The sequence below is a fragment of the Tamandua tetradactyla genome, chromosome 8, assembly GCF_023851605.1.
Source record: "Tamandua tetradactyla isolate mTamTet1 chromosome 8, mTamTet1.pri, whole genome shotgun sequence".
In the NCBI taxonomy this organism is placed as follows: domain Eukaryota; kingdom Metazoa; phylum Chordata; class Mammalia; order Pilosa; family Myrmecophagidae; genus Tamandua; species Tamandua tetradactyla.
Genome location: NC_135334.1, coordinates 79,613,693 through 79,683,656, shown reverse-complemented (window position 1 = coordinate 79,683,656; position 69,964 = coordinate 79,613,693). Strand labels below are relative to the sequence as shown.

The window sequence follows — 69,964 nt, the reverse complement described above, 5'->3', positions numbered from 1 at the left end:
TTCTGATTTCAAATTAGATGTCACTTCCTCAGAAGGCCAACCTTGATTTCCAAGGCCATGTGCCCACAGCCCTACCAAGGTATTTTCCATTTTGTGCTGCAGTTCCTTGGTTACTTGCCTGTCTCCCATACTAACCTGTGAGCTCCATGAAGCAGAGACTGTGTCAGTTTTGTTCAATTCATGTCCCTGGCACCTAGCACAGTCTCTTGTTCAGTAAACATTTTTGAATGAAAGAATCTGAGTGTGTGTGTGAGTGTGTATAATAACGGAGCTGAGAAAGCATGTGTTATTTTGTGGCATAAATAAGTACTCAGACCACAGTTTATTTCAAGTTTCTTTCCCTTTTCGGGCTTGGAATAATTTACTTCTGCTTAATACTTTTACCTCTCCTGGAATACCCCTCTTTCCTTTTCTGCCTACTGAACTCCAACTTCAAAATTTGGCTCCTGGATTCCCTTCTCTGTGAAGTTAGTGGACTCTGTCAGGCTGTGGTAATTAGTTTTCTCTTTTGGGTACCCACAAGTCAGACCCTTTCATAGTACTTCCTATGCTAACTGTGCTATATCCACGGGCTTGTCTCTTCTCTATACTTGATTATGAACTGATGAGAGCCGAGACTGGGTCTAATTTTTCCTTGTGTCCCCAGAACCTAGCTCAGGGACTAGGATAGCAGATGTACACTAAACATTTAAGGAAAGGAGGAGTGCAAGAAGGGAAAAATGATGTACTTTGAGCTGGATCATCCAGAAAATGCTAAGGTGAGCTGATGGGAAGAGTGAAATTCATTTTGGTGGTGGTGGTGGTGGGGGGGACTGGGTGATTGGAAGCAGTCCGAAGGAGGTAGGAAGAGAGAAGGTGGTGGCACAAAGGGATGGAACCAGTCTCTGTGAGGATGAGCCCTAAGGAGAGACAAGCTATGCTAGGGGCTTGGAGGAACTTAGCGACATCACTTGGAAACAGAGAAAGAGAAGGTAGAGAGCTTTGAGAAGAACTCCAGCTTGGGAGGCAGAGAGGTTTGAGGATGAGTAAAATAGAGGCAGACAGCTCTGGGGAGCAGCCCCCAGGGTCCAGCCTAATCCAGGCATGAGGATGTCATTTGGGAAGGCTAGGGGGTGGGGTGGGGGACACAAGAAATAACTCAGCTTCCCATCAGGCCTTCCAGAGTGCTCTTCCCACAATCTTGTCCCCACCTTCCCCCCAATCTTTCCTTTCTTTCTTCTCTTCCCCTGTATGGCACTGTGGATGGGATGTACAAGAGAGACCTGGAAGGTTTGGCAAGAGAAGGTCCTTGCTTCTCCACTGTCTGTGTCAAGGAGGGGGATGTGTGTTGGGGAGGGGGCTGTGTTTTCAGAGAAGGTCTGTGAAGAGGCTGCGATGTGATGGAGTTGTAAGAACTGTGGGGCCCCATGTGTGAGAGAGGCCGTTTGGGGGCTGAGAGAGTGCTCTGAGGGGGACGGTGTGGGCGTCCGAGGAGGCAGTGTGGAGGCCGTGGGGGGCCGCTCTTAGAGTCCTGAGGTGCTGTGAGAAGGAGCTTGTGGGGGGGGGGGCTTAGGGAGACACCCACCTCGTGTCCCGGCTCCGCGGAGGCGAGGGGGGTCGCAGCTGTGGTTGCCAGTACTGCTGCTGTTGAGGAGGAGGCCCCCGGGACGGCACAGAGAAGCCCCCGGCCCGGGTCCGGGTCCCAGCACGCTCCGATTCAGCCTCGGTAGCTCCATGGCCCCCGCCGGGCCCGCCGCCTCCCTCAGCTGGGCCGGGCGGACTCCTGCAGCAGCTCCACCTGGGCGCGCGGCGATTCCGGCTCAGGCTCCCACCCCCGAAGCGCCCCCAACCCCGGCCCCGGCCCCTGCCCCTCCACTCCCACTCTGCGCGCCGCGCCGAGGCTCCCGCCCCTCCCCGGCTCGGGGCCGCATCTGTCCCCCCAGGTGACTCCTCTGCCCACCCCGTCCCGCCCCCACCCCCACCCCTGCGTGACTGTTCTCCGAGGCTCGACCCCCTCCCTAGATGTCTCCCGTCTCCTCTCACAGATTTCCTTCCCGCCAGCCTCCCCTCCCCTCCACCGCCCTGGGTTCTGGGGAATTCTTGGCTTTCGCTGGGGAGCGTGTGTGCTTGCGTGCGTGTGTGTGTGTGCGTGTGCGTGTGTTGTGTGTGTGTTGGCGGGAGGGAGAGTTAGAGGGGTGAGGGAGGGCGCGGCTGGCGCGGAGCGCTGCATCTCTCCCGGGTGGAGCAGGGACTTGGAGGTGTCGTCGGAGGCGGGGTCTGCTCGCAGGGGGCACCGGCCGCGGCGCGATGCCTCACCAGGTGCTCAGCGCCGCGGTTACCAGAAATTGTGCCGCAGTGGCCTCAGCCATCGCGGCACTGTCGCTGCCATCGTGCCCTGCAGCTCCTCGCGTGGGCCTGGGGTAACTGCTGCAGCTGCCCCGTACCCTCCGCCTTCTACCGCCCAACACCCAAAGAGTCTTCAGCAGCGGGCATGGTTGGGGGTGCAGGACAGTTGTCCCCAGGGGTCTCCTGACAGGGGAAAGTGCTGCCGGGAGCAAGAGTCTGCCTTGGCTGTCGGAGTCCGCCTGGGGTGGTGACACCTGCCCAGGATAAATGGGGGGTGGTGGGTGATTGTGAAACCTTGTGGCTAATGTTCCCTTTATCCAGGGTATGGACAGGTGAGAAAAACAAAACAAAACAAAACAAACATGTAACCCATAACAAAATCCGAAATATATTTACTAATTGTTGCACTGTGTTTTGAAATTTATTGCTTTTTTGTATATATGGTATTTTTTCACACACACACACAAGTCGATTGTGATGAAAAAAATACTCATTTCCTCTAATCCCTAATGTTCTGGAGCAACTAGAAGGAAAAATCTGAGATGGTATGGTTGCCCATGACAAACTCTGGGCTCTGTCCTGTAACTACTTGTTGAAGAGTCCTTTGAAAACTGTTGCTTTTTTCTTTCTTTGCTTTGTATCTACGTTATATTATACAATTTAAAAAGTTTAAAAAATAAGGACAAAAAATAAATAATGGGGGTGGACAGAAAGTAAAAAAAAAAATGGGTAGTTTGTGATATTAGTGATCAGGGAGAGGGATGGGTAAGGGGTATGGGATGTATTTATTTTTATTTTTATTTTTTTTTCAGGAGTGATGGAAATGCTGTAAAAATGATCACAGTGATGAATACATAACTATTGTGAGCCACTGATTGCATACTTTGGATGGACTGTATGGTACATGAAGATATCTCAATAAAATATTTTAAAAATAGCACTATCTTTTTTTAAAAAATTGATAAATTAGACTTCATCAAAATTTAAAACTTTTGTTCTGTGAAATACACTGTTAAAAGGATGAAAAGACAAGCTACTGTAATGGAGAGGCTGAGCCTACCTTAATTATGCCTAAGAGTCATCTCCAGAGGACCTCTTTTGTTGCTCAAGTGTGGTCTCTCTCTCACTAAGCCTGGCTCTGCAAGTAAACTCATTACTCTCTCCATGTGGGACATGACTTCCCGGGGCATAAGTCTCCTTCGCAACACGGGACATGACTCCTGGGGATGAGCCTGGCCCTGGCATCATGGGATTGACAATGACTACCTGACCAAAAGGGGGGAAAGAAATGTAGCAAAATAAGGTTTCAGTGGCCAAGAGATTTCAAATAGAGTTGAGAGATTACTCTGGAGGTTACTCTTATGCAAGCTTTAGCTAGATATTGAAAATTGCCACAGTATACCAAGCCCCAATCAATAGTATTCCTAAAAGCCCTAAAGAATACCCAGGGCTCTATCTGAGCCTCTATAAATGTTCACTCACTAAGTTTACCTTTCAGAAACCTAAAACTTTTCAGATTGTTCTTATGCCAGATAAGTCCTGAAACCCAGAGGTACCTGTCTCACCAAGAACCTCAACCAGTTGCATCTCCCTACTCCATAATATTGACACCCCTTTTTAACATGAAGAGTTAGAGTGGTCATTGCCCAAATATCCCTAAAGATTGGGAGAAGGATGAAAGGAGAAGCAGGAATTATAACAGAGAAGATAGGATTTAACAAATGAGTATGACTGCTGAATCATTGTATTGATATTTCTTTTTAGTCTCCAGTGTATTAGAGCAACGAGAAGGAAATAACCTGAAATTGTGACACTGTAACCTATACCATACTTTGAAATTTGTTTTATAACTACTTGTTCGATTGTACTCTGAAATTTATCAATATTTGCATATATGTTATATTTCACAATAAAAATATTGAAAAAAAAAAAGCAATGGGCATGGGGGTGGGTTGGGATATGGTTCCAACCTTCCGCGGTCTCCAGGCAGCACTCACCCCTACCCGACTCGCTGACGCTCCCTGTTTGCTCTCAGGGCAGGTGGACCTGCCTGTGTAGGGCAACAGGTTCCCACGAGAGGGGGCTGGAAGGGGGTTGGGACACTGGGGTGAATCAGGAACAAAGATGAATGGGGTGTGTGCAGGATCTGAGGTGGGTTCAGCTACTTGGAGCAGGACTTACTTCTCCTAATATTTCAGCCCAGGTGGCCGTCCACTCTCCTCTATTTCAAAGAAACTCTACAATGAACAGAAGTTGCATCCTCTGGCTATTCAGTAGTTGTAAGAGGTGGGGGCATCAGTCAAAGGGCGGATTAGAGTGGTGATGGGGTCTGGGTTTATGGGGAATTCAGAGTCTTTATCCAAGCGGTCGTGTAGGGAAAACTTGGTCCAGCCAGCTGCTCCCTCTTCCCTTCCTCCTGGCACTGCCTGCTTTGCCCAGTGAGAAAACCTGGACCGGGAGAGCTCGGCTTACTGTTTGTTCAGCTTCAGCCCAGGTGGGGCCACAGATAACCTACTGGATTTTTTTCCCACATTGGCTAGAAGGAGGGGGTGGGGTGGGAGAGCAAAGGGAATGTAGGGGAGAAAGGAGTGGAAATAGGAGAGGTAGACGGGCAGTCACTTATTCAGCAAACATGTGCCAGGTATAGGGCTGCACACTAGCTGTCTGATACAGTCTGTGCCTGAGTGGCTCCCAATGAGGTAGGCAGAGAATGACAGATGTGCCAAAGATTGCAATATATGGTCATAAATGCATCCACAAAGAGGCACAAATCAGAAATTTAGGAAAATTCCTTGATGCCTTGCTTTCTTTTCTTCCTGTAGCAGAGGCTGTTGTTCAAAGCCCAGACTCCCCTTCAAAAATGAAGGTTTATTCTCCAGCTGCTGGAAGGCTGCTGGCAGACAGCCCTTCAGGGTCCCCGTCCAGAGTTCCCTGAGCTGAAGAGAGCAGGTTCATCCAAGGTGATGTTTCTTTCCTGGGGTATTCTGTATCCAGTGACTGATCAACACAAAGGTATAAAGGTCCAGTCTCCTCTCCCCAGTGGAGGACAACTCTGAAAGACCTCCACAGTCCCAGAGCGCCTCAAGAGGTTGACTGAGGCCTTTGCTGGGGCCACATTACTGATCAGCTTCCTCCTTTGCCCAATTTGGATTAATTTCTTTCTCTTGCATAGATGTTGACTCCAACAGCACTCCTTAGCAAACATGCTACATGGTAATCTCTGTGTTATAGTCTGCATCCCAGAGAACCCAAGTGCTTCACTCCTATTTTCAGTCAGTCATGAAGTTCTGTTGATTTTATCTAAGTATTTGAATCAATCTGCTTCTCTCTCCCTGACATTACTCTATTGTCATCCTGCTCCCTTGCACTACTCTTCTAGGTTCCTAAACAGTCCACTGCATTTAACTGATGCCTCCTTACATCCATCCTCCACCCTATAACCAGTGATATTTTCACGATATAAAATCTGATTGTGCTACTCTTCTGCTGTTTGCTTTTGGGATAAAGAGAAAACCTTATAACAGGCCCTCAAAGCCTGCCTGGCTCCTACTGACCCCTCTAGCCTTATTTCAAGCCACTATGGGATTGTTCTCTCCACTGTAGACATACTGACTTTTCTTTAGCCCCTTTTATTTGCTACATTTTCTCCAGCTATATGAACCTTTTCTCATGATGTTATCTTTTCTGGAAGCTTCTTTTTTTCCTTCATTACCTAATTAATTCCTACTTACCCTTCTGACCTCAGCTCAAGCAGCAATTCCTCAGGAAATCCTTCCCTGCTTTCCTACTAAGCAGAGTTACAAAATGATCTCTAGTGACCTTCACCCAGGTATAATCTCCCTTCCTTGAGTATGGGTGGAACCTGTGAATATGATGAGATATCACCCCTGGAATTAGGTTACCTTTACATGGCAAAAGGAATTTTGCAGATGTAATTAATGTTACTAATCAGTTGGCCTTAAAATAGAGAGATTATCTAACTAGGCCTAACTTAATCACACCAGTTCTTGAAAGCCCAGAGATTTCTATGGCTGGTAGCAGAAGAGGAAGTCAAAGAGATTTGGAGTACAAGAAGAATTTGACACTGCGACTGGCTTGAAAATGGAGGGGGTAATGCAGCAATTACCTGAGAATGGCTTCTAACTAAGAGTGGTCCAGGGCTGTCAGCCAGGAAGAAAACGGACTATTCCTACAATCACAAGGAACTGAATTCTACCCATGACATGAATGAGCTTGGAAGCAGATTTTTTCCCCAGAGTCTCCAGACAAGAATTCAGTCTGGCATAGACCTTGACTCCAGCCTTGAGAAAACCTGAGCAGAAAACTCAGCCCTGCTAAGCTGGACTTCAGATCTATGGATAAGTGAGCTAATAAATGGGTGTTGCTTTTAAGCTACTAAATTTTTAAACTACACAATCTGTTATAGTGACAATAAAAAATTGACACACCACCCATTTCAGGAGGCAGCAAATGCAGATCCTTGCAGGCCATGCTAATAATCTTGTTGCTTTTCCAGGAAGACGTGGAACTACTGGAAATTTGTTAAAAAGATTACAGAGGCAACTGGTATGACCCTAAGTGTGTGGGACCAATTGGGGATCTACGACAATAACTCAGGATAGAGATGATAGTGGCTTGAAGTAGTCATGGAGACAGTGGAGAAGACGATCCAAGAGCTATTGAGAAGGTAGAAGAGACACAGTTTAGAGACCATTTGGATGTGGAGGTGAGGGAGAAGGATAAGATAAAAATGAATAAAATTTCTGGTAATTGGGTGGCTTTGGTAGTCTTCATCAAAGTAACAGGAACTGCTTTATAAGCGACCACTATGTTCTAGGCACTTTAATCCTCACACACACAAAAACCGTACAAATTCAGGTTCAATATTATTTAACACTATTTTAGATGAAACAAAACAAAACAGAATTATGGGTCAAACAGAGTAAATAAGTTGCTCAAATCCACAAAGTTCCTAAGTGAAATTCAAAGTCAGTGATTTTGGAAATCAGAATTCAGGTGATCATCCTATGCTGCTTCCCAGATTGAGAAATCATTTTACTACATTTATCTAATTGCCTTCTTTCTCCTATTAAAATAATATTTAATATTGTGGGTGGTGTGACAGTGGCTTAGTGGCAGAATTCTCGCCTGCCACGCCAGAGACCCAGGTTCGATTCCCAATGCCTGCCCATGTAAAAATAATAATAATAATAACAATAATATTGTTTTTCAAATTTTCTTGACTCCTAAAATCATAACTTTCATCTTCCACCATGATACACATACAGTAAACCTATAAGCTCGGTAAATAACTTGGCCTCTAATCTCATAGAAACAGTAATGATCAGGCAGCAACTTCCACCAGTGAATCTGTTCAGTTGTGGTCATGTTGAGATATCTTTTAGACATTGAGGTAGGAATTTCAGTAGGAACCTGTATATTCATTTTGTATAGAGAGAAGTACAAAAAATAGAATCAGTGAGAGAGTACAGAGTGAGAAGAAATGAGGTTCTGGGTCAGAATCCTAGAGAAGACCATTATTTAAAGGCTGGATAAAAACCGATATGCAAAAGAAGCCAAGAAGAAGCAGACAGAGATTAAGAGGAAGAAGGCATCATGAAAGCTAAAGGAAAAAAGGTCCAAGGAGAAAGGCTGAACTGATTCAAATGCTGATCCTGGATCAAGCAAAATGAGGACCAGAGGAGGTTGAATGATGGCCTCCCAAATGATAGAGTCACATCTTAAACTTTGGAACCTGTGACTATGACCTTATTTGGAGAAAGGGTCTTTGCAGACGTAAATAAGACCTAGAGATGATCATCCAGGATTATCCAGGTGGGCCCTAAATTGAATGACAAGTGTCCTTTTAAGAGACAGAAGAGAAGATAGAAATACCCAAAGGAGGCAATGTAAAGACAGAGGCAGAGATTGAAGTTTTGCAGCCGCAAGTCAGGGAATACTGGGAGATACCAGAAGTTGGATGAGGCAAGGAAAAATTCTCTAGAAACTGTGGAGAGAGCAGAGCCTAGCCAACACACTGATTTCAGACTTCTGGCCTTCAATAACTATAAGAGAATAAATTTCAGTTTTGTTAAGCCACCGAGTTTGTGGTATTTTGTCACAGCAGCTTTAGGAAGCTAATATAAAGACAGAAAAAAATGTTCTCTGTATTTAGTGACCTGGAGATCACTGGCTATCTTGGAAAGAGCCATTTTGGTGAGGTCATGGAGGCAGAAGACAAATTCAGTGGACTGAAAACTGAGTGTGATGGGAGGAAGTAGAATGAATGACTTTAGGCAAGTCTTTTCAGAGTGTAGTTATTAAAGAATAGAGGAAGGGAATGAGGGTGATAACTAAAGGAGGATGTGGAATAGAAGGTTTTTTTGTTTTCCTTAAGATGGGAGAACTAGAGCATTTTTTTTTATGGCTGATGGAATTACTCCAGTATGTAGAAAAGGTTGAAGATACAAGAGAGAAAGGGGCTAATTAATAATGCAGGGTTTCTGAGGAGGCAGGAAGGTATAGAATCTGGAGCAGAAGCAGAGGGGACTTGTTTTTGATAAGGGGAGAGACTCAGTTGTAACAGGAAGCTGGCAGGAGAGGATGTTTATAGATGAAAATAAGTCATGGCCAACCAGATAACAACTATATTTCTTAGCCTTCATTGCAGCTAATTGTGGCTAGATAACTAGATTCTGGTGAGTGGGTGTGAGTGGAAGTTAAGTGCTGCTTCCAGATCAAGCTCTAAAAAGGAGAGGAGTGGGCTCTCTCTTCCTCACTGCCCATTCCTATAGGCTGGAATGTGGAAGTAAGTAAGCCATGTTCAACCATGCACTGAAAACACTCTAGGGTTGCAGACTGACATGACGGAAGGAGCCTGGGTCTGCTATACCCTCAAGCCATTTTACCATCTCTGGTTCTTCTACATGAGAAAGAAATTTCAGTTTTAAATCCTTGTAATTTTTTTTTCTCTCCCATTATAGCAATCTAATCTGTTTTTTAACCAAGACAGCAGAAGATGCTGTCCAATTATTTCTATTTTCTCTATGAAGTTAGAGACCTGATTATAGGTGAGTGATGTGTGTATATAAGTGAATGGGATTGGAATTTTAGGAGTCAGGATGGGTTAAGAAAAATGTGTAGAATAGTTGAGGAAAAGTGGAAAACTGAGGAATGTAAGATTATATGCAAGTGTTAAGGACCCACTTGAGGGTTAGTAACTGTTTTAGTTTCCCAGCTTTTAAAACAATACCATACAATGGGTTGATTTAAATAACAGGAAATTATTGGCTCATGGTTTTCAGGATAGGCGAAGTCCAAAATCAAGGCATCTTGCAAGATGATGCTTTCTGTTCAAAGTCTGGTGATCTAGGGCTAGCGCTGGTGATCCTTGGTCCTTGGTTTTCTGTCATAGACCAATGCACATGGTGACACCTTCTCCTTTCTCTACAGGTTCCCTTGGCTTCCTGCTTCTTGCTACTCTCCATGGCTTTCTCTCTATGTGAGTTTCATTCTGCTTATAAAGGACCCCAGTAACCTGGTTTAAAGCCCAATATGATTCAGTGGGGCCTGTTTAACTAAGTAACATCTCCGCAGATCCTATTTTCAATGGGTCCACACCTATAGGACCAGGGACTGGGACCTGAACAAGTCTTTGGTGGGAGACATGATTCAATCCCCAAGAGTGACCGTGAGTTTCTAGTGCTATTAATTATTTTCTTCAACAGAGTTCATCTGGTTGGATGCCAGCATGGAGAATGTTGATGGTTCAATTCATCAAAAGTTATCAGAATGGAATCACAAAGGGACAGGGATCAAATAATTGACTGTGAAAGCTCATGGACATGGAGAAGAGAGGAGAATTCTGAGGTGAGTGAGAAATTCTAAAGTGAAATGGGCAGGCTTCAAAAGATTGGTCGTTGTCAGCCTGAGAAAGAGAAGAGAGTAGTCCAATTAATGCATAAACTTCAAGGGAGCAGGGGTCTATTGAGTGTGAAGAAGAAGCATCAATGAGTACAGAGAATCCCAACCCTGTGGTAAGTGGGTTGTGAGAGCATGAAAGTCTCTCCTTTAGGTAGAGGATACTCTACCAAACCAGTTGGGGACCACTGGTTTCAGTTAACATAGAAACCAGGGGAGTGTTCTGAGAAGTTGAGGATAAAGGAGTTTGATAATCTTGGAAAAGGAAAAACAGAGGACAGAACTGTTTTTAGAAACTTTCCTTAATCCCACAAATCCATCTTCGCTGCCACCGTTGTAACCCTCATACTTTTTTAAAGGTAATTCTTACATGTCTTATAATTGCCCTTTTGCTTGTCTATATTCCAAGGGTCTGGCTCCTGTCTCTTTCTACAATAATTCTTCAAACCACTCTCCATACTACTCTTATTACTGATTTTCTATCCTTTCTTTACACTCAAGAAACCTTGCATATGCTATATTGTTCCTCGCTTTTGTACCTTGCTTTTATTCTCCCTTATGACTAAATGCAGATAGGCCATGGGAAGTGAAGGCCAGAAGATGATGATGTAGATGGCTTATAAAGACAAGAAGATGGCTTATAAAGTATGTGGGGGGGAGGGCGGACAAGTCCCAGCTAGAGTGGAGGAGAGGGGACATGCCATGAGCAGAGGTGGAAGAAGGAAGCAATGGAAATGCAGTAACAAGAAGATAGAAACTTACTTTTCTATCAGGAAATTCCTTCTATGCCAGGGGAAAGCCAGCATTTAGAGAGAACAGGATTGCTCAGGGCCAGGAAATGGGAAATTTAGATCACAGCAAGGAAGAAATTGCAAAGTCAATGTCATCAGCCATTGGAATGAGAACTGGATGCTTGGGTCTCTTGTCCCAGGAGAAGGGAGAAATCTAGAAGTCAAGGAAGCGAGTGCAAGATGGCCTGAGGTACAGACAGGTTCAGTTCTGAGAGTAACTGCCTTCCTTTCTGACTCAAACCTCCACTTGCCAAAACTGTCTTTTTAGGGGGAGGTGGGGAGGGGTGGGGGTGAAGGTGAGATCAGGGGGATGGGGCTGTTCAACCTAGCTTGATTCTTGTAGCTAGAACACTTTACTTTTTCTTTGGGGAACTTTCAGTCACCTATGTTATTGCCCAAGAATAGGCACGTGATCCTTCTTTCAATATTCTATATCACAGTTGCGATAAGACAGCTGTGTTTAAACAACACTTCAGTAAATGTTAGGGGGAACAACTACAGGGAGGCGAATATAATGCCTAATGCAGTCAGAGAACCTGCTTTAGAAGGTACAGCTTATTTTAGGAGAGGTGCAGGCCCACCCAACGGCAGCACTTTACCCAGGAGGCCCAGTGTTCTTCACACACAGTAGTGTCAGTGTTAAGGTAAGAGGCTCTCCCTTCAGCACCTCCACCTCTGACACACACACACAGGCTTCTAGGATCCAGGACTAGGAGAGAAACCAGTCACACTTTTGTCCTTGGGGCGACCTGCCCGCCCCTTCCCGTATTTTGCTCAGCCATTCCTTCTGTGTCTGATTAGGCATCTCCCCCCCCACCCCATCTTTCAAGGCCTTCTCTTCTCTGCATTTCTATGATGTGCAGATATGCTTCTGCTGAGCTCCTGCCCACACACTCCCTGCCCACGCAGGAGGCCCTTCTCTTGGGATAATTAAACAAAGAGGGAGCAGGCTGGGAAGACAGATGGGCTGGAGCCAGAGCAGGCAGGGATGTGGGGAGAGGAAAGCAACTGGGGAACCCGCTGGCCTTGGAGTCCCCTCGGGCTTGTGTTATGGGGTAAGCAGAGGCACACACCTAGGCTGGCGCTGCCTTCAGACGTGGGCTCTCAGAGGTGGCCTGAGAGGTCAGGGCTTCTCCACATTTGAGGCCTAAGAAAGCCAAAAGAAGGTCACTTAGAGAGAGGGCTTCCACCAGAGCATCCAAGTTACCAGCCTTTGGGGCTCTGTGGGAACTGCTGGTGAAGAGAAAGGGTAAAATTGACGTGCCAAGGTGCTGAAACCTGGAAAGGCAAGGGCAGACGCAGAGAGCATATGTGGGCCTCTGGGTTGGTGAGTTCTGGGATGAAAAGCACAGGGAATATTCAGTCTGCAGGGGAGGGCTGTCCCAAATGCTCCCAGCCGTTCCATGGTCTGCCCCACCCAGCTATGCCTTAGACTCTGATTTGGCATAACCTCCTTGATAACTTCTCACAACATCATTGCTGTTGTATTTTGGTTCATGTGAAATAACCTGAACAAGGATTTTACAAACCAATTGAAACCATGATTCTGCAGGATTGGTTCCTGCCCCTAACACTCCATTTCTCCCCGGATAGTTCTCTCAGTATTACAAGGCAATGCAATCCTGAGGTCTGGGAGGAACTGGAGGGAGAGGGAAGGAGTGCCTTGCGCCCTCTGCTGGCCAGGTCTGGCATTGCCAGCATAGCCCCGAAGTCCATGGATAGTGGAGGCCCAGCAGGGCTGGCCAACGTGTTCCTCTAGACACTCAAAGGCAACAGTAGATGCTAGAGGGACATGGATAATAGTTACAGCTACTATTCGCTATTAAGCAGATCTTGTATTCCAGACACCAGTTAGCAGTTTATATTCATTATCTTATTTACATTTCGATTCTCCAAGCAATTCTCTCAACAACTCTGATAGAAGAAGCAGAGTCCCTTGGCTAGTAAGTGATGTTTGTCAGAATTAGAACCCAAATCTGATTGGCACCAAGCAAACGCTCTTTCCCATCCATTGTACTTCAAGGTCAGACTAACACTTGCCCTGATTTGAGCCGTGACTATGACCGACAGCTATAACCCAGCTTAACCACCAATCTTAGATCCCAGCCATCAAGCCAAACCCCAGCTTCAGCCCCAAACCAGAATCTGCCCACTGTGCCTTCTGCTCCTAGCTCCTAGTGTTTGTTCTAGATCTGTCTTCAGGTTGAATGGCCCCTCTCCCTAAAAATCTGGTTCCTCCCAGGTTTGATATGTTATTTCCATCTGTCTTCTGGGGCTAGCAGTCAAACGCTCAGAAAGAAAAGGTGAGTTAGGGTGGACCAAAGAAGCTTCCATAGGGGAGAAGCTAAGCGGGAACACAAGGAGGGGCATGCATCCCAAATCTTAGCCAAGCTGTGTCCTGAGTGTGGGGTAGCGAGGGAAGGAAGGATGAGGTCTTAGATCCTGTAGGAGGGAAAAGAGCTCCAAGCTGGAAGCAGCTGGACCCCTCAGCAGGAGGACTCTTCAACAGTTTTTTGACTTCCTTGGAGAAGCCTAGCTGTGATTCTAAAACTTTCGTCCTCCTCCCATAGCTGCATTTGTGCAGACCCGGGAGTTGGAAATTGCGATTTTTTTCTAGGGCAGTGGGTGATCCCTTGCCTTTGGCTGTAGCTTGGAGATCACTCGTCAGCAAAAATGTGGAAGCCTCGCTGTCAAAATCTGCTGTTGATTCATAAGCTTTGCCCTGTACAACTGGCTCCTACTCCTTGGTTATCACCATTCTGCCCACAACTGTCATTCTCAAGAAAGCAGGGAGCTTGCTGGGCCTTGCTCTCGAGCTGAGGTAGTCCCTTTCCTTATCTCCTAAAAGGAACATATGACAGACTTGCCCGGATTTCCTTCCACTTGATTTAGGAGTGCTGTGATATTGGGCAGGTTATCTAATCTCCCAGAGCCTTCGCTTCCCCATTTTAAAAAGGGGCTAGTGAAAGTATCTTTCTCATATTTTTGTAAGGATTTTTGCAACAATGCAGGATCTGATACAAAGCCCTCAATAAATGCTGTCTAATATTTTTAGTTGCTCTATGGACTTCAATTTCCTGATCTGGAAATATGATCATAATAATGTAAACTTCATAACATTATTATAAAGCCCAAATGAGATAATGTAGGTATTTCAGTTATGAATGATTCTGTAACAGTGTGCACAACATTGGATCTTTCCTTCATTCTCTAAATCAAATAATCCTGATCTAAGCTCTTAACCACCTACCTTATGGGAAATTTGATCTCAGTTGTGTTTCGTGCCTTTCCTTTCACTCTCTCTTCTTCCAGTTCAGTGTCTTGCAAAAGTCTCTGGGGCTCTTACGTAAGAGAGAACGTCTGAGGCAAGTTCTCTGGTCTTCACATCACGCTGGGTTGGGCTTGGTGGTTTGTTCAAGCCTGAACACAGAAGCACCACGAGGGGGCCCCTCGTTGAGGCTGCTGTGCCATCTTGGACATGGTGATTTTCCAGTTTCCAAAGGCTCAACTCTTTGTGTTTCCTAATATGGGCCTTCTATTAAAGTGGGATCCAGTCGCTTTACCCCCTAGGAGCCCCTGTGACAGGCAGAATTTTGGATCCCATTACCATTGACTCCTGGTGATACTCCCATGGTTATGGCAAAAGGTACTTCGCAGATGAAATTAAGGTTACATCAGTCGACCTTAATGTAGGGGAAATTACCCTGTATTATCCAGGTGGCCCTAATCTAATTGCACATGCTCTAAAAAGCTGAGCACTTTCTCAGCGTGGATCAGCAAAGACAGTGTGAGATTCATAGCTGTCATTCATATTTTTAAGCTGGGTTATAGCTGTCGGTCATAGTCATGGCTCAAGAAGACAGAAGTTTTGTTTCTGCATCCAGGATATGCCAGGTGGTCAGTTATCCACATGCTTGTGCTGTAGACCAGGATTCTATGGGGTGACTGGGACCACTTCTTCTAAGAGAGCCTTCAGTGGGGAACAGGTGTGCACATTGTAGTACGTCAATGAAAAGCTTATTCCCAGCTCCCTAAATTCCTCGGTCTCACAAAAATGGATTTTACCACATACCCATGTATTCTAGCTCAACATGATTTGGGGGCTGATATGGTAGGAAAAAACCTAGAAAAACTGGCATACATCTTCCTCTCGGCCTCTACCTGCTTCAACTCCTATCCCTTTGGTTAGCAAATATATCTGGGTACCTGTCATGTCCAGGCACAGTTCGGGACTTGGGAATATAGGAATGAAAAAGATAGACCTAGTACCAGCCTCATGGGTCTTACACTTTGTGAGGAGGATACCATAAAATAACTGCAGATTTTTAAATGATTTCAAGTGTAATAACCTTAATAGAATTTCCTGATACCTTGACCCCAAACAGCTTCAGTTTGTTCTGAGGCCTTCATGTCTGAGTCCATCTATGTCACCTGCACCCCACCATATCCAGGTTGGTCATCACCACCACCGTGCACAGATGCTCCCCACACAACCCTGGCCTCACAGTCAGAGGATCCTATCCTACATTCTTCTGTACCATGGAGCACAGCTCAGACCTTCTGAAGGCTGGTCAGTCCCCAGAGGAACTGAGGTTGCTGCCCAGAGTGAATCTGATTCAGGCATGATATCAGATTCTCTGCCTGCCCCCCACCCCCCTGCCCCTAAACCCCCAAAACAATTTCCCTACCCAAGATCTGCAGACCCATTTTCAGGTACCTCATACTCACCAGTACAAAACTCCCAAGGCACTCATATCAGTTGTCACCACCCAATATTGCAGCCCACCTAGACTCCATTCCCCATCCTTGATTGTGGAATACCATACAGAGAAGGAGGGCTGGATTTCCTTCTACACCCTGGCCAGCACCCCAAACTCACATGGCAGGAGAAGCCCAGGTGAGTAGTCCTGGAAACTATTCTCCCTTTGGAATTAATCCTGAGCAAAGGGAAGGCCAGGCTCTAGCCTCCAGAACCAAGCCCAGGGAAGGAAGTAGGAACAGAGATATCTGCTATGGCTCATCAAGCCAGATCAAATACCTCAGCGCTCACAAGGTTGAGAACATACCCTCTGGTGGGAGACACAGTGGCCTGCATGTGTAAGAGAATATGTCTAAGAAAGCATGTGCATACTTTCAAGAGTGTGCTGCATAAATATACTTCACCTTGGCTTACTGATTCTCAAGGCATTGGGTATCCTGGCCTCTCTGAACCCAATCTGCCAGCTATTCTACAGTTCATGCCTGTAGCCCCCGTGACTTGAGTGAGACAGAATTCACATGGACTGCTATTGGCTTTGCTGCCTCCTCTTCCCAGCCCCATCAATGCTTAGTGAGGAGGCAAATACTTTATTAAAGTGCAATTTGTAAGGTACACTTATGGGTAGCTCATGCTGGGGGCATTTAAACGATATTCTGGACCCATAGGGCTCTGGGTGTGTTTTTGTGTGTTCACAAGTGTGTGTACACCTGTGGAAGGCATCTGTGTGTCTACTGGTGTGTTTATGGTGCCTGACTGAAAGTGCATCTATTATGCAGATGTAAAATATGCCTATGTTTGTGAGAAAGCATGTGTTCTCATAGAATGGGAACTCTAGAACATTTTCATATGGAATGCACAATCTTGAGACCAGTGTGTGTGTGTGTGTGCACACAAGTGTATATGTGGATGTGTGCTGCTGAGTCAGGGCTGAATACATACGATACTCCTACATCTCTGGCTGGCACCTACAGACCTAATTCACTTCCATCTCTGAACTAGCAAGCACAGTGGTGGAGTCTCGGCAGATAGACTTTCCTACAGCTCTGGATTCACTTGGAGATGGAGGTTCTGGGGGGGCGGGGGAGGCAGATGGGGTTTATTCTGGGCCTGGGGATCCCTTCCCACCCTTAGAAGTCCCCTCTTCAGGCTCTCCCTCATCATCAGCCTCGACCAGACCCTCAGGCATTGGCCACTCTCGTGTCTGCCATTCCAGCCGTTCAATACGGTAAGCGATCTTGAGTGCGCTGGACTCCAGCTCAGCCAGAAGGCGAGCAAACTTGGTCTGCAATTCATCAAGCTGCTGGTCGAGGCCCTGCAGCCGAGCCTCTGTAGCCTCCTGCAGGGCAATCTCAGCTGCCTCAGCATTCACGTCCAGCTTGTTCATCTTGAGCAGGATCTCCCGACCCTTCTCTTCCATGACAGCCTGGGCCTGAGGATACTCACTCAGCACCTCTCGCAGGTCCTCCTTGCTCAGGCAGAACAGGTCCGAATAACCTAGGCTTTTGATGTTGGCTGTGCGGCGGTTCCCAGACATGTTCCCTGTGGCCCATGGGCAGAGAGGGAGAAGGCTAGTTATTGGCGATAGGGGCTGTAGGGTGGCGTTTCACTCCTGAACCAGGACTCCCATTTCCATCTGTGTGGTTCTGACCTCTCTTCCTACCTCAATCATTCTTTCATTCAGTAATGCAGTGGGGCCAAAGCCCTGTACTCAGCATCAATGACCTGCCTCAAAGAATTCACAGTCTAGGAGAGAGACACTTAAACGGATAGTTACATAACAATCTGCCTGGTGTGGTATAGACATATGCATAAGGTACTATGGGAAAACGGGCAAAGAACCCTAACAAGCTGGAAGGCAGGGAATTTTGGGAAGGCTTCCTGGAGGCAGCAATACATGAACTGAGTGAAAGGAAACTTGGGAAAGAGAGAGGCAAAGTTGGGGGAGGACAATCTCCGCAGAGGGATGAACACGAGCAGAGGGATTGAAACAGAAAAGAGTCAGGTAGAAGCCGAAAACAGTCATCATTTCAGAGTGGCTTAGACATAGAATGTCAGAGAGAGGAGAGAGGAGAAGAATTCACTCTTCTTCTGCCATGGGTCTCCATGGCAAGGAGTTCAGACCTTATGCTGAAGGAAATAGGAAACTATTGAAATATCTTAAGCAGGGGAGCTAAATGGTCTCGTTTGCATTTTAGCAAGATGATGGAGGATGATTAAACCAAATGCTACCATGTCTCAGAGCTAGAAAGGACTGTAGCGGGTGGGGGAGGACACAACAGGGAAGGAACTGCCGCTGTTGAGCACTTACTACGAGCCAGGCACTGCGGTGGATGCCTCACCCGTATAGTTTGTTTAATCCTCACAAACAACCCTTTGGGTTTTAATGTCATTCCCAGTGGATAGGTGGGGAAACAGGCCTAAAAACAGGAGTGGTTTATCCAATGTCAGGCAGACAGCGGTGGACTGTATGCGGGATGTGGAGCATGAAGAAGTCCTAGAAGGATGGATGTGAGACTCTTAGAAGCACTAAGGGTAGGAGCCCTAGGCTGAGAGCCCTGCGACACTGCCAGACTATAACATACCCAGCCTCACTCTGAACCTCCCTTCCAGGCTTCCCTCCCTCCCATGACCTCACTTTATTTGTAATCAGGCAAAACAACTCCTGCACATGGCTGACGGGAGGAATAAATGAGCCGATGTGTGTTAAGTACCTGCCCCACCCAGAGTTAATGGTCAGTAAACAGAAATTCCCTCTCTTCTCCCTTTCCACATGGCTGTGACAAAGTTGTTTCTTGTACCCGATTCAAGTGTGTTCCTTATTACCTGTGTAACCTTGGGAAGTTACCAGACTTCTTTGTGCTTCGATTTCCTTATCTTTAAGATGGGAAGAATACTGCCTACTTTATAACGTTGTGAGAATTTAATGAGTTGATACATACAAAGCCCTTAGATCAAGACATTTAGTAAGCATGCTGTGACTAGTACCTATGGTTATTATTTTCTCTGCCACTTTCTACTGGTCTATTGGGATAAAGGTCTATACCCACAGAGCATGTCTACTCTCTCAAGGACCACCCTGCTCATTGATGTTGGCTCAGCTTCTCAGGGAATAGACTCTCCATGTCCAGCTTCTCTCTTGATCCCTCTAGTGAATTGGACAAGGGTTAGGTTTCCTTTATCTATAGGGCCATGTGGTCTGAGACTGGTTCTGCTAACCCTACCTCCACCCCCAGTCCTGTCCCTGTCCCTGGAACAAATGTGGCGGTGCCCACCTTTGATGTTGATGATGCTGATCTCTCCAAAGTAGAGCCCTGCACCGAGCACGGCATACTGTGTGATGCCATCATCTGCCACCACAGCCAGTTGACCCTCACGGATGATGTACATCTCTCGGCCAATGTCCCCCTTGCGGCAGACGTACTCGCCTGGTGAGTAGGTCTGGGGCTGCAGCTTCAGCACCAGTTCTTCCAGCAGGCTGGCCTCACAGTTCTGGAAGATCTGCACCCGGCTCAGAGTGGACATGTGTACGGATACGGCCACTTCTGCTCTCAGCCGCTCGGGCAAGTGCTGTAAGATGGCTACCTCATTGGTCATCTTCTTGTTGATCTGCAGGTGCTGGTACCTGGAGGCAAGGACAGTGCCAGCTCCTCACCAGTCCCCTACATGCCTGCCTCTATCCCTAGCCAGCAGGGCACAGCTCAGCTTCAGCCAAGAGCCCAACCACACGGACATCTCACAGGGGATAGGGAAGTACCTGAGAATTGGCTGATGAATAACTTCAGCCCACCATCTCCTTTCCTGGTCACAGATATGTTTTGATCTTTTCTCCCTCCCCCAAGGCATGGAAGCCTTCACCATTTGGCAGTATGAATAACTCCTCTCAGGCCTTACCCTATCCACCAAGCAAGGATATGCCTTATACCATCTTAGAAGCCACTTCAGTCACCAAGCCCCCAACCTCTCTAGAGCCCTTCTGCTTTAGCCCCCCAATGTTGTGACATACCCTTTTTTGAGCCCACAGTATGGACTACCATGTCATAGCTAACCATCTTGTTGTTGGACATCCCTTGTGGGTATTGCTCTTCTCTGCCCATCCCTTCTGGACCCTCTAAATGCAAGAGTGCCTGTCCCACTCTTATTCACCATTGTCTCACTCCATCAATTCCAGGCGCTGCTCAGGGCCCCACTGATGCAGGTCACATCCTGACTGCCCTGCGTGGCTTTCCAGGCAATGAAAACTCAGACACCTCCCTCAGGTTCTCCTGTATACATCCCACTCTATCCTGCTCTGGGACCCCTGAGTCCTCACCAGTCAATAACTCGGCGCTCCAGCCCACGGTTGACATGGTGCAGCTTCATGTACTTCTTGACGAGCGCATGGTCTGGGTAGAAAGCCGCGTCTGCAGTGTTCATGTTGTAGATGACGGAGCTCATGCTCCCCATGATGGTGGCAAAGCCCATGACAGCCAGCAGGAAGTCGCCCACCATGAAGAGGTACTCCTCCTCCCGGGCTGGCAGGGGAGTATCGCCCACGGTGGTGAGAATCAGCGTGGAGAAGTAAAAGCTGTAGAGGTACTGGCGCCTTAGGCGCTCGAAGCCTGGCTGTGCAGGGTCTGGATAAACCCAGGCATCGCGCCCGAAGCCCAGGTACCGGGACAGGGCAAAGTACAGACAGCTGTTCCAGTGGATGACTACAAAAATGTAAAGCATCAGCTTGGCAATGCGAAAGGCATTTGGGTAAGCTGTGCGGGTCTCTGTGCGGTCGAAGGCCTCGAAGAGGCGGGGCGCACGCAGAAAGCGGTTCAGCCTCAGTGTGGGTGTGTGAGGGCCCAGCCGCACGTAGGCCACGTCTGTAGGCAGCAGGGAGGCCAGGTCCAACAGGAAGCTCCATGTGCGAACGTAGCGATTTGAGATCCTACTCTTTTCCACCACTAGGATACCCTGTTCCAAGAATCCTGGTGGAGGTGAGAGGGGAGGATGGGCCAATGTCAGCCATGGGATGAGGTCTGCTACTGATTGGGGCACCTGCCTGCTCCAGTAATGAGGGTGAGGGTGGGCAGGTAGGTCAGGGTAGGCCAGGGAGACAGATGGGGGACAGGGTGGGGGCCCTTCTCCAGGGTTTCTGGGGTTAACATAGGGGTGTGATCAAGCATAGAGTCATGAGAAGATGCTGTCAGGGAGGGGTGTCACCTTCTTGCTTCTAAGAAGTTAAAGAGGAAGGGGACATGGTTCAAAGGGACAGTCTAGGTGCTCACTGACCCGTGTGGAATCGCACCACGATGTCCAGTAGGTATAGCAGGTCACTGGTATAGTCCAGCACCCACCAGGCCACCAGATAACTGTGTTGCAAGTCAGGGAAGCATGCTCTGTGGGGTGAGGAGAGAAGGAATTGGCTTAAGGGCATCTTCTGTGTGTGTGGAGGTCTCCACCGCCCCCACCCCAGCACTTAGAATTGGGCCTCTTTCTTGTGTCCTGCCCCTCCTTTGGGCCCCACCCCAAGGGCCCTCCCCTCTCTTGGGCCCCACTATAGCCCTCTTCTCTCATTAAAGCCCTCCCTTAGCACCCTGGCCAAACCTGCACACTATGATGATGAGATTGTACATTACTGGGAAGACCATTGTGTTCAGCCACCAGTAGTAGTAATCTCCAGATGGGTCCAGGACAGGCAGCGACTTCCTATGGAGTAGGAGAGGAGACAGTGCTTCATTTACTTACCAGACATTCAGTGCTGTGGTTGTGACTCGGGTACCAAGAGGATTAAATCCCCACAAATCTAGTGAGGCGGACAGACCAACACAGGGGCCAGGATCTCTCACCTGGTCTTGGAAGGGGCAGGGGGGCTGGACTCTGTGGTCTTCACTTTGCTGTCCTGGCTCATGGTTCTGTGGCCGGGTGCTGGGGTAGGCAATATCCAGGGCCTCTGCGCATAAGTAGCTGTGGGAGGTAAGGTCTTAGTGCTTTGGGCTCCAGCTGCGACTTTTCTGTCTTTGGCTTAGGAAGCTCTTAGCAACACAACCCGGGCCAACCACTACAGAAAGGGTGGAGGTAGTGTAGCTTTCACACTCTGCCCTGTCTCCCAGGGCCTAGGCTTACACCTGCCTAGCTAAACATCTCTAATGAGGTCCCCGGAGAAAATGGGGTGGTGGTGGGGAGTGGCATGCATGCTTCAGAGGGAAGGCTGGGCCTTGTTCCTGCCAGAGGCCCTACCCAAACGGTTCTCGGTTTCCACATCCCCCATCAGACTATAAGCTTTTGGAGGGCAAAGAGTGTATTTCATTCATTTTTTCCCCAGCTTTTTAGTTTGAAATAACTTCAAAACTACAGGAAAGTTGTGAAAATAATAAAGATACAAAACATAGAACTCCAACATACCTTTGCCCAGATACTCAAATTCACTATTATCATTTTGCCATGTTGGTGATATCATTCGGCCTATCAATCTATCCATCCATCTATTTTCTAAAACTTTGAGAATAGGTTGCATACATTATGTTTCTTTAATACTTAATGCTTCCGTATACATTTCCTAAGAACAAGAACACTCACTTATGTAACCACCTTAAGTATAACTATCAAGTTAAAAAAAAATGAACATTGATATAAAACACACGAACCATATTCCATTTTTTTTTTCAGTTGTCCCAATGATGTCTCCTTTTGGGCATTTTCTCCTCCATTATTAGTTCCAATCTAGGATCATGTACTGCAATCTGTGGTGGTTTAAAGCTGTGTGTACCCCAGAAAAAGCATGTTCTTAAATCTAATCATTCTTGTGGGTGTAAACTCACTGTAAGTAGGATCTTTTGATGCAGCTACTTCAGATAAGGTGTGACTCACCTATTCAGGATGGTGATCCTATTACTGGAATCAGTAGTAAGAGAATGAAATTCAGACAAAGAGAGAGAAAGCTATGGAACCAAGAGGGTGAAATCAATGAAACCCAGAACAGAAAGGAGAGACCAGCAGACACTGCCATGTGCCTTACCATGTGACAGAAGAGCCAAGGATCGTTGGCAGCTTGTCTTTGGAAGAAAGCATCGCCTTGATAATGCCTTGATTTGGCCATTTTCCTGGCCTCAAATTGCAAGCTAATGAATTCCCATTGTTTAAGCCAAACCATTTCATTGTATTTGCCTCATCAGCCTAGGAAACTAAAAAAGAATTTAATTGTCATTGCCTCCTTAGCCTTTCTCTTTTTTTTAAAGTTATGGTAAAATATATACAACATGAAATTTCCCATCTTAGCCACTCCCAAACATGGAATTCAGTCAGTAGCATTAATCACAATGTGGTGCTACCATCATCACCACTCGTTCCATCACCCCAAATAGAAACTGTGCACCCATTATGCATTAACTTCCCATTCACTGCCACCACCACCACCCCATCCCAGGTAATCTCTAATCTACTTTCTGTCTCTGTGAATTTGCATATTCTTATTAATTCATATAAATGAAATGATGCAATATTTTCCCTTTTGTTCTGGCTTATTTCACTCAGCATGCTATCTTCAAGGTTTATCCATGTAGGAGCATGTATCAGGACTTCACTCCTTTTTACAGTTGAATAATATTCTATTATGTGTTTATACCACATTTTGTTTATCCATTCATTTGTTGATGGAAACTTTGATTGCTTCCATCTTTTGGCTCTTGTAAATATGGCTGTGATGAACATTGGTGTACATCTCTCATTCATCTTTTACCCTGGATGCTTAGCAAAGTATTGGCCTGGTGCTCTGATAATGGGTTCTCTGGTAATGACTTATTGACTGAGAGAGATAATGGTAGTAAAAAAAAAAAACGCATGTAAGAAAGAACTTTTAGGGTTTTTTTTGTTGTTGTTCAGGTATGGGAGAGACTTAAGCACCTTCACAGAACGGGAAAGGATACTAAAAACACATAGACTAGCTGGTTGGCTCAGGCAATAAATATAACAGGAAGAGAATGGGGCAAAGGAACCATAGGATGCTTCCTTCATCCTTCAACCACAGAAAGAGATAGCGTGGCTGAAGACGTAGATCGGGGTGCAGATAATGAAAACAGAGCTGAAGTCTGATATGAGAGGCATCCCTTTGTCCCTGGAGATTAATTCAGCACCTGACACAGAGGAACCGTTCGGTACGTAGTCATCAGTGAATAAAATATGTAGCCCAAGCAAGGAACTTGTACAAGTTAAGACAGAATGAAGCATACCTTGAGCCTGCACTGGAACCCAGGTGTCCTGTGTTTCTCAGCTTGGATGCTGGGGGTTGGGGTAGGGGAGAAGGGGAATGGATGAGTATTCCAACAAGCCTTGTGTTCTGTAAGATAAATATGAGTTTACACGATATAGAGGTGAGAGGGTGAAGAACACTAAAGGCGAAGTGAACGGTATGTAAAGGCATAGAGGTATCAAAAAACAGGGGTGACTGGGGAAACATCAATTGTTTTTTAGAAGACCTGAGGTGGGTACGGTGTGGTGAGAGACGACTTTGAATAGGTAGTCAGGCACCAGCTCAAGAGAGCTTTGTCAGCCATGTTTAAAGCTTGGATTTTATCTAAAGGTAATGCAGAATCTGTGAAGTGTTTTACACAGCTAAGTGATATGGTCAGATTTGTGTTTTTGGAGAGTCTTTGAAATAAAATATTTACAGTCTTCTAACATTTTATTTTATTATTTTGAAACTCTTTTTTCTTGGCTCCTGTGATACCATAATTTCTTGGTCTTCTGTTATTTCTTCTTGAGCTCTTTCATAGGTTTCCTTTGCCCATCCCTTCTATTCTGGTGTAAGGACTCTGTCCAAGGCCTTCTTTTCTTCCCATCCTCTGGACTTTCTCTGGCCAATCTGGGTCACCCACAGGATTTCCTTTCCCATTTGATGACTCCTAAGGACTCTCCCTTAGCTGCAGACTCATGTAAACTACTAACTGCTCACTGGATGTCCTCATCGGTGTCCTACCGGCAATATGAACTCCTTGTGCCTAAAACTGAGCTCATCAACTTCAGTGATTCATATTCTGGCCTCTCATTCAGAAAACTTAGCATCAGTATTTTTAAAATTGTTATTGCTATTATTATTATTATTGCAGAATATGATGGCAATTTAAATAGATGATCACAGCTTCTTAAATCATCCTCCCTTGTTACTGTGTCAACTACTAGGGTATAGCAGAAGTGATTTTATGTGGCTTCTGGGGCTAGATTCTAAAAGATTATGCTGTTTCCCTCTGATTTTCTTAGAATGCTCACTGTCTGCAAGCTCCCTTTTGGATGCTCCCTCTTGAAGCCTAGGCCATGTTGTGAAAAGCCTAAGCCACACGGAAAGATCACATGTATCTACTCTGCTTGACGGTCCCAGCTGAGCTCAGCCTTTCACTCATTCCAGCCCAACCACCAAACGTGAGTGAAACAGCCTCCAATTGATTCCAGCCACCAACCTCAAGTCACTCCCAGCCTTTTATGCTTCCTAGATAAGCCCCAGATACCATGGAACAGAGACCAGCCATTCCTGCTGTATCTTGTCTGTCCAAATTCCAGAACTTTAGCATAATAAAATGGTTGTTGTTTTATGCCACTAAACCATATGTGTGTGTGAGTTGTTATGTGGCATAGTAACTGGAACGAACATAGAAAAGTGCACATTTCATAGGTATGCAGCTTGATGGACTTACACAAAGTGAACACACCTATGTGTCTAGCAGTCAAATAGGAAAAAAAAAACCCTACATCACCTATGCCTTAGGAGCCCCACTCTGTCCCTTTCTACTTAATTCTTTTCCAAGGGAATCACTCTCCTGACTTCTAATACCATAGTTTAATTTTGCCTATTTTTGATATACTGAGCATCAATTTCTTTCTTTTTTTTTTTGCATGGGCAGGCACTGGGAAATGAACCCATAGGCATCAACTTTTGATCCTTCCGACTGTTCTCCTCATGTTCATCCAGTCATTGGCCTGCAGATTCACCTTCTGTTATCCGCATGTCCACTTCTCTGCATCCTTACTAACATAGTTCAGGCCTTAACAGTTCTTCTCTGGTCTTTTGCAAAGTTCCCCTAACTCTCAATCTGGCCATGCATAAAATTCTCTGTTCTTATTATCCCAATTATAAAATTTAAACTCCATAGCCTGGCCTACAAAGCTCTCCAGGAACTGGCCTGTGCCTGTGTGTCTTCAGCCTCACCTTTCAATGTTTCCTGTTTATTGAGTAACCTCTAGACGCACTGTACAGATTGTGTCCAGAGCACCCATACATGCTGCCCATTCTTCCTTTATTTAATTATATGGTTGACACTTCCATTTCTTTTTCTTTTGAAAACTTTATTTTGAACTGATTTTGGGCTTATAGAAAATTTGCAAAAATAGTACAGACAATATTTCTACAGGCCTTGCCCATTTTTCCATAACGTTATCTTATATATAACCATTGTTAGCGAGTAAAACCAGGGAATTAACTTTGGTAAAACACTTTCAAATGAATCAGACTTTATCTGAAACTTTCATTTCTTTATCCAAGACATCATCTTATCCTGGAAGCCTTCATTATCTTCTAAGGCCTTCCTTCCCCTGATTCTCTGAACACACAAATCGTGCTAAGTGCTGCTCCTTGGTATTCCTCTTGTTATAGTACTTACTACACTATGTTGTAATTGTCTGGTTAAAGGGATGGGGTCCTGAAGGTGGAGACCGGTTTTAATAGATCTGGAATCCTACCCTTATACAGTGTCCCTTGACTGAATCAAAGAGACAAGGTATAAGGGTTCACGGTGCAATATAGCGCTGCTGGTGTTAAGGGAGCCAAGGAGGGGTGGTCACCATACTAGATACTAAAATATAACACAAGCCGCGAACGCGGGTAGGGAAAAATGAACCAGACTTCTCAGTCCTCTCCGGGACTCAGGTTTTCCATGGGCCCCGCCCCCCACTGACACCGCCCCTCCGGCCTAACTTTATGCTGGCTCCGCCTCTTTCACGCCCACTCCTCCACTCCAAACACCGCCCAGGACCCATGGTCCTGCCCCTTCCGCATTAGTTTTTTTTCTCTTTCAGACCCATCTAGCTCATAAATCCGAAGTCTTCCCTGCCTCTTAAAGTCGCGTCCCTCCTTAAGTCCCGTCTTCTACCGTCTTGTTCGACCTTTCCTGCCTAGGCTCCGCCCCCGCCCCGCAAGCCTCCGCCCCCCATAGGTCTTCCCCTATGACACGCCGGAGTCCTCCTTAGGGGCGGGGTTTAAAGCTCAAGGAGGCGGGACCAGTGAAGCTAGAGGCGTTACCCCTTCCTCAGAATTTCGTTGACGATCCCGCCCCTGCGCTCTATCGTTGCCAGGAAACAAGCGTCGTCGCGTTGGTTTTAGCCGGGCCCAGCCAATGAATTGGCACGCTATCACCCAGTCGTGCGACGCTGGGCGGTTACGTGTATGCGTGTGGGTGCGGGCTGCGTGTGGCGCGGGGCGGGGCGCGGTTGGTGCGCTTGAGGAACCATGGCGGCGGCCTGAACTCACCTAGCAGCGCAGCAGCGACTGGGCCTGTTTAGGGTCAGGGTTCTTTAAGTGAAAGGTAGGCATGGTTCGGAAGACCTGAGGTGTTGGGGAATGACGGCACTGGGCTTGGTGACTGATACTGGTTTGAGGGCACAGGATGATGGGTTGGCAGGTGATGAGGGGCTGGGTGTAGGGTCTGAGGTACGGGGGACGGCTGAGAGCCTCGAGGGTGAGTGGACAAGTACACTTATATGAAGGGCTGGGGTGCTTTCTGAGGGGCCAGGCTGTAGGGACATGTAAGGGTGGAAGCTCCTGAGGGCAGGGGTGAGGGACAGCTCTGGGACCAGAGTAAGGGGATAAGACCTGTACCGGGAGGCGGAGAGTAAAAAGCTAAGGCAGGAGCGTAGGAAGGTAGGGGGGGCACTGGTGAGGGAGATGCACGCAGCGGATGGTAGGAGGGAAAGAGGATCGTAGAACTTGGAGAGGGTGCGAGGTTGGTTCTGAGGCCTCCTTCACTGGGACTATCCTGCCCAGTGAGAGCAATAGTTTAGACTAAGTAGGACAGCTTGGGTGGAAATGCTTTGACTTGGGCCCCCTGCACCCAGGGATTTTACATATTTCAGAGGACAGAAAATAAAAATGTCACAAGCAATACTATGATAATGAAAATCATTTTTGGGATTCAGTTTTCAACAGAGGTATCACTGGAACCCCACCTCCCTTAAGTTCCTCCTGGGACTGCAAACTTGAAGGTGGTCCCTCTCATGAAGGTTCTTTGGCTGTGACTACCTGTGTTTGTCTTCTCTCCACCTGCTTCTGAGCATCCTTTTTCTGCTTCTGCTCCTCATCTCTGCTGAGCTGTGTGGCTTTGATGGTTGTCATCTACATTGGATTGGCCACTTTCAGTTGCTAGCTGTACTTTCATGGAGGTCATGTGGTTTGTCACATACAGCAATATATTTCAGCTCCCAAACAGGGTGGTCTTGTTCTTGTTTTCTTACAGTTAAAACTTTTTAAAAACTTCTTTACTGAGGTAAGTTTATGTGCAATAAGATGCTTATGTTTATAATGTACATGTTTGATGAGTTTTGACATATGTGTATGTCTGTGTAACTGTCACCATTCTCAAACATTTCTATCACCCCCAAAGTTTTCTCATATCCCTCTGCAATTCTTTCCTCCCTTCACACTATTATTGGGTTTACTTTGTTAGTGTACTGCAGACCATCTTCTCACCTCCAATCCATACACATATGAACATTTTGTAAGTTCTAGAAAGCTGGATTGGGACTCAGTAATAATTGCCTCTTTCACACCATTAATTTTTCCTCTTTACTGACATTGTGCCATGGAATATAGATTCTTTGACTCTCTCAACCTCAGGGAAGCTCTAGGACCTTTATTATCCAGGCCATTCCTGAAGATTAGTGGCAGCTTCAGTTCCCATTCTGTCTCAGTGTCTTACCCTCAGAGCTAACCGTTCTGTTCCGTAAAATGTTTTCATTGTTTCTCTTAGAGTGCAAACAGGTCTTCATACTGTGGAACCCTTGGCAGCCTACCCAGACAGTCAGAACCCTATGGGACCTACATATATAATACAGGATTTAGAACAGTGGTTCCTGAACACTGGGCCAAGGACAGGGCCAGTCAATGATAAAGTTTTCATCCATCCAAGGTGCAAGGAGAGAAATAAAGACAGGATAGGATTTTTTCATAAAGGTAAATTTATCCTGAGATTATTATTCCTTTCTTTTGGTGTTAAAGTGTTCGCTCACTGATGAAATAATGGTGATAGTAGATGGTGGGATTTTTAAAAAAATGGTCTTATTTGCTAAAATAAGAAGTAACTTAATTTTTAAAAAATATTTCTGGTAGTTCATGAAAAAAAAATCTAGTATCGCTAATTTAGATGATGATGGTGTGGTTGTGGTATTAGATTGAGGAAGTATGAGTTTATATAGTAATCCTGTACAATCTCTGACCTCTGAAAAGCACTCATACTTTACACAACAATCTCCAGTTTTATTGACTCTACACAGAAACCTTGTGGGGTGGGCAAGGGCAGCGATTCTTGTTTTATAGACGAGGAGTCATATTCAAAAGGCAGGGATTATATGTGATAAAGTGGCAAAGCTGAACTCAAAATTTTGCCTCTTGAGAGTGAGTGACCAGGAGAAAGAAGGTTTGTAACAGAGAGTGAAGGTGATGTGGGACAGAAGGCATGTGATGTACAGGAAAGGTTGTGATGACATGGAAAAAGGCATTTTTTATTATTTAAAATTGTTCTGTTTCCAAAAGAGAGTAAATGTACTTTGATGGTGATAGAAGGATGAAGATTATATTTAATACTGTGGCCACAACATAGGAACCAGTATACATAATCCCTATGTAATGTGGATCACAAAGTTGGGCTGATAGAATGAGTCAAGTCACACATCAGAGGGTTCTTAGGGACTGTCCATATTCTTTGTTATATTGAGAAAACGCTGCTTTTCACAAACTTATTATTATACGGGAATCTTTGTTGAAAAGTATCGCATTAAGTATAATGAATTTTTACTTACGGCGTATAGGTGGCATGTCTGGAAGGTTGAAACATAGAGCTAGGAACATGTTTGGGGTACTGTGAGGAAGCAATATGTTTAACCATACCAATCACTCTGCTTAATACTGGGAGAATAAATTCATTCATTCATAAATTCATTCAGCAAGTACTTCTTGAGCATAGATAGAGCCTGCTCTCATGATACTTTCTTTGGGATAACAAATTAAGACATAAACTAGATGTGCTCCTTTAGGTCTCAAGCAATTCTCAGTCTGGTTGGGAGAGCAAATACTTGGAAAGATAATTTCAATTTAGAGATATATGAAATGTAAAAGTGTATCATAATGAGGTGATTACTTCACTCCCAGTATTCCAAACTTACATAGCCAGTGGTCTATAATGTAACTCTACACATATGTTAAAGTTAACATGTCCAAAATGAAACTTAACTGCCCTTGCCCTGAAAGACTGTTTCTGTACCCATATACCCTATCTCAGTACAGGTAAGAACTTCAGTTTCATTTTCCATTCTGCCTTTTCCTTCACTGTCTGTACTTAATCAGTCCCTAAAATCTTAATATACTCCCCTCTCTATTGTCTCTCTTTTTCCTCTTCATCCCTATTGCTATTTCTCCACTGTTAAAGCTTTATTTTACCTCCTCACCATCTCTCATCAGGATTTTTTTTCCCCAACAATCTCTTGCCTGTAAGCTTGCTTTTTTTCTATTCTATCTCTAGAATCTTTTTTGAATTACAAATCTAATCATGGAACTTTTGGCTTTTTGTGACCTGTAGGATAAGATCCAAATTCCTTAAAATGGCCTCATTTGCCTCAACTCCCCTCTATAGCCTCATCTCTTGCTATGCCTTACTTTGTGTTCTAGTTTGAATAAATTGTTCACATTCCCTAACAAACATGTTACTTTTCTGAGTCTTGAGAGATTTGCAATAACTACTTGCTTTACTAGTAATGCCTTTTCTTCTCTTCTTGTTGAACTTTTCTTATCCTTGTGAACCAGTTCAGTTTCACCTTCTCTTTGACATCTTTGTCCCTTTCACACAACAGGGGTAGAGATAAAACATGGAGATTCACTTTTACAAAGGGGAAATCAGTGTGTGATAAGGGTTTACTTTGTCAGTTGTAAGGTTCTGCTGGAGTCATGTGAGGAGATCTCTCCAAAAGCAAAGGTTGTACTGGGGGAGGGGAGACAACAAATTGGACCGTATGCTGAAATTCCATTTGTTTTATACATGTAGGTTTGAGGAATGGAAAAGCAGGGAGGGTGTGTGTGGGCTGACCCTTAGATTAGGAGAAATCTCCCTCCCCCCTTTTTTTATTCTTATAAAGTTTCATTCAGGTCTTTCTACCTTCAAGATTTAGATAGAATTGTGCCTCATATCAATGGTCAGTCATCTTGCCTAGCAAGAGCCATTGCAGGGAGAGATAAACTTTAGGATTCTACTAATCTGCTCTTGGAAGGTCATTTTGGTCTCTCCCTCTCTGTATAGGTATTGTAGATGTATCCCTGCCCCTAGCTCTCTCCCCTTCTTTGCCTCTCCCAGGGCAAAGGTTCATACCTCAGGCACTTCCTGCTTGTGCCTGCTATTCTGGGGTTTGTTGACACCCTTGCAGACCTAAGGTGAGTGTCTGACCTTGGATTATTTGTAGGTCTGAGAGTCAAGCTCCTTTTTTCCTCTGAGGAGCCTGAGGGGTAAGTCTGGAGAGTGGGGATCTGCTTTACTCTCCCACTCTCCTGGGGTGAAGGGGTGAGTGAAAGTATGGTAGAGGAATGGATGTCAGCTTCCCTCTTTTTTCACTTTTAGATTTGCCTGAAGTAGAATCCACCCTTTATCTATTACTTTTTTCATTTTTTTCTCAGAGTGGTATACCTTTTTTCTTAGACTAATTCTATACCTGATTTTTCTGTCAGTTTTTCCCATCTTATTTATCTATAAGCTTATTTATCTATCCTCTATCTATAATCTATAATCTTCCACTTGCTTCAGACTTCTTTTCCTTATTCAACCAGCATTCTTGAGACTCCCTATCATAAAACAAAACAAAACAAGAAATAAACAATAAAAACTCTTTCCCTTGATTCCCATGGCCCCCAGCTTCTTTGAGCTGTTGCCCTATTTTTATCCTTCTCCACATTATTAAATTTCCTGAAAGTACATCTTATATTTTTTTGGCTCTTATTCATTATTTGATCAACTGTTAAACATTGTCATTCTTCATTCTACCTGATCTCTCTGTAGCCCTGTAAACTCTGAGCAACTTCAAGTTTCTAGAAACTTCCTTTCCTTGATTTCTAGATCATCATTATTTCTTGTAGTTCTCCTTCTGTTTCTGGTTACCTTCACAACCTTTAAAGACCCCCCTCCTCCTTTGCTTTCCTAAATCCTGATTTTTCCTAGAATTTCACTTGTAACTCCTATCATGATCTGCTAATCTCTTTGGATGGTTCCATCCACTTTGATAGCTTCATTCAGCTGGTATCTTCTAAATTTATATTTCTACTCTTGATTTCATTCTTCAGCTTAAGTATGATATTTCTACTTACCTTCTGGATATCATCATAGTATCTCAAAACTTAATATGTCAAAAACTGTACCCATCCTCTTTCCTAAAGCACAGTCCTCTTGTTATGAGTTCTTAGTCTCTGTTAATGTTTATCCTGAGTCTCCAATACTTCGTGTTAGTCTTTCCTCAATCTCCACATTCATTTGCCAGCTTTTGCTGTTTATACTGTGTAGTTAAGAGTATGAACTCTGGAGGCAGTTTGCCTGCATTGCAATCCCAGCCCTGCCATTTTTAGCTGTGTGACTTTGGGCAATTTATTTAGTCTTTCTTGGCTTTAATTTCCATACCTGTAAGGTGGGGATCATAGTACATGCAGGTTTATATAAGTGACTCCATGTAATACTTAAAATAGAGTCTGGCACCTAGAGAGCGCTCGATATATTTTAGTTATTATAGTTATTATTTTACTAATTCAGCATTCAAATCCACAGGCTTTTTTTTTTTTTTTTTTTTTTTTTTAAAGAGAGAAGGAGGAAGGGAAGGAAAGACAGAGAAGGAAGGAAGGATGGAAGGAAGAAAGGGAAACATCTTTAAACATTTTCTTGTTTTATTATATTTTGTTTGTTTGTTTGTTTTTTACATGGGCTGGGGCCGGGAATCGAACCGAGGTCCTCCGGCACGGCAGGCAAGCACTCTTGCCCGCTGAGCCACCGCGGCCCGCCCCACAGGCATTTTTTAATGCCAGCCACTATGTTGGCCCTAGGGTTTCAAAGAAGAATGAATGATATGGCCCCTTTTGCCAAAAAGCTTGCTATTTATTGATAGAAACATTATAAGTATAAATAATTTCAGTACACATGAGATGTACTAAGATAGGTGAATCTCAGATTTATCTTTTCTAATTGCTCTTATTCACCTTAGTTCATATTATCTTTTTTTTTTTCCTCATAGGGACTATTGAAAGAGCTTCTTATAAATTGTCCGCTGTCATCTGTCTTTCTCTGCTTCATCTTTTAGTGCCATCTGACATATTTTTAGAGTCAAATCTGATCTTGTGATTTCCTTGTCATACTAGTGCAAGGTGTTAATAATAGGGTAATGTGTAGGAACTCTATTTTATTCATGATTTTTCTGTAAACCTACAACTTCTCTAGTTAAAAAAAGAAGAATCAGGTCAAACATAAGACAGAAGTTAACACTAGACCTGGGTCAGAAAGAAAAGAAATGTAAAAACAAAAACAAACAAGCTAAACAAACCACCTCTTTTTTCTCCAAGGTGTCAGTAGTTAACGCCCAAACTTCTTAGCATGATATTCGGTTATGTTTATAATCTTCATCCCTTTTTACTTTTTGTTTTAGTATTCCAGGGCTGCTTTAACAAAGTACCACAGACTGGTTGGCTTAAACAACAGGAATTTATTGTCTCACAGTTTTAGAGGCTAGAAGTACAAAATCAGGGTACAAACAAACAGGATCATGTTTTCACTGAGTCTGTAGCATTCTGGTGGTGGCTTACCAGCAGTGTGTAACTCAATTGCCGCCTCCATTATATGACCATCTCTCTCCCAATACATCTCCCATTACCGTGTCCAGATTTCCTCTGCTTATAAGGACTCCAGTCATATTTGATTAAGGCCCACCCTGATTCAGTTTGGCCTCACCTTAACTAATCATATTTACAGATGGGTTCACATCCACAGGACCGGGGTTGAAAATAAACATGTCTTTGTGGGGACATGATTCAATCCATAACACCTTTCAACTCAGTATGTGCCGCTCTTTCTAAATAGTCTATGAATAAGTGACACTGAACTTAGAACTGTTCTTCGAATTTGTCACTCTCTTTCACAGTGCTATAATTTTGTACATATTATTTTTAATATGTAGACGGCCCTTTCCTCTGTTATGTGGCCAGTATCGTATTAAAGATCTAAGTCAGATACTACCTTCTTTGTGTTCTATCTCCTAGAATGAGTTAATTGTTTTCCTTCATTTTATACATATGTTTATTTATACTATTTATTGGTGTTTGTTTATGTTCCTCCAAACTATTTTATTCATTTCTGTATTTTCATTGCATTCTTCACAGTACCCAGTACTTTATCAATATGAATGCACATTGAGTTAGTCAATGAGTGAGCCTTGCCTGCTCTTTAGGACTGTTCCTTCGCTTTATAAGACTGTCTCTTGTCTTGCAGAAAGTTTCCTTAAGCATAATTGCTAACTTCCTTTAGTTTTGAGGTGGTAGTGGTGAGAGTATCTGGGGGAAAGGGAATAGCGTTTATTATAAACTGAGGGCAAAGTGTGGGACTGGTGCCCCCTATGGGTTCCTTCCGCCCTAGTTGAGTATAAAGAGGAAGGACAACTGAACCACACCTTTCCTCTGAAATTTGTATGTGTGAGAGAGACAATACTGATGAGGGTGTGGTAGATGTGATGGGGAAGGAACTGTGGGCATGGCCAGAGCCAACAGCTATTTAGGTACTTTATCCCTTTTGTGATAATGTCATACCACATCTCTGGAGTAAGAATTGGGTGTGTCCGACAGTAATGGGGGATATGTATGTATATGGGAGTGTGTTCCTGTGTTCCTTGCTAGAGTGAAAATTGTTCTGCTCTTTTGATTGTTTCCTTCTCTCAACAATATTCAGGCAGTTAATCTATTTGCCCGTCAGAGGCTTTTGGGTGGGTTTCTAGGGAGAGACTTATGAAAGGTAGAAAAAACTTTTCAGCTGTTTCAGAGGGCCATAGTCAGATCAAGACTTGATTTCTTGATTAGTCATTCATTTATTCATTCATTCACTTAAGCATTCACACTTTCAATAAATATTTATTGACTCCCTAAGCACTTCTCTGGGCACTAGGGATACAACAGTTATAGGACTCTGCCTTCAGAGCACTTGTATCATAGTAGGGAAGACAAAAAAAATAGGCAAATAAATAATTTCAGATAGTAAAAACTGCTGAGAAGAAAGAAAGATTAGGAGGCTAGAGAATGAAGGTGGGAAGATGTGCTATTTAGAGAGAATTGTTAAGTAAGACCTCTCTGAGGAGATGGCATTTGAAAAGAACTGAATGATGCGAGAATGTGAAAATCAGTGGAAAAGCAGTCCAGGAAGAAGGAATAGAAAATATTCAAGAAGGCCACTATGATTAATTTATTAGTGAGGAGGAAAATAGTGGGAAAAGGTAGTCATAGGTTTATTATGTAGTGACCTATAGACCAAAGTAAGGGATTTAGATTATTGCTAGTATGCTAGGAAATCATTGCAGAGTATTCAGCAGGGGAGAGAAGTAATATGTTAGGTTTAAAAAAATATTGCTCTGATCGCTGTGTAGAGAATAATTCTTTGGGATGAGATTGGAAGCATGGGAACCAGGCTGGAAGCTATTGCACTGGTGAGACATGTTCAGAAACGTAGAGTTAGCTGATTAATAGGATATTGGGGTAAAGAAAAGAGGAAATGAGGATGATGCTCAGGATTTTGTCCTGAGTACATAAGTGAATGTTGGTGTCATTTATGGAGATGGAGAAAGCTGGGAAAGCATAGGTTTGGTGATAGAAATCATGAGTTCTGTTTGAGACGTGTTAAATTTAGGTACCAACTAGCTATACAAGTGGGCAGTGTGTGTGTGCGTTATGTATGTGTCTGCATTTTTAGTGGAGTGGTGGTTCTCTGTCTCTTCTTGCTGCGGAGTAGAGAGAGAGGCAAACTTCTCTTTATCCCTTCTGTTCTCTTTCTTTGAATTAGATTTGCAGTTCTGGGCTGGAAATTGACCTCTGGTCTCTCCACTCCAGCCTGGTGTATTCTTTGGCTCCATGGTCAGCTTCTGGCTTCTACAGACCGGATGAAGCAGACCAGAGACATAAGTGGAGAAAGCCTCCAGCTGGCAAGTCCTCAGAGTGTGGCTTTCTGGCCGCTGGCCCTGCCCAGCCTGCTTCATGGAAAGGATGAACTGGCTGAGCAGACTGGCCTCCCGGGGCCCTGGGCACCGCGTCCCTCAAGGGTCCAGTCCGCAGACCCCTGTCATGGCTGACCCTGAGACCTGCCTCATGGTCTTCAAAAATCACTGGTCTCAGGTAGGAGGCTGTATGCCAGTGGGTCTGGTCCACTGGATTCCTGATTCTTCCTAATCTTATGTGGTATTTCACCATCCTGTTTAGTGTTCTTATCATAGATTCATTCCATCTTCTGTCCTGTTTCTTCAGGTGGTGCGAATCCTTGAGCGGCGAGGTCCTCGGGCAGCTCCTGGGGGTGCAGATGATCTAAGTGCTGTGCGCAACCACACTTATCAGATGTTGACATTACTGGCAGAAGATCGAGCAGTTCCCTCGGCCTCCTTGACCCCTGGGCCCCTGCTGGAGTTTGCTCTGCACGAGGATCTGTTGACTCGTGTGTTGGCATGGCAACTGCAATGGGATGAGCTTGGGGATGGGGTTGAGGAACGGCGGGCTGAACAACTGAAACTATTTGAGATGCTAGTGAGTGAATCTCGCCAGCCACTGCTGCGGCATGGCCCGGTTCGTGAGGCTCTGCTGACCTTGCTGGATGCCTGTGGTCGCCCTGTGCCCAGTAGCCCAGCACTGGATGAGGGTCTGGTGCTACTTCTCAGTCAGCTGTGTGTGTGTGTGGCCCGGGAGCCTTCATTGCTCGAGTTCTTCCTGCAGCCGCCTCCTGAGCCTGGAGCTGCCCCCCGCCTTCTCCTTTTTTCTCGCCTTGTCCCTTTCGTCCATCGAGAGGGCACCCTGGGCCAGCAGGCCCGAGATGCCCTACTCCTGCTCATGGCTCTGTCAGCTGGGAGTCCCACTGTGGGCCGCTACATCGCAGATCACTCTTACTTCTGCCCGGTCAGCACCCCATGGGATGGGGTAGGGTATGGTGTGCAGACACTGGACAGTGCCTTCCTGCCCATGAGATATGGAGTGGCTCTGGCCCATGAAATAGCTTCTTGTGTTTGAGGGAGTTTGGTTGGGGATGAAACAAGGGTTTAGTTGGGGCGGGTACTAAGATTCTTTGTGGGCCAGTGTTCCCAGGTAATGCCCTATTACATAGGGTAGCTAAATGCCTGCTCTAGAATAACTCTTTCCCCTACTGCCATCAAAACTCTGAATTAATAGCTCCCCATCCCACCTTTTACATTGAGTTTTTGGTAACCTGCCCTTGGGGGTGGCCCCTAGGTGCTGGCCACAGGGCTGAGTGCCCTGTACTCCTCACTGCCCCGAAAGATTGAGGTTCCAGGGGATGATTGGCATTGCCTGCGACGGGAGGACTGGCTTGGAGTTCCATCCCTTGCACTCTTCATGAGTTCCCTAGAATTCTGCAATGCAGTCATTCAGGTAGGACTGGGTTCCCTACAGTTCTGGTCCTTGGTCATTCTGGGGCCATGGGGTGGTGGTATGCATTCTCTGGAGTTCTACAATTCTATAATCTTGGTGGTAGGCCATCTCCCTGTATTGCATCATTCTGTTCCCTTTCAGACAGTGGTTGTCCTCACAATCTTCTTTCTTCTTCCTCGCACCCCTACAGGTAGCTCACCCCTTGGTGCAGAAGCAGTTGGTTGATTATATCCATAATGGGTTTCTGGTGCCTGTCATGGGTCCTGCCCTCCACAAGGTGAGAGTCATGAGTGGCAAGACAGATTAGGGGTTTTGCTGAAGGGTGGTAACTCCAGTACCAGGAACATTGGGCTGGGTACTCTTCCCTTTTCCCCTCCTTTTCTCCTGGGTTCTCCTTAAAACTTGGAAGATAACTCTCTGCACATGCACATGTATGGAAACCCTAAGTTTCCAAACTTTCCCTTCCCTTCTTCCAGACCTCTGTGGAAGAGATGATAGCCAGTACTGCCTATCTGGAACTTTTCCTACGGAGTATCTCAGAGCCTGCCTTGCTCTGTACCTTCCTGCGATTCCTGTTGTTACACCGGCATGACACCCACACCATCCTTGACACCCTCGTTGCCCGTATTGGCAGCAACTCCCGGGTATGGCCCCTACCTCTGTCCTGGCTTACTTGGGTGAGCCATCTTCTCTCTCTGACCTTTGTTCTGAGAGCATGTTCCTGTCCTTCTTTGACTATTGTCTCTAATAATCACTTCAAAATTAGGTGGCATTTATTTTATAGTATTCAATTTTTAACTGTTTTGTGTATAGATTTTAATCTACTCTCTTGCCTTTGTAAAATCTAGTGCACAATTAACTTTTTTGGATGACTTTGGTTGTTCATCATGACTATAGGTTTTGCCATTGTGCTGTGCCTGTAATGTCGCGTTGGCCCGGGCCATGGATTTTATGTATCTGTTTTGGCTCTGGGACCATTTTTGTTTCTTTCTTTTATTCCAAATAATTGAAGTATTTCAATTATTTGGATCTTTGTATTTTAAATTGGAGAGGTTCTTAGGTCATTAAGGGTTCTGGGAAACTCTTGTAGATAATTGAGGTACCTGGTAGTAGGAGTCCTGGTAAGTGAGGTTTATTGGATAGCTGTTTTTTATATGGGTGAGGTGTCTGAATAACTAAACTACAGTAATATGAAATATTACAGACTGACTCTGATTAGACCAGTATTTCTTAGCCAGCTGTACATGTCAGAATCTCTGGAGCTTTGAGGATGACAGCAACTACAAGAACAGATTTTAAGTTCTGCCTCGGATCTCTTGGATTATAATCTCTGGGAGTAGACTGAGGGCATGTATATTTTAAAAATGTTCCAAAAAGTAATTACGATACATGCCTTAGGTTAAGAATTATTGGTATAAAACAATAGGAATTGATGTCAAAGCTTTAATTTTACAAATATATCAAAAATTTTTATTCCTCATGCTGAAGTTAGGCCATACTCTTATGTCTGTGTGGCCTCAAGGAATGTGCTCTTTATGTTTAGGGACAGATGTTTTCCTTCTTGAGGTTCATCTTTTTCCTTGTGCTGGATTCTATCCATCTTCCTTTTTTCTTAATCTTGATCCCGACTGCTCCTCTGATTCTCCTTCAGTTGTCTTAGTTCTTTCTTAGCATTTATTTCTATTAGTCTGCCATTTGGTCCCTAATCCCAGGAGCCTTTCATGTTTTGGAGGTGTTTCTTCTTGGTTCCCAATTCTAGGAAGAGCCAGGTCTCTTCTAATTTTAGCATACCCGTGTTAAACATACTCATGTTTTCCACAGTCTGGCCCTTTCAAACTTGATTTTGTTGCCCTGGTTTTTAAGTGTAATTTATGTAGCTTGTGTTTTCTTCCTTGAAGTGAATCATACTGACTAGTCTGTCTGTGTGCCTTACTATATCTGTATTAGTTTCCTGCCATAACAAATTACCACACATTTAGTGGCTTAAGACAATATAAATGTATTATCTTACAGTTCAGTAGGACATATGTCTGACATAGATCTCAGTGAACTGAAGCCAAGGTGTTGACAGGGCTGTGTTCCTTTCCGGAAGCTCTAGGAAATGATGTGTTTAATTGCTCATTTGGGTTGTTGGGTGAATTCAGTTCTTTGTGGTTATAGGACTGAGATTCCCATTTTTTTGCTAACTGTCAACTGAGGGCTATTCCCTGTTCTAGAGGCCAACCAAATTCCTTGCTCATGGCTCCTTTCTTCCATCTTCAAAGCTAGGAATGGTGGGTCAAGTCCCTCTTATGTTTCAAATCTCCGTGTCTTTGATCCAGCTGGGAAAAGTTCTTTATTTTTAAGGTCCCATATGATTTGGTTGGGCCCACTCAGATAATCTAGAATAATCTCCCCATCTCAATATTCATAACCTTAATCAAACCTACAAAATTGTTTTTGCCATGTAAGCTGATATCCACAATTTTGGGGTGTTAGGACATGGGCATCTTTGGTGGGCCATTATGCCTACTACATTTTCAGTCAGTCTGTTTTCATCAGTAAAGTGGCCATTCAGTTAAACCTCATGAATATTCATGCTAAAATGGGAGCAGCTATCTTATCTTTTTCCCACTATATTGTTGGCTTTTAATTCTCCCACAGTCTTTTTTGCAAATGATAAGAACCTAGACTCTTTCAGGTAGTACCCAGACACAGGCCTAGTAATTGTCCTCAGAGAGCTCAAGGTGTCTGACATTCTTGCCACAAGGGAAGTACAGAGAAAGTACCTTTGGGATTCAGTGGAGTGAGGGAGAGCTTATATGTTTCTGTTCTGACCTAGCCAGAGAAAAACCACTGTTCTTCCTTTCCTAAAACATAAGATTTCTCCTGCTCCAGAATCACCTACTTTTTATTTTTCCTGTCACCTTTCCTTGAACCTTCACCCCCTCACCCCAAATTTTGATATATTTAATAAGATGATATTCTTGAGGTTTTCTTTATCCCACCTTTTGAAAGATACACTGGTGTTAGTGAAGTGACTCAGAAGCCTTGTTTATAGCCCCACCCAGTTCACAGCTGGGGTTCTTCCAGCTTCCTCTGGTTTCTTGATAGGCATTTGCAGTAACTGTGCTGGTACAGTCTACACTGACAGTATTCATTTAGTAACCATGTTGCTGGTTGCTGTTGTCTCCTGTTAGTTGTTTATTCAGTCACAGTATTTCTTAGGGTTTCTTTTCTTGGGCATTTATTCCATTTAAGTATTATTGGGATCTCTGCTGACGGGTATATATTGTCAGAGTTTGCTGAAATGTAGTATGGTCTATGGAAATACATTGAGCCTGGTGCATGTGCATTCCTGTCTGAATAAGTGAAGTTTGACCACAAAGTTATGTGACCATTTAGTTAATACTTGAATGGCTGTTATGTGACAGCGCTGTGTGTATTTATTTATCTAGGAGTGATTGAGTGGGGCTGGGGGGGTGGTGTGGTGGTTCCCGTTTGCTTGACAAGCTTGGAGGATAAAGAATACTTACGATGACTCCTTCTCTTTTCCCCCACCCTCACCCCCAGCTCTGCATGGTCTCTCTGAGCCTCTTCAGGACCCTTCTCAACCTCAGCTGTGAGGATGTCCTGCTGCAGTTGGTTCTCAGGTACCTCTGAGGACAGGGCTGAGGGATGGCTGGCTGACCCGGAACCTGAAGGGCTGTCAGAGCCTTGTGCATTGCTGGAATGATGGGCTGAATTGGGGTTGCTCATTGTTTTCTCTTGGACCCTGGTTTAGCCATATAGTTCCATTGGCGTGATGTTCTTCTAGGTCCTGTCCTTCCTTCCTTATCTACTCCATATTGCCTTTCTGCTGTCTTACCCAGGTATCTCGTCCCGTGTAACCATGTGATGCTGAGCCAGAAGCCAGCTGTGCGTGATGTGGACCTATATGGACGAGCTGCTGACAAGTTTCTCTCCTTAATCCCACGTTGTTGCCGGCACCATGCCCCCAGCACACCCCGCCCAGAGCATGCCTCATGGGCACGAGGTGGGCCTAGCAGAGAGGCAGGGAGAAGCGGGGATACCATGGGTATGGTTCTGGACTCTGGAAGAGCTTATCAAGAAGGTGGGGTTAGGGTGAGGGGGGCTATGTGGCCATGAATGACATTCTGTCTTTGGGAGATTGATAAGGAGTCTTAGAGGGAGGATCCTTAATCCCCGCAAAGAAATTTAGGGTGGGACTTCTAAGCAAAGATGTTCTTATTTTCCAGTCCTATATTCTTCCCTGTTTTTAATGTTTCTTTGATATTGGTGGCGGTAAGTGGGGATAGTGGATGAGGACAGGTTTAATCTGGAAGATGGAGAGACAGCCATTTGAATAGTCCGGTGTTTCTCCCTTCTCATTGCTTTTTCTCTCAATCTCTCTATGTATTCTATCTCTCCCGCTAGGCCTCTGTTTCTTTGATCCCTCTTATGTTTTTTTCCCCCTTCATAGGCCCTGGAAGCCCAAGTGTTGACTCCTCTTCTGTGGTGACAGTGCCTCGGCCCTCCACACCATCTCGTCTGGCTTTCTTCCTGCGACAGCAGAGCCTGAGTGGCTCTGAGTCCCCAGGCCCAGCCCCTTGCTCCCCAGGGCTTGCTGCATCTCCAGCTTCCAGCCCTGGTCGACGGCCCAGCCCTGCAGAGGAGCCTGGTGAGCTGGAAGACAATTACCTGGAGTATCTGCGTGAGGCGCGCCGTGGTGTAGACCGCTGTGTCCGAGCCTGCCGTACCTGGTCTGCCCCCTATGATGGCGAGCGGCCCCCTCCTGAGCCCAATCCTGTTGGCTCCCGGACTAAGAAACGCAGCCTACTGCCCGAGGAGGACAGGGACAATGTGGGGGAACGGGAGGAGGAAGAGCTTGGGAATGGAGGGCTGGCTGGGGGTGCAGGGGAGGGCACTGGCCACCTGCCCCCTCCCCAGCTCAATGGTGTACCAGGACCCTGGCCTGAGGGCGCCAAGAAGGTTCGTCGGGTACCAGAGGAGGGAGCTGGGGAACTGTTAGAGGGTACCCCTGAGGGCATGGCAGGACTAGAGGGCTTTGGGCAGGAGCTCCGGGAGCTGGAGGTGGCATTGAGCAATGGGGGCGCTGGCTCAGAGCCTCCCCTAGAGCCTTCACTACCTCTTGAGGAGGAGGAGGCCTACGAGAGCTTCAACTGTCCCCCTGAGCCCCCTGGCCCCTTCCTCAGCAGCCCTTTGCGGACTCCCAACCAGCTGCCAAGCCAGCCCTTCACTGGTAAGCTACTTAGCCTAGGCCTTTTCCTTTGTGTACTCTCTGCATGTTCTTGACATGTTTGTGCTGATTACTGAGACTTCCTGGCCCATGTCATTTCTGTGTCATTGCCTAGCCCCTCATCCATTCTGCTTGGGTTCCTTCCTGGTACATATTATGTCATACTTGTGTCTCTGTGTCTGTCTGTATGTTTTCCATGCTTATGCTGATTTGACTATGGATTTATGTCTGAGCCTTATATGTCTGCCCTTATATGCATGTTCTTCCTTTTCTCCCATTTTGGCCATTTTCTGGGATATGTGTTCAAGATATTCAGTGTTCAGTATCTCTTGGTAAATCAGAACAACATATCTGAATTATTTGGAAGGCATATGTACTGTCTTGTATGAGAGGCACCTGTATCCATCTATTCCATGTTGGAGGATTATATGGTTTCCACCAGTATATCTAACTGGGTGTTTGGTCTCCCGTCAGCCCTTCTATAATCCCCAGGTCAGCTCTTTTGATGGTCTTTCTCTTCCTCTATGCTGGACAAGTTTCTCCTGCCCCCCGTCCTCGTACCTTATTGGTTGCCATGAAAACTTCATCTTAGAGATTTGTGTTAGTTATACAGACTGAAGCAGATAGGGTGAAATACCTCTTTTAAGTGCAAGTGCCATGAACTTCCTAGCTAAGTGCTTTGGGATATCTAGGATGCCCATGGAGCTAGACCTCAGGAGTGGCTGGGCTAATTTTTTTTTTTTTTTTGTATGCTGTATGGTGGGGGTTACATTTCATTCTGTTTCCATGTGACTGTCCTGTTACTGAAGCATCATTTGTTGAATTTTTTTTCTGGGGAGAGGTGCTGGGGCTGGGAATCGAACCTGGGTCTCCTCCTTGGCAGGCGGGAATTCTATTACCCAACTAACCTTGCACCCCTCCTTTTTGTTTTTGAGAGCCACTCCCACCCAGCCCAGCCCTCATCTTTACTCCCTGCTAATCCTTACTCTCCACTCTGTGTGGAAAAATAAATAAAATTAAAAAAAATAAAAATCTTTAGGAAACAGTATGGTGATTAAAGCTAAGACCACAGGCTTTGGATTAGACATACCTTTAATTAGTTTCTGATCTGTGTCATTGCATGTAAATTAGCACAATGTTGGCACATTGTAAGAACTCAGCAAGTGGTGGCTTTTCACTAGGATTATCACTCTGAGTGCATGACATTTAAATTGACTGATGCAACCAGCCATCTTCTGCAGCCTTGATCAGTACATGACCTGGAGTGTGGCTGGGATATGCTAGCCATCCTACTTGCACAGCACTAGGACTTCTGACCTGGAGTCAGACAAACTTGCTCTTCTTGTAGATTATAGAAAATACATCTTGCCATTTATGTAGTTTCTGCTTGGCTCCTTCTTGCTCAGCATCACTAGGAGGATTTACATAGACTTGAAGCATCGGTTGAAGCTTCTGCCCTTTTGTGTCTTTGTAAGCTTATCTGAGCTTTAGTTATTGTCTTTTTCAAGGAAGTCCCAGGAAAAGAGATGGACAAAGTTATGCGGTATCATAGGACCCTGTTAAACTTGAGTTGTTTTGTTTGGCGCTAATGCTAGTGGGAGATAGTCTAGGATATTTTTCAGCATTTACTACTTCCTTTGTATTCTCCTGTCTGAATTAAAAATGCAGTTCTTGGATATATCTCATTTCCTCCACAAATTCCTGTTCTAGAGGACTGTGATGGTCCTAGAATCTTAGTGCTGGTGATCTGGCTTAGTTTGAGGCCAGTCCTGAGCTAAGCTGTCTTTTATTCTACAGATGCATTCTACCCTGTTGTTCTGATCTAATTTCTTCTTAGGTCCCCCAAAGATTTCTCCCCTAACTAAGTTGGCCCATAGAGTTGCCTTCTTTGCCTTTGCTACATTTCTTTTCTTTCTGACCCAGGTCTGGTGTTAACTTCTGTCTTGTGTTTGACCTGATTCTTCTTTTTTTGGTCCTAATAACTTTGCCTTCCTATTGTTTATGCTGTCTCCTTCTCTTGGGTGAAGCTTTTTAAAAAATTGAGGAATAGTATGTAGTTTATAGTTATTATTGAATATTTATTTTGTTAGAACTTGGGCTAAATGCTTTAAATTGATATCTCATTGATCCTTTTAATAATCTTATGAGGTAGGTATATGTTCTTATTTTACTGAGTAGGAAACTGAAACTTGGGGAATTTTGAGTTATACAATAACACAGCTGGTAAAGGGCGAAGCTGAAATTTGAAACCAGATTTGTCTGACTCCACAGCCTAAGTTCTGGCTCTTCAGCTCAAATGTGTGTAAAGCTAGCATCTGGACTCTTGGGTCCATGTAGTGTCTGTCATCTTATCTTCTCCAGAGTTAGGTGGTCATGGGATATTTAAACATACCCGGAGGCTGACATAAAAATAATTTTCATCTAGCTTGTGGGGGCAGAGGGGAGGGGCAGTTTGTGTCTTGTTTGGGGGAGGAATGTGTGCAGTCTTTGCATTGTGTTCAGGCCTTGTATCCTTGTGCCCACTCCCTCCCCATCCCCAGGCCCTTTCATGGCTGTGCTCTTTGCCAAACTCGAGAACATGCTGCAGAACTCCGTCTATGTCAACTTCCTGCTGACAGGGCTGGTGGCCCAGCTGGCCTGTCACCCCCAGCCCCTGCTCCGCTCTTTCCTGCTCAACACCAACATGGTCTTCCAGCCCAGTGTCAAGTCCCTGCTGCAGGTGTGCGATGCATGCATGCATGGGTGCGTCCAGGCTCCATGGTGGGCCAGGCCCGCAGCTGGAGTGGTCTTTGGGGGTCTGGGAACAGGCTTAGTGGGTCTAGAAGGGACTGTGTCAATCTAGAGCTGCCCAGAAATGTCATGAAATTATGCTTCATAGGTGTTGGGCTCTGTGAAGAATAAGATTGAGAGTTTTGCAGCTTCCCAGGAGGACTTCCCAGCACTACTTTCCAAGGCCAAGAAGTACCTCATTGCCCGTGGCAAGTTGGACTGGACTGAAGGCCCTGCAGCAGGATCTGCCCCCCGCCGTTCTGATCCCCTAGGTGAGGCCTATCCTACCACCCCTCTCATAATCCTCACCAGACAACAAATTACCCTGGGTTAATTGAGCTGTTACTAAGGGTGAATTATCCTCTGACTCCTGTTTAGAGAATAGAATGTAGCTCTGTCTACTAAGAACCAAATCAGTACCACCAAAATCTGTTGTAGAAGTTGGGGACAGGCAAGGGAATGGAGTAGTCTTTAGATTGAAGTATTATTACAGTTTGGTAAAGAACATGGCATTTGGCATGGGCCTTGAGAGAGATAGGTAGGATTATTATGTTCAAGGGGCAGAGTAGACCATATAGGTGGTGCTAGAACCTTGAAAGGTGATGGAACAGTGGTGGTAAAGCTGGAAAGATTGGCCAGAACTGAAGGTTCTGAGAGTTGAAGTTGGTCTGGGTAGATCTTTTAGGCGGAGAAACCACTGAAAGTTTTTAAATCTGGGAGTGGAGGGGTGAATATGTTAGCTTGTGTGTTAAGTGCATTGGAGCTAAGAGAAAATGGAGCCATGAAAGACAGTCAGGAGGCTTCTGCTATAATGCAGATGTGACCTCTAATGCTTGAATTATAGTAGTGGAAATAGGAAGAATTTGGTAAGGTAGAAATGGGAAGAAAGTATTGGCAAAATTGGTGAGTAATTGTAGGGCACACGACAGAATTAAATATGACCAAGAAGTTTTATATCAGATCTTTCATTGAACAAGTATCTGATCACTTGCTATATTGTGCTAGGTATTGTCTTTGGTACAGAGAATTCAGTGAGGTATAAAACGTGGTCTCTTCTTTCCAAAGCTTATAATCTAGAGAATGACCAGGAAAGTATAATAACTGACAGAACAAGGTCCCAAAGGTGGTAGAAGTAATGGGATATAGAGCACCGATAAAGGATTGACTTTAGGCAGGAAAGGGGTTTGGTGTTTTTTGATTTCTTTTTCCTTTGAGGTAAATGAGCAGAGAGCAAGGAGGAAACGACATATGTAAATGGCATTGTGAAGTGTGGAGGGGCTTTAGATCATCCTTTATTTGCTAATCAAAGTAGAAGATAAAATAACATTCTGAGAGCAAGAGTAGAGGTGAGGTAGGGGCTTAAAGAGAAAAGTGTATGGGTTGGGAAGAGTGTATATATATATGAGAAGGGTTACTGCACAGCTTTGAAGACCCAGCTGAAATTCCTTAGTATGACTTCCTCTTGTTCTAGTACTTTGAGTATTTCTGGCACAGTGGTCACTGTGGAGGGCTCAGAGATTAAAGGTAAATGAGACATAGTCCAAGCCCCTTGAGCTCATAGATTAGTACCAAAGGTAGAAGAGATGTGAACAGAGTGTTAAAGTAAGTAAAAGAGCAGTAAAATAGGAAATCAGTGGAGGGGAAGTCAGAGGTGGTTTCCCAGAGAGTTGGTGATAGTAAAACTAGGCCAGGAAGGTTGAAAAAAGTAGAGAGAACAGAGTTTAGGCAGAGGGAGCTATAGAAGCATGACAAGTATCTGGAAGGTTCCAGGAAGAGCAGACAGGTGTAGATTAAAAAACAGGGTAGGGTAAGTACATGGAACCTTGAATAAGGCATGAGATTCTGTAGGTTTGTCCACAGTAATGCCTCGATAATTCCCAGAGTGAATTGAACAGTGAATAAAAGAGTATTTGCAAAGTCCTCTTGGGGGAATGGTGAGAAAGGGGGAAAATTTAACTTCTCCATTTGGAGAATTCCTGATAGTCTCACAAGAATGGGGACAACCAAATCAGTAGGCCGAGCCCTCAATCTTGGGGTTTGTTCATATGAAACATACTCACAAAGAATAGACTAAGCCTACTTAAAATTAGGCCTAAGAGTCAACCCCAGAGAACCTCTTTTGTTGCTCAGATGTGGCCTATCTCTCTCTCTCAGCCAACACGGCAAGCAAACTCACTGACCTTCCTCTCTCTATGTGGGACATGACTCCCAGGAGTATAAACCTTCCTGGCAAAGTCGGACAGAAATCCTAGAATGAGCTGGGATTCAGCATCAAGGGATTGAGACAACCTCCTTGACTGCAAGGGGGAAGAGGGAAATGAGACAAAATAAAGTGTCAGTGGCTGAGAGATTTCAAACGGAGTCGAGAGGTTATCCTGGAGGTTATTCTTATGCATTTTATAGATACCCCTTTTTAGTTTAAGATGTATTAGAGAGGCTAGAGGGAAGTGCCTGAAACTGTAGAGCTGTGGTCCAGTAGCCATGTTCCTTGAAGATGAATGTATAATGATATAGCTTCCATAGTGTGACTAGGTGATTGTGAAAACCTCATGTCTGATGCTCCTTTTATCTACGATATTGACAGATGAGTAAAAAATATGGATTAAAAATAAATAAATAATAGGGGGAACAAATGTTAAAACACAAAACAAAACAGGGTAGGTATGGGGAGTTTTGAGGAGTTGGGAGAAGGAGGGTAGAGCTTGATTGTGAGGGGCTCTGAAGGCCATGTTTAATAGGTCTGCTAAAGCATCTCTCTGTAGCCTATATTAGGGGTAAGGAGTGGGAACCATAGTGATCTAGAGGCTAGAGTCTAGGCCCCAGATAGTGGGTATAGACCCAGAGCCTGGAATCTAGACAGAAGTATATAGAGATGGCAGTGTTTAAATGGCTTACTGGTCTCTAAGCTGGTATGAAGTTGTCTGAGTGGGTGGCTTTGGTGGGTATAGGAGAGGGACTCGTGGATCTAGAGGTAAGTGGTGGTATAGGAGCATGGATCTTGGAGGGACAAGGTATAACAGAAATAGTCACTGAACTATGGGTATTGAATTCCTGTGGTTACTGAAGGAGCAGACAATGTGGGTAAGTTTTGTAGGCTGGTGGAAGGTGCAAACGGTTGACAGGTTCAGAAGGGTAACAGGAAGTATGACATAAGGGCATGTTAGATTAAGAAGAAGTGTCTTGGTGATGGTAGAATACTGACTGGAGAGTAGCAGGATAATCGTTTGGGGCTAGGAAGCATGGAGAAGGAAGGAATCCTGAGTGAATGAAGGGCTAAAGTGTTGACTGATTGAGAAGACTGAGGATGAAGTGGGGAGTCTGGATAAAAGAAAGAAGGCTGGGCAGGCAGCATTTTGGTGTGAAAGTGAGAAAAAACCCTTCCCCCTCCAGTTCTCGGTCATCCTGTTTGAGGTTCTTATATCCTTTTTGCATGCATCAGAACTCTAGTAGAAAAGTCCATGAACCTAGGGGGTAGGGGAATCTCCTCTCCCAGACCAAAGGAGGTTCCCTGACCCCAGCACCTCCATGATATCCCTGTTTATTCCCAGTGAAGAGCCGGAGGCCATCCTTGGGGGAGTTGCTCCTGCGGCATGCACACAGTCCAACCAGGGCCCGCCAGGCGGCACAGTTGGTCCTTCAGCCTGGGCGAGATGGAGCAGGACTTGGCCTAGGTGGGGGCTCCCCTGGGGCTTCAACTCCAGTACTAACCCCCCGGAGCGGGGCCCCTGAGCGCCAGGGTGAGGCTCTGCGAGTCAAGAATGCTGTCTACTGTGCAGTCATTTTTCCTGAGTTTCTCAAGGAGTTGGCTGCTATCTCCCAGGCCCATGCTGTAACCTCGCCTTTCTTGTTGGATACTTCAGAAGAGGGGACCAGTCCTGTCTCAGGCTCTGGGCCCCTCAATCCTTAACTCTTTTCCATGGACAATCAGGGCCACAAGTGGCCTGGCTGGAGCCAGGGCACAGGCTCCTTTTTATGTTTGGAGGCAGTGACAAGAAGACTTTTTAATTTATTTCAGATGAATGTTTTATGGAGAACTTGTTGCAATATGTATAAAAGGGAAATCTCTATCTATGCTCACTCTTCTTTCCCACCCTTTTCTGTGGGGCTGGGGCCCAAAAAGGGTGTGAAATGGGAGTGGTCAGGGGTATTTTCTCTCTGGTAAGGATTTTGACTCCAGGATTTCAAGGTTTTCCTTCTGCCCTAAATGCCAACCTTTAGAGGGTGAGGGGACATGAAGTCTAGGGGAAAAAAACAAGAGACTCTCCCCCTTCTCTGCACTCCAGAAGGAAGAAGTAGCATGGGCCCAGGATGGTTTGGGGAGCAGCAGCTGATGTTTATTGGGGACCAGTATCCCTATGCCACTTCGGGGGGTTCTTCCCCCCTGCATCTCTTGCCACAGCCTCAGTCGTCGCTGTCGAATTCCGAGGACAGACCCTGCAGCAGGGGCAGGGACATGGAGTGCCGGTCGGGGTCCCCGGGGCCCCCACCCTGGGCTCCTGGTGGGGGGTTGCGGGGGCTGAAGAGCCAGTTCTCTGCCAGGATTGGGGATATTGTCACAGCTTGACTCATGCCCTGGTCTTTCTTCTCCCTAGTCCCTCCCTCTGGTCCTCTGTGCTGTCCCCACCCTCTCATCAGGACCATGATTCCATCTTACCCTCCCCTGGCTCCCTCACTCCATTCCTCTCACCAGGGTCCAGAACACAGGCATGTGTACTTTCCACACTTTCCTGGGCTATCCTCTCTCTGCCCTCTCCCTCCTCTACTTTATTCCATCCCTCTCATCTCCATTTCCCTCAGCAGTACCTGACAGTACTTGGGGTCCCCTCCGGAAGGGGTTTCGGCCCTTGTAGGAGAATCTGGTGGGTCTGCCTTCTGGCCCTTCCTGGGGAGGTGGTGTAGGTGGGGCTGGGACAGGTGGGGACACGTCAGCAGCTTCAGGGGTGTTGGCAAGGGCAGATGTGGGGGCCAGAGTTGGCATGATGCTGAGGTTGGGTCTAACCCAGTTGGCCCCATGGGGCAGTGGGTCTTTGGTCAGGGGCTTCTGTGGTCCCAGCACACCCTTGGGCTGCAGTGAAAACTTGAGGCAGGAGAAGGCAACGGGTAGTGAACGTTGCAACCGAAGAAGCTGGGGTTCACAGGCTGTAGGTAATAGCCCCAGCTGCAGCCAGGAGCAAGAGAAGACCTGGTAGATGATATAGATGCTGTGGGTACTTCGGAGCCAGGGAAGAGTCTGCTGTAGGCTCACCTGCCCTGGTGGCAGCAATAGGAAGGCCACCTTCTTGCGCAGTCCTCCCAAATGCAATCGAATCCGGCAGGGTTGCCCATCCAACAGTCGCATCTCTTCATAGGATATCTCTGCTCGGCCATTTGGTGAGTATTCCCGAGTGCAGTGGGCAAAGGCATCATCAGATCCTGCTTGTTCCAGAAGACTTGGCAGTGGCCCCACTGGTTGTAGTGCCCGCCGGCCCTGGCGACCTGGTAAAACCAGGCGGGTATGGGCTGGGCGGGACTGTTTCACTAGCACACCCAGTAGATCATAGCAGGCTGCATCCGACAAGAAGGGTACTGCCACTACACTGGATCCAAATCGCTCCTCGATGACCTGCAGATGGCCAGTTTATAGGTCAGGGACTGAGTGGGGCTAGAATTTAACTGGTAGCCTACTCTAGAATGACCTTCCCCGTGTTCACAGTTCAATTACTTCACCACATTTGTGCACAGACTATCATACTTCTACTTATCTCCCAGTTCTCCTGCAGCAAAACATTGAATGTTTACTATGCCTGGTTCTTCTAGACACAAGGAATACATAAAAGAATGAGACTTTGTCATTGTCCTATATAGCTCAGTCTAGTGGGGGATACACAGAAATGTAAAGAGCAGTTAGCTAAGTAAAATAATATCAAGTTGTGAAGATGTCAGAAAAAGTGATTAACAGCCTTTGTCTTTGATAGAAAAGGGGATGAAAAAAGTTTTCTAAGTGGTAATACTTGAGCTTTGGAGGAATTAGCTAGGTGAGAGAATGGTCACTTCAGGCAGAGGAAGCAACTAGTAAAACTTGAATCTACAAACCAAGAAAAGCACTTCAGGAACACATAATTTCAATATTACTGAAATATAGGGTGGTATGAAGAAGGAGAAAAAGACAGGAACTGGATGATGGAAGGCCTTATATGTATGTGAAGTGACTGGAATTTTATCTGGCAATAAGAAACCACTTGAAGGGTACTGGATAGAAGGGGCAGGATCAGATAGGTGTTTTAGAAAGCTAATTTTGAATAGGAAGTCATGAATTAAGGAGAGGTAGAGGTCAGAGTATTATAGTCCTCTTAATTAAAGGTGATAAGGCCCAAAACTAGAGATATTTAGGTTATAGAATCAATAGAACTTGGACACTGAAGGAGTGTGGGAAAAGGGATCTTCAATGATCTTTTCTGTGTGACTGGTTAGATAAGTGATGACATTAACCAAGAATAGGTACACAGAAACAGGTTTTGGATATCCATTCTTACAGTGTCAATAGCCCCTTAGTACACACATTTTACCTGGTAGCATGGGTTATACAGAAAGTTCTTTCAAGGAATTTGAGGCCTTATCTTTAACGCATGCTCCAATATGCTTTTAGGGATTCCATTTCCCCTTGGTTTTGCCCTTGTCTTGACCTTTTTGGATTTGGTTACTCAGCTCTGGACAGGTTTTTTTTGTGGCCAATTGGGAAACCCTATAGGATCCTTTTTACTAATTGTACTTAGGTTTCATGGTTTTGACCTGTACAGGATATTGTGGTCTAAGGCTTCTGGTGCTCTGTTCTGCTAGGGAGCATGGGCACACAAAATTCCCTCTTTACCCATTTCATATTTGAGCTCTCTGTTTAAAGTGCAGTATTCTACTCCCTATCCCCAGTCCCTAAATCCCACTTGTCCATCTGATATTGCCCACTTTGCTAGGCTGATAGAGTTCATCAGTGTTTCCTCAAGCCTGCTCTGTTTCCTGCTACCTAAAGCTAATTTGGAAGTGCTACTCTCTAGCTGAAGAGGAAGGTTAGATAACTGGAATTGCATCTGCTCTGCAGACAAGCTGTACTACATTGAAGACTACAGTCTTGTCGCCTGGCCAAGGAAATCACTGATGTTCTTTCTGAATCTGCATGGAGGAATTCCCCCCCCCCCCCCCATTCCCCCTCCTTTGCATCACTGAGACATGGAACACTTTTGGATGGATGTGGCAGGCTGCAGAACAGAGCTCTGAGAAGGACCAGTTGTTTTCAGGGGTGAGAGCAGAACACAAGAAGGTAGGGCATTTTTGGATAAAATGCTCTGCCCCATGACAATGAAAGCATAACTGCAAAATCCACTCCTAGCTGTGACTTTTTTGCCTAGGATCCTGCACAAATGAGATAAATGGGAATGTCTCCAGTAGAAGTCCCCTGTAATGAAGAATATGGCATTTAAAATATTTGGTTGCTTATAGTCCAAATTTCGGCTAAAAGGGTGAGTCTCTGCCTTAGCTGCAGGCTCTTTCCCAGCACATATTTTCCATGGAGATTTATGAGGGCCTCTTTCTTACCAGTGGTTGTCCTAAAATAAGGAAAATAAGTTTAGTTCTTTACTGGGGTGATTGTTCTTTTTAGAGTCACTGTTTGAGAACACTACCTGCTCCCACTGAAATTTTCTCTCTCAACTCAGTTCTGTGGAATTTAGAGGTCTTGCAAATTTAGGTCAAATCACAAGGGCAACCCAGTAAGGTGGTGGTAAAGGGTTGTCTTCTTTAATGTACTGTTTGTGGTTTGAATTCTGAAGGGGGAGACCTTGGGTCCTGTTTAGGCAAATGTTCTACGAAGTGCCTAACTGTCAGCAGCTCTGGAGAGAGGAAACAAGGTAACTCAAACAGGTCCTATTCCTTGAATTTGCCATATGCCATCAGTGATTATCCTGTACTACTATACCCTGACTTTCCTGACACTTTCCATTTAAATAGGATGAAACAGAGGTGGTGTAGCTTTCTAATAGTTAGCTGAAGACTCATTTACTTTCATCCTAATTCTGATTGATCTAGTCAGGACATATCTTCTACACTGCTGAAATTATTTACTCTAATACTTGGAAGGACCTTGACTTTCCTATTTTTGATTTCCTGGGAAGCTAGCCTTTGTAGTGAGCAGCACACAGCGGAGCTACATGCCAGTAAAGCTGCTTTGAGTCTGGTAGGCCCTACTTTAAGATGGCTGTGGGCTCTCTTGTATGAATGTTTTAAAGTTGCTCTCCTTCAAATTGTGTCACCAGAACTTGGTCCCTAAATTCTCCAGTCTGAGAAATTTGACCATTTCATCTGCAACTGAAAAGTTAGTTCATGGGATTTGTTGGACTCCTGCAACCCAGGTACAGCTGAGATTTCCCTGCTTCTTGAAATCTACATATTTGGCTTGAAAATCCAAATTTATCATTCTTTGGATTTGAAGTGGGGGGAATATCTGTGAAGAGGATGAAGGTAAAGTCTAGGCTTTTTATAAGAAGCTTGAGGGGCCTTTTACGATCAGCCCTCCTGTATTTCTTCAGCATCATTTTCACCACTACCCCATTTACGCTCTGCTCCTAGCAGACTACTTGCAGTTCATAAATACAGATTTTCTTTTTGCTCTCCTGGCTTCTGCCCATGCTCTACATTTCTTTTAATGCAATTTCATTTAGATATATTCACATTCCATATAATCATCTAAAGTATACAGTCAATAGTTCACAATTTCATCATATAGTTGTGCAGTCATCATCACAATTGATTTTTGAACCTTTTCATTACTCCCCAAAAAAAAGAATAAAAATAAAAACTAAAGTAAAAAAGAATACCCAAGACATTCCATATGCTCTATTCCCCCACCCTTTTATTTATTTGATTTTTGTCTTTATTTTCTTACTCATCTGTCCATACATTGATTAAAGGGAGTGTCAGTCACAAGGTTTTGACAATCACATTTTCATACTGTAGAAGCTATATGGTTATACATTCATCTGCAAGAATCATGGCTACTGGATTACAGTTGAGCAGTTTCAGGTATTTTCCTCTAGCTAAACCAATATACCAAAAACTGAAAAGGGATAAGTATATATCCCTTTTATATAATGCATAAGAACAACCTCCAGAATGACCTGTCGACTCTGTTTGAAATCTCTCAGCCACTGAAACTTTATTTTGTATCATTTCTCTTCCCCCTTTTGGTCAAGAAGTCTTTCTCAGTCCCACGGTGGCCAGGCTCATCCCTGGTAATCAGGTCCCACATTTCCAGAGAGATTTACACCCCTAAGAGTCATGTTCCACATAGGGAGGAAGGCAGTGAGTTTACCTGCACAATTGGCTTACAGTGATCACATCTGAACAACCAAAGAGGTTCTCTGGGAGTGACTCTGAGGCATAATTATAAGTAGGCTTAGCTTCTCTTTTGCAGGAATAAGTTTCATAAGGATAAGCCCCAAGATCAGGAGCTTGGCCTATTTTATTGGTAGTCCCCAAAGCTTGCGAGAATACCAGATTCTTCCCCAAGTTAGGAAGTTTAGTATTTCCACATTTTCCCCCAGTCCCTCAAGGGGACTTTGCAAATACTTTTTTTTTTTATCTCCTACCCAGATTACTCTGGAATGTATCAGGGCATCACACTAACCTGTACAAACCAAGATATTGATCTCACTCCCTATTCATGGTTCCATGTAATTATGGTGTTCAAATAAACTGACCATACATGTTAAATTAGGTAGTGTGCTACAGCCAATAAATTTTGCACCAGACAAACATCTCCTTGGTTTTAAAATGCAGTCAATATCTTCCTTTACCTTGATTTACCTTAGTCCTAACCAGATCAGCTTCATTCATATCTCTAATTGGAGTCTGATCTCCTTTTCAGCTTTTTAAACAGTTGCTGTATGGGATGTTGCTAGCTTTCATAGCTACAGAACTCTAGCTTTGAGTCTCAGGTGTCACACAAATATGCGAAGTTCCAGGAAATGACCAGGTTATATACAAAGCTCAGCAACTCAGAATTTAGAAATAGCAGTTACAACCAGGAATATATGTGTCTGCTGTAAGAGCTTACAATCTAGGAACCTTTACATTAAGCCTTCCCCTGATAACCTGTGTTCTTGAATTTAATTATCAGAGTTTGCACATGATAGTTAATATCAGTGGGGCATTATAATATCTATCGTTTTGTTTCTGGCTTATTTCACTCAACATACTGTTCTTCAGGTTCATTCATCTAGTTGCATGCCTCAACACCTCATTCCTCCTTGTACCCACTCAGTATACGCATGGTTTGCTCTTCTATTCAGTTGCTGTACCTGTAGACCACTTCCATCCATTGCAAGTCATGAATACCGCCACAATAAGCGTAGTGTGCAAATGTCCATTTGTGTCCCTGCTTTCAGTTCTTCCAAGTATATATCTAATAACGGGATTGCAGAATCATATGGCAACCCTATATTGAGCCTCCTGTGGAACCAACACACTGCCTTCCAGAGGGTCTGTACTATTCTACTTCCCTACCAACAGTATATAGGTACATCTCTTTCTCCACATTTTCCTCAGCACTTTCTGTTTAATTTTAAACAGTTTTATTCACACACCATAGAATCCATTCTGAATAAACAATAATTCAGGTGTAATCACATGGTTATGCATTCACCACCACAATCTATATGAGGACATTTCCATTTCTTCCTCAAAGAAAGAAATAGGAAAAAAAAAGAAAAGTTAAAAAATATATAAAAAGGAGAAACACAACCACCAAGAATCCCATACCCCTTCCTTATATCCCCCTTTTATTAACATTTAGCTTCGGTATATTGCCTTTGTTACATTTAATGGAAGCATATTAACAATGTTACTGATAACTATAGACCCTAGTTTGCATTGATTATATTTTTTCCATATACCATCCCATTTTCAATACCTTGTACTCGTTCTCCCTTATGTAAGCATGCTCTTCGTTTGATTACTACACTTCACTCACCCACCCAATCATCTGCTCATTAACTCAAGTATGTATTAAGCAACTTTTTTTTGTGAATAACTCCTACTTTCTTTAGAAAGCCTGCCTGATCTCTTAAGCCCTACTCTGGACTTGACATAGCTTCCTGTACATTCCCTTTCAGGGAACCTTTCTTACTTAGTTTTGTGATTTAGATTAAATGGGACAGTTTGTGTAAAGCACTTAGTGCAGTGCCTGATACATAAGCAAACACTGAGTAAAAGTTATTATCTTCAAACTTCCTACCCCTTCCTACTCACAAGTTGCTGAGAATCATCCTAGTCATACTTTATTCCCTCCTTTTTAGCCCATTTACTTTACGTACCTTATCCTTAATGAGGGTCCAGGTGGCATCAGCTTCATCCACTGTCAGCAGGTGAGGGGTACCAGCCAACATGATGGGGTGTGGGGATATGGGAAGGGTTGGGCAGGGCAATGGCTGCTGCAGGAACCCCAAGTTGCCTAGGTAGGTGAGGCTCCAGGCCTTGAGCTCTGACCTACTACAGTATGAGGTCATAGAGGTCCTGCTGGGTGATGGGGCACTGGATGGGGAGAGGACAATCAGTTACCTAGCTTGACTGTCCTCACAGTCTGAGCCCATACACTGAATCCATCCTCCTTTAGGGGAGGAAAATGCAGGTATCTATTAGGGTGCATGTTTATGCTCGTGTGTGTGTGTGTGTGTGTGTGTGTGTGTAGTTTTTGGTCTGAGTTCTTTGAGGAAACAGGATCAGACGTCTTCTCCCTTCAGCAGATACCTTAAAGAAATTTGCTACCTTTTCAGCTGCAGGTGACTTCTTCATGAGGTTTGATCAGAGTTTTGAAGGACCATGTGAGAAAGAGAGGTCAGGACCTATCCTGAAAACTAAGCAATGGTTCACAATCTTGGCTTCATATTGTAATTAGCTGGGAGCTTTCAAAATTACTATTAACTGGGCCCCACCCCCAGAGATCCTTATTTAATCAGGATTTCTAAAAGCTTCCCAGACAATTTCAATATGCAGCCTAGGTTGAAACCCACTCCTAATGGTTGAGTTATAATGGCATGAAAACCAGGTGTGTGTGTGTGTGGGTGGGGTAGGGTCGGATGCTTTGCTGAGTGATGACAATGTGATGAATAAGAATCTGATATAATGTTGTCTTCAAATTGAAGAGAATTTTGGGGAATTCAAAGTGATCCAGGTAAATATGCGGAGAATTTCCTCCATGTTCTGTTTCCTGTCCTAGACTGATTGTGTCAGGTAGTTGCTCTCCCACTTCTGTCCTTATCTATCTCTGGTCTCTCCTTGGGTTTCTTTCCAGAATCTCAACCTAATGCTTTGCAGGAGGAGAAGAGTAATTCTTCAGGGAAGAAACACTCGAGAGAGCTTTTCCATATCTCCTTTTTTACTCTGCCCCTTATCTGTCCTAGAAGTGCTCGTCTCTCTGAGTCCTTCTAGAGAATCTCCTGTGAGCCCAAGGAGAACTTGTGTTTTGGAAGCATCCTTCCCTAGCCCACGATATAGAGCTATCCCACAAAGTTGTCTATTATTTGAGCTGGGTTAGGTGGTTTGAGTGTGGGAGCACATGGAAGGGTTGTACAGTGATGGGAAAGTTGTCAAGGAGAGTTTCCTAAAGGAGACGTGACCAAATGGCCTTGGGGTAGGGCAGGTCTCCCTAGACAGAATCAAGGGTATGGGTGTCAGTGAGTATGGGCCTATGCACCAGGAGAGGAATTAATAGTACCAAATATTTACTAAGCTCATGTGTGCAAGGGAATGTGCCAAAACATTTTGAGTGCATTAACTTAGTTAATCCTTATGGTAACCTCTTCTAGTGGGTACTAGTTTTACCCCATTTTACAAGTGAAGAAATTGAAATCAGAGAGATTAAATAAGTAGCCGATGGCCATTTGGTGAGTTAATGGAGGATAGGAGATTCAAATCCAAGTCTACCAGATTCCAGCTTCAGCCATTAAACAGTAGTTCTTTTGGTTAAGGCAGAAACCAGCATATTCCATGTGCTTGCCTTAGTGTGTGGTGGGATGGATGCATGCTAGAGGGCAAGTGCAAGGGGGTGTAGTGAAATGGAAATGGGCAGGATGAGAAGAGAAGAGCCATAATGAACCAAATCAGGTGTAGAAACCCTGAGTTCCTTAAGATAAGCAGGACCAAGTCTCTTCCTATTGCCCCTTTAGCACATTTTTTTTTTATGGTTGAGAGGCCCCAGGTATAGTAAGGAATTCTGAGTGAGGTAGACAGAGGGAGGGAGGAAAGGAGAAAAAGACGCACATGCACAAGAACAAGAGACAGACATAGAGCAAAACTGACCATGTAAAGTCAGAGATGCAGAGGTACAGAGACAATGAGAGTTACTGCTAAACAGGCAGAGGATATGCACATTTAGATCCTGAGGGGGTCCTAGAATGAGAAGGGGGTAAATGAGGTGGGTGCAGGGATGGTGAGCTGAAGATGAAATTCCTGGTTGGAATTGGTAAACCAAAAGACTGAACTGCCTGAGCCATATCCTGTTCATGGAGCTTGCCTCCTATGTGGCATGTCTTTGTCTTTGATCTCCCCAGGAAAGCGGCACATATCATCTGCAGTACTGGGAAACATGAGAGGAACAAACAGATGAAGGCTATTTCTCCTGCAAGAACCCCTAGGGCAGAGTATAGAATAGTACTGAAAGCAAAGATTTAGAGTGATCAAGAGCACTAATGAGTCTCTTCACTTCTCTCAGGCTACAGGGATTACACATGTATCCTAATCCCTCATTTGAACCCTTTGGGGATGGATGTGTTTTGGAATTAAGAATTTTTCAGATTTAAGGAAAGAAATATAGTGTACCTTAATAAAGCCCATATTAAGAAATACCTCAGTGGGATTCAGGGCCGTGCCCTATAATCAGATACATCAATGTTTCTGCAACTAAATATATGAATATTCATACTAAGTGAGATAAATAAAGACTATAAATAGAATCATGTTGGTTCATATCGGGTTTTGGGCCAAACTTATGGAAAAACTGTTTCTTTAGAGATTTTTTATTTTGCTGTTGTAGATAAGGGATTGTGGCCTTATAATTCTTCTCAGGTTGTTGTGAGGAATGAGAGAGGGCTGGTAAAGCCTTCTCAACACATCACATGGTAGGTATGTATGCAGTCTGAATCCAGAACAAGGTACAAAGTTCTAGGATTTCTGGCTTGAAAGAAGAAAGTTCTTAACAATGGACGATTGCGCAGCTTTGAAATCAGCTGCCTTAGGAGGTTTGTACAACTACAGGCTGAAAATGCTTTAGAAGAGAAGCTTCCTGTGGTGGGAGGGTACCAGAATTTATTGTTTATGAATACTGATTGCACTTAATTTCCCTGTTGATGTATACCAGAGGGGAAAGGCAAAAAGTGGTGTATGAGTGATATAGGGTTGACACATTTCTTTAAAAATATATTACTTTATAATACAATAAACATCTTATTACATACATCTTTGTTCACATTTCTGTTTTCTCAAGTTGCATTCATTAAAGAGTAATCACTTAGGAGAAGAATGTGCTCATCTTTAAGACTCATAACACAACTTAAGGTGAGAATTTTGTTGCCATTATCCACAAACATATCGCTGTCAGGCTTTTTAATTCAGAACTTCATGAAAATGATTAGTCTGGAGAGAATAACTGAGCCCATACTCAGGTTGAAAAAAATATGTAGATTTACTCTTCATCCACTTGGCTTCAGTGTGATGACACCTCTGAAAATCACTCGGAGCTTCTGGGCTGTTTTTTCACTTGCTAACGAGGAACTGGTGAGGACCCTTGTGACCCTGTAGATACTTCACCTGCTTTTTCAGATCTGAGCTTCCTCTTCTGTGTGGTATCCACAGTGCTCCATCCAGCTATCTGTGCTGAGAGGCCTGGGTTGCTCCTGGCGTTTTATGTTTCCATAGCTAACTCCAATGCCCGTGGTTATGATAGTTCTCCCAGAGAGCTTGGTTCTGCTTGTGCAGCCTGTAGCTTTCTCTGACCTCATAACAGTGACTTCCTGCCTTTGACTGATATTTACTCATTCTGAACTCCTTGCTGGTATGAAAGTTCTTCTGTTGTGCAAAGCCCCTTCGAGTCTAGAGTCTTAGCTGAAAATGAATCCTCTGTTGGGCAGTACCATGATACTTCCTATTTAATATCTCTGAATATTCTCTGGCAGCTGTAGCAGTGTGAAATATCCCCATGTCATAATCTTGCACCAAACACTGTGCTCTTCTAGGCATTTTGGCCAGGGTGATGGTGCAGAAAATGGCAGAATGGCAATAGACCACAGTGGCTGTGGACCAAGAAGGTAACATGATCACAGAATTTTCTTGGGAAATCAAAGTTTTCTTCACTTGAACCTCTGGCTCCTAGAGCTGTAGGCGCAGGGAGAAATTCTAGCTGTTGTTCTTGGGGCTTTGACAGAGGCATGAGGGTTGGGAAGAATAGGGGTTATACTTGAGACCAAGAAAATTCTCTGAACTCAGAATGTCTTAACATCCAGTGTCCTTACTATGTTGGGACCAGGCCACATTATCCAGATTCTCAGAAGGTGGGGAATAAGCCTCTACAGCTCCTTACCTGGGGACAGGGTGAAAGGATATGATTCCAGGAATAGAAAGCTGTGATCCTAGACAAGTACCCAAGTATCTGCCTCCAGAGGCAGTGCTACTCTTCCCAGATCCCCAAGTTTGGAATATGTAGAAGAATATTTGTATGGGAACATGAGCAGACTTAGGTAGAAACTTGAAAATATTCTTTAAATTAAACCTTAGGTACTGATTCTACTCTTGTTACCTGATCTCCTTTCTTTTTTTTTCTCCCGCTTGGTAATGCCTCCCTCCTTCTTGAAGGAGTATGCATGGCTAAGCCAAGGTCTACGGATGCCAGTGGCATACATAGTAGGGGCTTCACTGCAAATATCTGTTGAGTGATTATCATAGTTACATGCAGACAGTGGAACAAAAATGACAATTTACATCCCCAGACCTCAGACTCTTCTCAGAGTGTTCTTCCATCTCCACCCACAGGCTCCATTGTTTTCACTGTCCATCAGAACTGGTGTTTTTTGAATTTGAAAGTTTCTAGGAGTCGATCCCTAATCTGCTTGGTGCGGGCCCCGTAGATGAGGGGGTTGAGGGCAGGTGGCAGCAGCAAGTAGATGTTGGAGAGAATGATGTGCACATCCTTTGGGACAGTGTGATGACCAAAGCGGTGTGTGAGGTAGGAGAAGAGACCAGGTACATAGAAGGCCAAAATGACACAGATATGGGAACTGCATGTACCGAAGGCTTTGGCACGGGCTTCCCAGGTAGGCAGCTGCAGCACAGCATGAGTGATGAGCCCGTAGGAGCCAGTAATGCCCAGAATATCCACACCTGACACAGCCAGTGACAGCACCAGCCCATACAAGTTGTTGGTCTGTGTGTCACCCACCACCAGCTCTACCACTGCCATGTGTGCACAGTAAACATGACCTATAGTCTTGGCTCGGAAGTGCCTAAATCGTGCCACCAGCAGAGGGAAAGGCACAACAATAGCCACAGCTTTTAGTGCCAGTGCCAAAGCTCCATAGCCCACACGGGATTTGGTAACTAGGACAGGGTAGTGCAGTGGACGTCCTACTGCCACAGCACGATCACAGGCCATAGCCAATAGTACACCTGATTCCATAGCAGTTAGTGCATGTACAAAGAACATCTGGACCAGGCAGGTAGTGTATGTCACAGGCCGGGGTCCAAGCAACAGCACAGCCAGCAGCCCTGGGGCTATAGATGTGGCTAAACCCAGGTCTGTAGCTGCCAGTGTGGCCAGGAGTAGAAACATGGGCTGGTGCAGCATTGTGTCTATCTTCACCACTGCCAATAGTGCTCCATTACCCAGCAGGGCCAGCAGATACATGGGACCAAAGACCAGTGTCAGCCAGGCCTGAGCACCCCCTAGCCCTGGAATGCCAGTCAGTAGGAAGAAGGTTGGGTGCCAGAAGGTAGAGTTAAGTTCTGGAGCTTCTCCCATCTTGGCAGGAAGGGGTCAGCAAAGCTTTAGGCTTATGGGGGCATGAGTCCTGACAGGGAAAGGACAAAGAGTGTCACAGTGGCACAGACCCATCTACAGAGTGTGTATAGAGGTAATGATCCCTGGAGAGAATCACAGGGTTATGAACTCTGGTTGAGGGTCTTGGATGGATAATCAAGGTCACAACCCTGGCTAGGAAGGGAGAATCCTTTGTGTCTAAAAGCTTGGGAAGTTGGGGAGAAGTTGGGGGACAGTGGTAGTGAAGAAGGGAGATTGACTACTTCAGTGACTGGTACAGCTAGAGTTCCCCAATTGATCAGATAAGGCTGAAGCTGAGATAAATGCTTCTCCTCAGAATCTAAATAGAGTCAGTTTCAGTCTCCGTGGATGAGGGGAAAGCCAGTACTTGGTTGGGGATCAGGCTTCAGCTGGTCCTGCCTCTCACTCTGTATTCTTGGGCAGGGCCTTTTTCTTTTCAGAGCCTCAGCTTCCTCAACTAGGGGGGTGAGATGCAATGATCTTAAGCGTTTTCCAGCTTTTACATTCTTGGCATCAAACCTCTACAAAGGAAGGAAGAGAGTAGAAAGAAAGGGAGAAACTGGAGGGCAGGTAAATGGGAGCTGAAGTGAAGCTGGAAGCCTGGTCAGATAGGAGGAAACCTGCTGGGGGTTTGGGATGGGCTATGCTCACGTTATTCAGGAACTCTGATGAAGTGAAGTTGAACACCAGCTGGAGAGTTCAAGTTGGAGCTGGGAAACAATGGAGAATGGAACAGATGGCAGAAAGAAAAGGAACTTCTCCGTCTCCTTTCTTCACAATCCAGAAGAGGGTCTCACCAGCTTTGTCTTATAACTGGAGTGCTAGAGGAAGTTGAGGTGACATAGAGGGAAGAAAATCGCACTCAACCCAGAGTAGCAGCCACATGAGGAAGAAGCATCTGATGGAGGCAGGGCAAGTAGAACCAACTCCTCCTAGAATCTAAGTCACAGCAGCAGCATCCTGTTGAATGTGGAAGAAAGTACCAGTGGAAATCTTGACCGGGGACAGATCCTGAGTGCTGTGCTTGAGGTGTTGACAGCTTTTCCTCTCTTGCCTATGGGGCCTTTTATGTGGCTAATTCTCCCTGCTTCCCTCCGGGCCCACCTGTGCCATGTTAACCCTTCCCTATTCTGTTTCTTTGTTCTATGTTGATAGGTCTGGTAACTCAGGAAATAGAGTAAGTAGGTAGAGATGGGGGCAGGCAAGGAAAGAGACCTGTGGGAGTGGAAAGATCTGGGAAAGAGAAACACTTCCTCTGGGGGATCTTTGTTGAATCCCTGATGTCTAAGAGGGAAAACCTTGCTTTATTCTTTGATAGCTTCTATCCCACTCTATTGTAATTATTTGTTTTCGTCTTTCTCTCCCCATAGACCCATTGAATTTATACCACAGTATTGCCACTGCTCACAAAATGCTTGGCAACACAATGTGGACTGTGAATAAATACTTATTCTTTTCATTGTAAGACATACTCTGCTAATTAACAGGGGCTCCCACAATTTTAGGAGCACTTGGTATCCAATTAGAAGAGAGAGTTTCATTCACCATCAACCAAAGTCCACTGAGTACAGTCCATTCTGTTCTAACGAGACATATCCTAAAAATCACCACACAATGCAAAGTCATACAATAAAAATCACAGGGCTTACAGAAAAAAAATGGGGCTAGGGAACAATTTTTTTAAAAAGATAGAACCCCCACCCCCCAAATAAATAAATAAATAAAAAGAAAGAAACCTAGTAAAAATGGTAGCATAGTTTTACACATGTTGAATGTTTAAGAAATACATAAATAGTGCAAAAAGTATAGTATTTTATTTTGGAAAAAAATTTGAGTTTCCTTGTGGAAGTGATTGGAAAGGTTGCCACTTGTGGAGTCATTATGAAGTGGTGAAAGGAGGCTTATCTGAAATCTGATGGAAAGCTGTAACATCAGATGTGGATGGGGGTGGCTCATGGCACATGTGGTGAACTGAGGTAATTGATAGATACTTGAGATGTCCACGTATGTATTTGGGGTGTTCCTGCACAGATTGATTTCAGCTGGTTGCGGTTTTCTGCATTCACCTAGTGTTTTCATGGATGGAATTTCACATAAGTCAACATGTCATTCATGCTATGCTCAGTTCCCTAATGTATCAATTGTGTTGGGACAGATTTGCATTTTCAAAACATTAAGCTAGATCTGATTGAATCTCTTCTGTGCCTGGCTCCATGCCAATTTGTGCAGCTATGCCGGCAGTAACAAGAAATACCCTGCCCTCAAGGGCCTCACAGTCTACTGGACACAGCGATGTAAGCAGTTGTTGGAATTCTCTGATGGTAATTGCTTTAACTCAAATCAGTACCAGAAAAGGCAGCACAAAGGAGTTGCTCACACTTCCTGGTGGAGGGAAATCTCCAACTAATAGTAACAATAGTAACACTCCCATGGAACTTCCTATGTACAGACACTGCTCTCAGCCCTATCATTATAGCAGTCATTTCACAGATCAGAAAATTAAGTAATTTGCTCAAGGTTACACATCTAGTAAATATCAGAGCAAGGATACTAAACCAAGCAATCTGGCCCTCTGCTACTTCTTAAAACATTTTAGCTGAAACTTAGCAAATGAGTACTTTTCCAGGATAGATGGTATGATAGGCTGAAAAAATGGCCTCCCCAAAATATCAGGTCCTAATCTCTGGAAACTATACATGTTAATTTATATGGAAACAGGATCTTTGCAGATGTGTTAAATTATCTTGAGATGGAGAGATTATCCTGGATTATCAAGATAGCCCCTAAATTCAATAACCTATGTTGATATAAGAAGGAGGAAGAGAAAAATTTGACACACAGCTATGCAGAGGAGAAGGTGATGTGAAGATGGAGCAGAGAAATGTTTGAAGATGCTGGCCTTGAAGATTGGAGTGATGCACCCATAAACCAAGGGATACCAGTAGCCTTCAGAAGCCAGACTAGGCAGGGAAAGGATTCTCCTCCAAAGCCTTTGAAGAGAGTGTGTTCCTGCCGAAACCTTGATTTTGACCTGGTGATACTTTGGATGGTTTACAGTTTTGGGCTAGTATGAATAAATCTGTAGTGAAGAGTCACATAGAATTCTTCATATGGAATAAGTTTTCCTTTCTCTTGGGTAAATACCTAGGAGTGAGATTGCTTCATTGTATGGTAAGTATATGTTTAACTTTATAAGAAACTACCAATTTTTTTTTCCAAAGTGGCTGTACCATTTGGTATTTCACCCACATTGTATGGGATTCCTTGTTGCCTCACATCCTCACCGACATGTGGTATACCTCCTAAGTTATAATTTATTGTGAGTCAGGCACTGTGCTAAGCACACAATGTGTATTATCTTATTCTATGAAGTAAAAGTTATCATTATTTTCATTTTACCTACTCAGTGTTACATAACTGAGACATAAGTGGCTTATTTTTGATCACGCAACACCTAACGAGTTTGGATTTGAATTCAGGTTCTTGTGAATTCAAATCTGATTTTCTTAATAACAGTATTAGGGGTATGTTGGCTTCATAAAACAGAGTCATTCATTTTTTTTCTTCTGAGTAACTTCATTTCTAGTCAGCCAGTATTTCCCCCTTCCCGGGATCAATGTACCAATTCAGGGTTGAAGGAACATCAATATTGCTTTGTCTAAGATCTAAGAAAATAAGACAGCCTTTTTCTGACTTTTTAATTTACTTGAATATTCTTTCATCCACCAAAACCACTATCTTTTTTATCTTCTCCATTTTAGCTTCTGTCCATGATGCATCTAGAAGTTCTTTGCTTCTTTCTGTGCCTGCCATCGTGAACTCCATGCCACACAACCCTCTTCTCCCAAAGCTCTAAGACCAAGACTTTCAGCTTCCTTAAAGACACACTCACTGTTCCATACTTCCCTGGCTGGTGGTGTCACAGCCCAATATCTCTTCCCTTGGGTACTCACAGCAACTTCTGGACACAAGAAGTTGGTACATCAAGTGTGTCACTGGCCCGGGTTGAGGATTCACTGCAAATGTCAGTTCTGTCTTGGCTTTCACATTACTCAATCTGTTCCTCTGCATGTGAACAGTTACACTCCTGCTTTCTGCATTGACCAAATCACATCTGTGTATGTGTTTCTAGTGCATCTTTCCCCCTTTTTGTGTACAGGGGCATGTCACAGAGTTGTCTGGCAGTCTAAGGAGCTTGAGCATGGACTGTCTTTGGAGTTCTGGCCAATATGTCATCATCCCTCATTCTGATCTTCCTCATTCTGACCTTCACATCAGTGTGTGCTTCCTCTTGAGCTTAGCTTGCTATGTCCCAACCTTTGAGTTTCCTTCTCTTTTTAGTTTTTTAACACAGCTTCCTTGTACCAGGTAGCAAATGCATTTGCCTTATTTTGCAACTTTGTACCATTTGACATTTACAGTGCTAAAAACACTCTACTATCATACTCACATCATTAATCTTCTTGCCTGTTACCTTTTTTGGATTGTTTGCTGTTTTTTTTTCTCAATCATTTGAAAATGTTTTAAAAATATCTCTCAATTTTCTTTTCCAAAAATACAAATTTCACACATTTACTGCAACCAAATATATAAATATCCATAAAGAAAAATTTAATTATCTCTCTTTATTCTGTTCTCTTTGCAATCACTGCTCCGTTCCTGAGATAATTAATGTTATCGTATTTTGTATCTTTTACACCTCTCTTCATGCTTATATGTATTTATACAACCATATTGACTTTTTAAAATAATTTTTATAATTTTGGTATATATGTTTTCTTTTCTTCATTATTCATTCAACAAATATTTAAGGAACACCAATTTTATTCCTTCGTACTATTCTAGATGCTTATCAATAATATATCACAGACATTCCTCAGGTCAATAGATATGGCTCTAATCTATTATTATTATTATTATTTGCATGGACAGGCACTGGAAATCGAACCTGGGTCTTGGGCATGGCAGGTGAGAACTCTACCTGCTGAGCCACCGTGTCCCTAATCTATTTTTTTTAAATAGCTGATACACACATATACACTCACTTTAATTTTGAGATAATTGTGGATTCATATACTGGTTTTTTTTCACATGGGCAGGGACTGGGAAATGAACCCAGGTCTCCAGCATTGCAGGCAAGAACTCTGCCCGATTCATATACAGTTTTAAGAGACAATATAGAGAGTTCCTGTGTATCATATACTAGTTTCTCTCAAGAGGAACATCTTGCAAAACTACAGTACAATACCACAAGCAGGATATTGACATTGATACAATCAAGACACAGAAGACTTTCATCACCACAGAGATCCCTGTTGTTGCACTTTGAAAGCCACAAACTCTTCCTCTCTCCTGCTTCCACCTTCCATCTCATCTATTACCTCTGGCATCCACTAATCTGTTCTTTACTTTTATAATTTTGTCATTTCAAGAGTGTTATATAAATGGGAATCATATGATATGTAACCATTTGGGATTTTTTTCTCATGCAGCATAATTCCCTCTAGATCCATCTAAATTGTTACATGTATCAACATTGTTCCTTTTATTTCTGAATTGTATTCCATAGTCTGAATGTACCATTGTTTTTTAAACCATTCATCTGTTGAAAGATATCTGGTGTATTTCCAGTTTCTGGCTATTCCTAATAAAGCTACTATGAATAATCATGTACTGGTCTTTGTGGGAACATAGTTTTTCATTTCTTTGAGAAAGATGACCAAGAATGCAATTGCTAGGTGGCATGGTAGTTGTATGTTTATCTTTTTTAAAGTATGAAAGTGACTATTTATTTAAACGGGAAAAAAAGCATAACAAAAATTACAAGTCATAAAAGAGCTGATAAATATAAACATAAAAAATTGAGAGTAACCTAATATTTTTATTAGTCATCTGCATGACACACCTCTATTTTTTCCCTGCATTCTTTGGCTGGCTTTTTATATGATAGAGTTATAACATCATTTCCATAGAGAGAACAGAAAGAAAATCAAATCTTTCCTCTATCATTGTTGATTGAAATTTGCTATCTATCACTAACAGCTTACAAAAGTTTTGCTTCAGTTTGTTAGTAGTATCATATAAATTTTAGTACTGTTGCAAATTTTAGGAAAATCTTGTTTCTTTCATGATCTTCTATAAGATCAGGGCATTTCAAGTTTCCTTGTAAAGTGACTACTCTTAAAATCCCTTTGAATTAATGGCAGCAACCACTTTGTTACAGATGTTGTATCATTAGGTTTATCTCCGTTATGTATTTCATGTTATTTTGAACAGAAATGTAAATGTTTTAACAATGTTTCTATGTTTTGCTCTTCCTCTTCATTAACTTGATTATCAAACAATCATCACTCCTATAAAATGTCTCTGTCTCCTAATGAATTACTAGCTTTTGGTACAATGTGAAAATGTTTTGTAACAATTTGCTTGATTTCAGAATAATTTCTATTGATTTAATTGCTCAGCTTGATCACTTTTGTCTTATATTCTATTATTAATAGCATTTTAATTGATATATAATATATATTCACATACCATATAATTATCAGAGTGTACAATCAATGATTCACAATATCATCATGTAGCTGTGTATTTATCATCCCAATTGACTTTTTTCTCTTTTTTTGTGAAATATAACATATATACAAAACACTAAATTCCCAAGTGTACACAACAATTAGTTGTAGAACAGATATCAGAGTTTGGTATGGGTTACAATTCCAAGTTTTAGGTTTTTACTACTAGCTGCTCCAAGACACTGGAGACTAAAAGAAACATCAATATAAGGATTCAGCAATTATACTCTTTTGTTAAACCGTACCTTCTCTATATAGCTCCACCATCACCTTTGATCTTTCTTCCACTCTTTAGGGGTATTTGGGCTATGTCCATTCTAACTTGTTCATGTTGAAATGGCTGTCAGTAATAAGGGGTACGGAGATGGAACTAGTTTATGTTCTAGAAAGACTGGCCTCTCTGCATTTCTGGACTTTTCTGGTCTAGGGACTGATCTGGAGGTTGTGGGTTTCTGGAAGGTAACCTTAGTGCATGGAAAATTTGTAGAATCTCATATAGCATGCCAGATGTCCTTTAGGATTGGCAGGATTAGTTTTGGTTGGGGTTTGCAAGCTATGATAAGTAGCAATGTCTAACTGAAGCTTGTGTGAGAGTGACCTCCAGAGTACTCTCTCAACTCTACCTTATTTGTTACATTTTTTCCCCC

General features: G+C 44.1%; 5 protein-coding genes across 14 annotated transcripts in view; 1 reads left to right on the top strand and 4 right to left on the bottom strand.

The window, feature by feature from the left end:
* CCKBR (cholecystokinin B receptor) overlaps positions 1–1,816 on the bottom strand; it is a 9,472-nt gene extending 7,656 nt beyond the window's left edge. Inside the window, exon 1 of the mRNA XM_077112229.1 lies at positions 1,565–1,816. Coding sequence (XP_076968344.1) covers positions 1,565–1,715 — 151 coding nt within the window. The 5' untranslated portion in view covers positions 1,716–1,816. The remainder of the gene's footprint in view (positions 1–1,564) is intronic.
* Positions 1,817–16,891: 15,075 nt separating this feature from the next.
* On the bottom strand, positions 16,892–27,110 carry CNGA4 (cyclic nucleotide gated channel subunit alpha 4). The gene is made up of 7 exons (XM_077113831.1): positions 27,050–27,110; positions 21,612–21,729; positions 21,370–21,471; positions 21,055–21,161; positions 20,105–20,750; positions 19,068–19,417; positions 16,892–17,334 (listed from the first exon to the last, which is right to left on the bottom strand). Exons 2-7 carry the CDS (start codon positions 21,671–21,673, stop codon positions 16,892–16,894), a joined length of 1,710 nt encoding a protein of 569 aa, XP_076969946.1. The 5' UTR covers positions 21,674–21,729; positions 27,050–27,110.
* Positions 27,081–52,827, top strand: FHIP1B (FHF complex subunit HOOK interacting protein 1B). Of its 9 annotated transcripts, none has more exons than XM_077113824.1 (13): positions 27,093–27,332; positions 28,773–28,975; positions 36,125–36,406; positions 36,536–37,174; positions 37,505–37,663; positions 37,854–37,940; positions 38,140–38,340; positions 41,216–41,295; positions 41,515–41,678; positions 42,126–42,905; positions 45,443–45,621; positions 45,781–45,943; positions 49,220–52,826. In XM_077113824.1, exons 3-13 carry the CDS (start codon positions 36,269–36,271, stop codon positions 49,576–49,578), a joined length of 2,949 nt encoding a protein of 982 aa, XP_076969939.1. In that variant the 5' UTR covers positions 27,093–27,332; positions 28,773–28,975; positions 36,125–36,268; the 3' UTR covers positions 49,579–52,826. The 9 variants fall into 9 exon arrangements, with proteins under 9 accessions (XP_076969943.1, XP_076969939.1, XP_076969938.1 ...); XM_077113823.1 differs by having other exon boundaries at positions 36,078–36,406; XM_077113825.1 differs by lacking the exon at positions 28,773–28,975.
* C8H11orf42 (chromosome 8 C11orf42 homolog) lies at positions 49,731–57,192 on the bottom strand. 2 transcript variants are annotated; one of them, XM_077113832.1, is made up of 3 exons: positions 57,011–57,192; positions 50,475–51,273; positions 49,731–50,105 (listed from the first exon to the last, which is right to left on the bottom strand). In XM_077113832.1, the coding sequence occupies exons 1-3, from the start codon at positions 57,080–57,082 to the stop codon at positions 49,810–49,812; spliced, it is 1,167 nt and encodes a 388-aa protein (XP_076969947.1). In that variant the 5' UTR covers positions 57,083–57,192; the 3' UTR covers positions 49,731–49,809. The 2 variants fall into 2 exon arrangements, with proteins under 2 accessions (XP_076969947.1, XP_076969948.1); XM_077113833.1 differs by having other exon boundaries at positions 49,981–50,203; positions 57,011–57,191.
* Positions 57,193–61,740: 4,548 nt separating this feature from the next.
* OR52W1 (olfactory receptor family 52 subfamily W member 1) lies at positions 61,741–62,703 on the bottom strand. The gene has a single exon (XM_077113834.1). It carries the CDS (start codon positions 62,701–62,703, stop codon positions 61,741–61,743), a length of 963 nt encoding a protein of 320 aa, XP_076969949.1.
* Between the last annotated feature and the right edge of the window lie 7,261 nt (positions 62,704–69,964).

Coding starts and splice junctions, on each gene's coding strand:
- OR52W1 (XM_077113834.1), bottom strand. CDS start 62,703: ATGGGAGAAGCTCCAGAACTTAACTCTACCTTCTGGCACCCAACCTTC.
- CNGA4 (XM_077113831.1), bottom strand. CDS start 21,673: ATGAGCCAGGACAGCAAAGTGAAGACCACAGAGTCCAGCCCCCCTGCC. Junction 21,472..21,611: donor CCTGCCCCTTCCAAGACCAG/GTGAGAGATCCT, acceptor CCTACTCCATAG/GAAGTCGCTGCCTGTCCTGG. Junction 19,418..20,104: donor GAGCGCCGAGTTATTGACTG/GTGAGGACTCAG, acceptor CCTTGCCTCCAG/GTACCAGCACCTGCAGATCA.
- FHIP1B (XM_077113825.1), top strand. CDS start 36,269: ATGGAAAGGATGAACTGGCTGAGCAGACTGGCCTCCCGGGGCCCTGGG. Junction 37,175..37,504: donor ATCACTCTTACTTCTGCCCG/GTCAGCACCCCA, acceptor GGTGGCCCCTAG/GTGCTGGCCACAGGGCTGAG. Junction 41,296..41,514: donor CTGCTGCAGTTGGTTCTCAG/GTACCTCTGAGG, acceptor TGTCTTACCCAG/GTATCTCGTCCCGTGTAACC.
- C8H11orf42 (XM_077113832.1), bottom strand. CDS start 57,082: ATGTTGGCTGGTACCCCTCACCTGCTGACAGTGGATGAAGCTGATGCC. Junction 51,274..57,010: donor GGACCCTCATTAAGGATAAG/GTACGTAAAGTA, acceptor GGCCATCTGCAG/GTCATCGAGGAGCGATTTGG. Junction 50,106..50,474: donor GGGACCCCAAGTACTGTCAG/GTACTGCTGAGG, acceptor CCCCTGCTGCAG/GGTCTGTCCTCGGAATTCGA.